Source organism: Anarhichas minor, unplaced genomic scaffold, assembly GCF_050575085.1.
Source record: "Anarhichas minor isolate MPS153535 unplaced genomic scaffold, ASM5057508v1 ptg000136l, whole genome shotgun sequence".
NCBI classification, from domain to species: Eukaryota; Metazoa; Chordata; class Actinopteri; order Perciformes; family Anarhichadidae; genus Anarhichas; species Anarhichas minor.
In genome coordinates this window covers 3003371-3065063 of record NW_027466582.1, presented here as the reverse complement: position 1 = coordinate 3065063, position 61693 = coordinate 3003371, and the positions used below count along the sequence as shown (strand labels likewise).

General features: G+C 43.4%; 2 protein-coding genes across 2 annotated transcripts; one reads left to right on the top strand and one right to left on the bottom strand.

The window, feature by feature from the left end:
- Positions 1-13031: 13031 nt before the first annotated feature.
- Positions 13032-43621, top strand: pak5 (p21 protein (Cdc42/Rac)-activated kinase 5). The gene is made up of 10 exons (XM_076084194.1): positions 13032-13235; positions 32548-33387; positions 37236-37445; positions 37618-37759; positions 37865-38019; positions 39189-39322; positions 42203-42329; positions 42835-42960; positions 43050-43184; positions 43368-43621. Exons 1-10 carry the CDS (start codon positions 13032-13034, stop codon positions 43521-43523), a joined length of 2229 nt encoding a protein of 742 aa, XP_075940309.1. The 3' UTR covers positions 43524-43621.
- A 5898-nt stretch (positions 43622-49519) lies between these two features.
- On the bottom strand, positions 49520-54519 carry lamp5 (lysosomal associated membrane protein family member 5). Its single transcript, XM_076084777.1, has 6 exons — positions 54459-54519; positions 53802-53980; positions 53128-53259; positions 52561-52657; positions 51664-51852; positions 49520-49769 (listed from the first exon to the last, which is right to left on the bottom strand). The coding sequence occupies exons 1-6, from the start codon at positions 54517-54519 to the stop codon at positions 49591-49593; spliced, it is 837 nt and encodes a 278-aa protein (XP_075940892.1). The 3' UTR covers positions 49520-49590.
- Between the last annotated feature and the right edge of the window lie 7174 nt (positions 54520-61693).

The following is a 61693-nucleotide window of genomic DNA, read 5'->3' as shown; positions in this document are numbered from 1 at the left end:
AGCTTAAAGCACTTCTGCGTTGGCTTCACCTTTCTGAACCGGACGTTACCGCCTGGTTTTCCATCACAAGCATGTTGTTAACTCGAGTATGTGCAGTTCTATGTTTCGGACACCAGAAAGGAAAGCAGAAGGAAGCAGAACGCAATAAGCGACCAGCAGGAAGCGGATCCAAATGGTCGTCTTCGTTGTTTACGGGCAGCACCTGAAGCTCTGCTGTTCTTTCATTTGTAGAAATGCGTCCTGCCGAAGCCTGACTTCCTGCTTGCTGTCAAACAGTCTGTGCTTGATTGAACCCAGGCAGTCAAAGGTTGGCCTCTCTCCTGTATATTTCTCTGCTCTCATATAGGACAGAAGGAGCTTCCTCTGTTCCAGCCCGACAAGACAGCGGTAATGTAGGTCAACAGGTATAAGCTTCCATTTGCAGCTAAAGACAAGTGGGGTGGAAGAGGAGGCAGTGGGACGTAAGCATCATACAGAGAGAATGGATAGTGGAGGGGGACGAGAAAGAGAGGCACATGATTGGTCCACAGACTGTAGTGGTGGTCTGATTAATGTTTCACAAGTATCACTGCTACTGTTAGACTTATCTGTCCTCTCCCATGTGTGGGCTAATGCTGGAGATGTGAGTCACACTGGCCTGTGTTGTTAAGATAACTCCCAGTAATGTGTTTTTTTCCCCAACACAATTAACCAGCAATACAATTAACCAACATTGCGTTTCATTTCGAGAGAATGAAACCATTTAATTTATGAGACTGGAGGTCGAACAGCAATCTTGCCAGGTTTGTTTACGTAGGTTGCAGTCGCGCTGTGACGTAGAGCAGATACAGATGTCTTTACAGATGTGTCTTTCTGCTGAAATACATTGTTTTTAGTTTTACCGCAGGGTTTTAAAGTTCTAAAGCTTGTGTGTAAAATCATTTTTTGGTAAGGTTTCACATCAAGTGGTTGATATATTTGGTAAGCAGAAGTGCAATAAGTCCGATACTGCACATTGGCCATTGTTGCACAATCAGGATGACGATGTCCTGATTCACTCGCTTGATTGCATTATCATTATCATTATCATTAACATTATCTCCTCATTATTCCCCTCTTTGCTCATGTTCTTTATCGCTCCACAAATACATGGTCACGTGACCTTTTGCTCTTTAAAATGAGGTCACAACGGGGGCCGCTCCGCTGCATGTGTGTGGCTTTCTGGGGATTAGAAGACGTGGTGTGAACTGGATCGTCCTCTGCCCAGGCTGCATCATCTGTCAGAGCTGACGTTTGTCTTGTATCCTTGGTTGAAATGTGAGGGATGGATACGCTGTCAGAGCCGTGTTATCCGGCTCATAAACAGCAGGCCTTGCCCCAGGTAATACGGAGGCATGACCTAGTGTAGCAGTCCCACATATAAAACCTGTCCTACATTTTGTGGGCTTACGTCAAAGGTACAATATAAGGGACTAGGAGCAGTGTGCACTTATAGTGGGCAATCAGGGGGGGTCCACTTAAGTCCACGCACCAATCACGTCAAATGGTCAAATCAAGTAAAATTCCTTGCATGTGTAACGTACTTGGCAATAAACCGTTTCTGTTTCTGATTCTGAAATGACAGATAATTGTCTTATGATTTTAGAGACCTCCGAAAGTTTGCTATTGAGGCTTTCAAGGGGTCTGAAGTGCCCCCCCCCCCCCCCATATTTCGCACACCGATTCAGAGCATTAACACAGAAACAACTTGCTAAGTAAAGGTATAGTGGAGTAATATCTCTCTGTGTGTTATCCGAGCTTGTTTTGTTGACGTATGCTTTTGTTGCGTGTGAGCGTGCCCTATTGTTCGCTCACTGCTAACTCCATTATCTCCGTTAGACGGTCACTGTGACCTCGCTGGTGAAAGGTCGGCCAAATAGACACAGACACATCGAGCAGTCAAGCTACCGTGAGGGATTTACAGTGCTGACAAAAAAAATCATTTATCTTTGTTTAGTTTAGTCAATGAGGCTTACAGCGAAATCACCACAACGTCATCGTCATCGTCATCGCAGGTTGTAGTTGCTTAGTTTCCCAATCACCTTAGACAAGAGGGTGAAAGCGGCACGGCTGGCGTTTTCCACGCATTCTTCCCTGTAAATACATATCAGCGCTTCCTCATCCACACACTCATGAGACATGCTGGGTCGTTGACTTCCAGCAGTTTTGAGCTGGAGAACATTCATACACAACAACACGTCCCAGGCGTAAAAGCGCGGCTCGTGCAGCGTCTGGCTGCTCAAATCCTTAACCTACATCTTTTACATCTCAGCCTTAACCATTTCCCCATAACACCAGGAGGGAAGGCTTCTTGCCGAGCTATCAATAATGAACGATTAAGCGGAGGGTTTAACGTGCTGGTGTAGATAATGGGGCGGAAAGAAGGAGGCTTTCAAAGAACAGAGTGCTTTCAGCCCGGAAAAACCTCCAGCAGGAAGAAGAGAGTTTTTAATGGTCAGAAGGCTGGGGGTTACTTTTCAAGCATCATCCCTCACATGCTTAATGACTAATGAAAAATTGATGATTATCATTTTGTATCCCCAAAAAAATTATTTATGTGTGATGATTTATTTATGTGACACGTTAGGACAACGGTGCACATTAAGGAATGTATTCACAAAGAAGTTGCAAAGAAGTGCATCTTCTCCTCCTTATGGAGACTGGAATATCTCTTCTTCTTCGTTGGTAGTGCAGGTTTCCCTGCTGTGGATGCCCCTTGTGATACAAACCCAGTAAACGGGGATTTTGTAATTGCCAGGTAAAAATTGCCTTCGTATAGATTGAAACAAGACTAAATTTGGTTGGAAATTAAAGTTCTTTATACTTCAGTCGTTGTTTCAACTTTATTGTAATGACTTAAATTCAGCGTGTCACCTGCCTAATGTTGAGATAAAGTCATTTAAATGTGCATATATGAGTCCTGCACCTCTGTGGGATGGGGGGCCAAATGTCTGCCAATGACACAGAAATAAAATAAATGAATGAATGAAAGAAATATAATGCCATCAAGCATAAAAAAGAAGAAGTTGAATTTCTTTGATAATTTATTTCACAGAAATTGGAAAACAAAGGAATCTACATATCCAACATATTTACAAGTGGTGACAAGTATTACCAATGTTGAAAAAACAAATTGAGGATCCTTGTTCTAAACTATTTGCATATTTACAACCTCTTCTTCGCAGCGTAGAATTTAATGTTTTTTTTTACAGGATCTTGTCACAATTTTAAGTTTCAATTTTGCTTTTTTCTGACAGAAGCGTTCTCCACACATGATGTGTTCAAGGGTCCGTCGAAAAGTGGTAAAATCCGATGATAATGTGAGCTTTTACAGCGGCTGGCTTTGATAAACGGTTTATTTTTGGCGATTGCTAATAGAAAACATGCTTTTCAATCCCGCCGACTGGTTTTGCGGTTCAGAGGGAACTTATTCTTAGCAGTTCCTATAAACTTTGAGATATGTATGTCATCCTCCAGGTGTGAGCGCTTCACTGGGTTTGTGACTCTCACGTACAGTAGCCCAACTGTTGAGCTCAGGAGTATAGTATACTATAGCTAGCTGTAGCTCATTACTCTCAACACCATGTGAATAACAATGTGCACCGGAGCAAATCAGCAATAGTGATACAACTTCACCTTTGCACTGTGAGTAAATATGTACAGTGCAATAAGAGGGAAGGCTCTATAGCCGTTCATTACACATTATGGACACTGCTGTCCAGCGGCTGTGGCTCAATAGCTGACCCTCACCAAAATGCACACACACACACTCAAACACACACTCACACACACACTCACACTCACTCAGACACTAACATAAACACAGTCACAGAGCGCCCTGCAGCGTTGCCAGCCATTCTCTTTATGTCTGACTGCTTCTCATTGAAACGGCAAGTCCATGAAAAGACTGCTCTCAGTTTAAAAAGATAAAAAGAAGCAACATTTGTCTCTGCAGTCTGAATGTGGATGGCGTCTGCAGACAGACGTTTGCCCCGGGGCACCGAAACTAATACCATATGGCAGGATCTTCTTTTCACGTGCTCGATAGTGTTGATAGCAGGACTGAGGAATGGTTGTAGTGCTCGTTTCTTTATCAGGGTTGAGGTACTGCTGTGCAGAATAGAAACATGACTTTATCTGCTATTGCGTGTTGGCTTAAGGCACACAGTACGGTGTATTGTTTTACATGCTGTGTGTGAACGACCACTAGAAACACACCACTATTCTTTCCACTGTGGAGGTTGTTGTGTCTGTTGTGTCTTTGTGTTATCGGTCCACATCTCAAACTCTGCAAATTCTTTCCGATTGAATGTGTTGGAAAACTGCATTTTTCAAAGTCCGGGCTCGGACCCAGGAGGTGGGATGCAGGGAAACAATGCATCACGTTAGTCTTTAATAAAACTTGATCTTTCACCAATAGATGCCTTTAGCTGTCTGATGTTTCAGCTAAATGTTGGCAATAGATAACTACTATTTGTTTTGAAGTATTGAAATCTCTTTGACATTTTGGAGCGTATGCACATGCAGGACTGAGTTATAGACACATAACCACTTATTTGTCTTTCCTCTAACCCAGAACAAACTGGAGGGAAAACATTTTCCATCTAGAAACGCCTCAGGAGGAACGGGAGGAAAAGCGTGTCTGGGCTAATCTAATAGGTGTCCAGCAGAAGACCGGGACCAGGCTCGGTGGCGGAGAAAGAATGGTCAGCCATTAAAAGAAATCCCGGTCTCTCAAATGATACGTGAAAGCGTTAGCGTCTCCTTTGTGCCTCGCATGGTTTCCTCGCAAGGCTGAAATACCAAAACACCGTGAATCCTCCAGTGAGATTTCATCTAAGATCCACATAAAGCTCATTGAACGGAGGAGACGCTATCAGATGCTCAGTTTCGGCGCGCTTTAGTTTGCCTTTAATACGCCTTTTAAAGTCGGGATGCACAGCTGCACACGTGTGCACGCGGCCTTTTGTCAGACAGCAGACACACGCTCTTCATTCCTCGGGACTGCAGAGATCTCATTTAGATAACTCCCCTGATCTCTCGGTACCTCCCAGAGTCGCCCTCTCCTGCTGAACTCATCCATTATGTCGCCACGCGAGGAGATAGCTTCAGCTGATCCTTTCAGCCGATACTGAAAGATCAGCGAGAGACCTGAAGACGGAGTCTAGACCGGATATCTCAAATTCTCCATGATTTTGATGTTGCTACACCGCCCAGACAATAACAGCCTGTTCTTTGCACTAAAATACTTTGCAGGAAATTACCATTTATCCCGCTAACAAGCAGCCGTCTCGTGACAGTTATGATGCAGCCGCCCATTAGCCATGTGGAGGGTGCTGTAGTGATGCTGTTAAAGAGTGGGCCACTTAGCCAAATCAGCCTCAACTGCCGTAATTCTAGTTGTCTGCTTCTGTATTTAGTCTGCAGCTGCCCCTGCAGCTTCCCACCTCCAGAGCACTTACATTACCCCTCTGCATGTGTGTTTGTGCCGGGATGAGACCCTTGCAGGTGGCTCGTGTATTTATATCCAGTACTTTGTGGAGGGGTGTGTCCGCTGCTCAAGTCTTTTTAACCATCAAACACATTCTCTCTCACCATGATGCTGAAGCAGCTTCGTGGGCAAGTGGGCTGATATGAAAGCTTCACAAGATACAGAAGTCAGCCACAGGCAACCCTCCAGTTATCGGATAATAAAAATTATTTTGGTTACACGCCCAACCTTCTGACTTCTGTGTGGAAGGATGTCACACGTCCTGGATCGGAGAATGTAATCCCCACAGTGAAAGATGAAAGCTCTGTCTCCTCTAGTTTTTATGGCATTCTGGGATACTCAGAAATCCTGCAATATTCATGTAACGTCTTTACTAAACTACGCCATAGGCTCTGTCATGAACAACATAGTGTGTTGTTGCTCACAAGTCATTCCTGATTGTTATAAAAATACACAAACGGTCTTCTCGGTCTGAGCAGAGGATCCTTCCTGTAAGATCCAGATGTTTCGATGTTTTCATGTCACTGAAGAAGTTGTTTTCTACCTTGAATGTCTCGTACATTTCTCAGCTTATTTTCTGCTATTTGTGGAGGAAAGACTCTCGTTTGAACCTTCATAGTGGTTCATTCTAAAACACGCAAAAGGACTTTTTTTGGAACTTCTGTGGACTTGAAGTTTATCACAAGTGTGTATTTTGAATATTTCATACAATCTGCGCTTTGGGATAAATGAACCAATGTAAGAGCTGCGTAAATTCTATGAATCTGTGGAACCGGGTTTCTGCAGAAAAAAAGCTTCACTGCATTTTAAGGAATACTTCACCCTCAAAATGACCATTTATACATCAATCACTCACCTGGAATTCTTGAAGGTATAGACCATTCACGTTTCTGCGTGGTCCACCGTAGTTCTCCTACATGCTTGGTACGCGGGAGAAGTTTCATTTGGTTGCAATCTCTAACCTCACCACTAGATGCCGCCAAAAACATAACAAAACAACTATATTTACCTTCTTTGTCAGGTTTCATTCATAAAAGCTGATAAATGTGCAGCTATATCAGCTTCTTGCTTTCATGAGTGCTTTAACAGGAACTGGTAACATTGTTAAACCATCAGAGCACTCACACTGATTGGCTACATAGAAGGTCAGAAGTCCTTTATTTTAGTCTCTCAAAATAAATGTTCAATGCTTTATTAAATTGCTTCATTGTATTAGGCCCTTGCAGAGGTGTAATTTCCCATGCACTCTAGAACACACACTCTCCCTCTGTGTGTGTGTGTGTGTGTGTGTGTGTGTGTGTGTGTGTGTGTGTGTGTGTGTGTGTGTGTGTGTGTGTGTGTGCCCTCACCACAGTGCCCGTCCCTGGCTGCCACAGCTGAATGTCCCCTCAGCGTCGGCAAATGGCCAGACTCTGTCACAGCCGCTGACTGGACCAGCTGTTTCTTTCTCTTTCTTCCATCTTATCTCCTCCGTCACACTATCTGTCTTCCTCCCTGTGAAAGAGGCAGTGACAGGGCGCCTGGTGGTGCAGCACTTGACACCAAAGTTGATATCCGCACATGCTGGCATCAGGGGGAGACAGTTTTTAGTGTGTGTGTGTGTGTGCGTGTGTGTGTGTGTGTGTGTGTGTGTGTGTGTGTTTCACAGGGCCGGGACACAAACACCGTCCTGTGGGTTGTGGGAACACAAAGGACACTTACACTCTCTGTTGTTTTTTGTGGTGCTGGGGACAGACCGACAAGTAGGAAGGAGGACAGTGAAGGTCAGAGGGAGCTCAGTTTGGGACGCGGCTGGTCAAACCCAGCTAGACAAACAATGAAAGTGAAATGGCACCGGTCCGTGCTTAAGCTGTCTGGCCGTGCCTTGGCCCAGGCTGCTGGCGTAGGCACTTTTTTGTGCCCTGTGCATCTCACATGGGGAGTTATCAGAGCGTGCAGGCAGGGAGAGTCATACTGTAGCAGCAGCAGGCTAGTAGTAGTAGAAGCAGCTCGCTGGGGGCTGCAGAGGGTCCTGGATCTGACCCGATTTGTCAGTTCAATAACTTCACTGAAGTGTCGCTCCTCCAGGGAATCACTAGCTTCTTATTCTGCAATCATGGTTTCGGGCAGCGACTCGCTGTTTCATGTTTTATTGAAGGAAAATTGAGGTGCATGATGGATTGTGCAATTTGACATCAGAGTGCACCGTCTGATTGTCCTGGACTGACTCGCCATGGCGGACCCAGAGCACTTTGATTGGTTGAAAGAAACCGTCAGTTTTTTGCCAGGTAAGAGCGGTGATTTAATGAGCTTGACGTATGAGTTGAAATAAATATTGAAGAATGTTCAGATGAGATATATTCATCACCAGGGCCGTAATTTAACACGTAGCAGCCTCCTGATCGTCCCAGGTCTTCAAACAGGATGTGAATGAGGGATGTTACAAACTCAGCGTGTTGTAAACACTGTGCGGACGATAAAAAGCGTCTTCTTCAGCTGAAGTTGTTTACTGCTCCACAGATACATCTACGGGGAATGGGGGGGTGAAATGCATGTCTGTGTAAACAGTTTTTTGAGCCAATTAAATCATCTGAAGGAACAAGGTCTGGGGAGAACAAGTGAATGCAAATGGGACAAAATTGAACAGCACACAACAAAGCACAAGGACAAAGGAGGCGAGGGATAACGGAACCCAAACACTATAGACGAGGAGCACATTTTGACTCATTTTGTGCATTTTTTCTGTCACTCAAACCAAGTCAAGCTGCGTTCAGGAACACAAGAAAAGGGATAACTCCTTGAACAAACAAAATGTACCATCAGGTTTTGATTTTGTGAAACATTTGACCTTTTGATTAAATTAGGAATTCCTCTTTCCCTGTAGCGGAGAACTTTGCCTCTCCCTCAACTTGTTTATCAGAGGGAACTTGTGTCCTATTCATGTTGCATTTTGAATTATGTATGAAATGTATTTGCATGTTTGCGCATGAGTGAATGCTCTGCATCTCAATAACCAAATTAAGCCTCCAAATTACAATCTAAAGGATGCAAAAGTGATGTGGTGTTTTGGAAAACACACGAATACGTCATGCTGCCGCAGAGCGTTAGCATGCGCTCAGGGACCAAAAATAGACACGGTATATATACACCGACAAATAGAGTCGCTGTTTTTGCTGTAGCGTGAGGCAGGTTTCCAGTGAAAGTGTGTGTGTGTGTGTGTGTGTTGAGGTGATGTACAAAAGGGGAAATGCCTGTGGAGGCTCAGATGGTGACAGATGGTTTGAAGACAAATCAGCCTGGGAGTCGGGATCTTTGCCCTGGGACTAGAAACCCCTTTAAGTATGTTTGTGCCAATGCATTAGTGTGTTTATGTGTCTATACGTTGCTGAGCATCTCTGTGTTTTGTGTGTGCAGTTTGTTAAATGTGCAGTTTGTGTACACGTACATGGGGTTATGTAACGCATGCTTTTACCTATTCAAAGGCAAGTATTAATGTGGCTGAACAATATGTGTTTTTAGTTAGCTTCACTCAGCTCTAGAGCCGTGGTTCACGACAGAATACACACTCACAGGGAGACACACATGCAGTCGCAGCTCACTCCGGTCTCACACACCTGGAATAACGGCGTTTCATGAGCTCTCCCGTATAGACCACCGGGTGCAATTTGTCATCGGAGTGACATCGTCGCTCTTTGGCAGAATAACGTCGCAGGCGTTAGTCTGCCAGTTCACAAAGTGCTTTTACGATCTGCCTGTAAATTTCAGCTCAAGAGGTGCTTATGTATGGCAGCCGGGAGGAGTTGTGCGGCAAGTCGTTCCTCTGGCCGCCGCATGGAGGGAACTCCCGGAGGCCTCTACACTTTAAAGCCCATCTCAGTCCAAAGTTCCCACTGTTGTGAGAGGGGAGCTGCTAAAAGCTCTGCAGGAGCATAAGTTTGTGCCGGAGCGTGCATCTCCATCTGCTGTATTCGGCGGTGTGCATGTGTTGTTGTGTCTCTTAGCAGTTGAGCCGGGCCTAGACGACTTAAGCCCCGCTAGCCTCAAATAATCTCATTCTCGAGACGTACCATCTAGGTCAGGGGTTTCCATCTTCACTGCGGCTGCTTACAGACCTCAGAGAGGGCGAACGATGGTGTCCCAAAAACATTTCTTATGCCCGTCATGAAATGAAAGTCTAATAAATCTCCCATCTACCCAATTAACAGGAAACCACGCCTCCTTTAGTTGCTGTTGCAGCGCGGCACCAAACGGTGAACAGTAATCTACCACTCAGAGGTTTTAGACTTCCTCTACACGTCTAATCTGGTCCTTGGATGTTGCATTATGGGATGTGTTTTTGTTTGTACTTTGCTCCAAGGTAACAAGGGTCAGCTGATGATTCAGCGCAAAAGGCTGCGATCAGGCCCAGTTTAGTCACCGCGTGTTTCAGTGCGTGCGACTGCAGACGGCAACTTTGCAGTCGATATTTACAAAATATTTGCGCTTCGCCTTCTGTCAGACTCTTCCTCCTCCCAGGGGCATGTTGTTCAGCTTCATCCTTGACGTTGTCTTTATCGACTTTGTTTTGGGAATGTCATTTCTAATCCGCAGAACGTCAGCGTGTCACAGTGTTTCATCTCGCAGGAGCCACTCGGTGTACATGCCGTGAAAACAGTAACAAGGTCAGAAACCTCCGGTCGATTTGTGGAGGTTTAGTTGGACATCGGCCAAAAGTGGAAAGGGTTGCTGCTAGATGTCTGCGTTGCATTAAAGATGTGTGCCTTAGAAAAGATTAGAGCTGAGGATTGTTAAGCTTTTGCTCTTGTTGGTTATCTAAGGTTGACGCCTGTGGAGAGTCTGTCATGTGTTTCTGTGAATCAGACCATGTGATGGACCGGGACAAAGAGCAATCATGCGTTTATTTAATGACCAAACCAGTGGTTTCACATGTTTGAGCCAAATCATTTTTATTTGCTTATATCTTTCATGAGAGCCAGTCAGTCCCAAAAACATGCAGACATATTTTTTTTCGTTTTTATAATATTTTTTCCTGGATTTTCATTCAAATTTTCAAAATGTCCATTCTTAAAAGTCAATGCTTTACAAAACACACATCTGAAATTATACAATTCAATACAATAGTTGCATAAAATATTCTCTATAAGATAGTTGTACAAGTTATCTTTTAATATTATGGTCAATAATATGTGGAAGTATAGTAAATACTTTGCACACTTGGATTTGTTCATGATCATTTAAAAAGTATTTGCTTTGACACTTAAAAAATAGCTTATTTTCTTTACTGTCTAAACGAAGGCTGACGGTGGAAAGCAGAGTTATGTAAACAAGCCTGTGGCACACGGTTTCTCTCTGTGACTTAACACGTTTTTGATCCAGCGTTGAGCTCTCTGAGGGCAGCAGTGTGCTGCATACTGTAATAATCTCTTGTGCTCTGATTGTGCCGCTGTATGCATCACAAAGGCCTTAAGCCTTCTCGGCTTCCGTCCTTTCTCCGTGACTCTTTACATTGTTGTCTCTTCTCTTTCCGTTGTTTCCTCCACGCGTTTATTTCTCTATCTCTCTGTTCTCTTCTTCCGCCTCCACCACCCCTCCCTTCTCTCCCATCATTCTCTCCATCTTTCCTGTTTGAGGCTACTCATTTGGTCTGTCTGTCTCCCCTGCAGGGCAGCAAAGGGAGATGATTGAGAGAGATTTCTGTGGTTACATTTGTTTTGCTTTTTCTGTTTGAAGTTGCATTTAGTTTCACTCTTTGGTGACTTCTGTCATTGCATCTGCAGAAGGTACTACCAAGTCAAAACACTTTATCCCTTTCACAATTAAACTTCATTCACACTTTTTAGCAAATAACAGCAGGCCGCCCCTCCATCTCTCTAATAGTTTAGCCTATTAGCAACATTTCTCTCCATCTCTGTAATAATTTAGCCAGCTGCTGTGCAGGTTAGCAGAAGGCTAAGCTAAACTATTAGCAACATTTTCTCTCCATCGCTTATATGCTCCACCGATATCGAAGCTCGCTAGAACCTCAAATCCCACAATCACAGTTTATCAGCTCAAATGTTCGCGACAGTGATCCTAGCACCCACACAGCAAGATGACATTTTCCATTTGTAGCTTTAGCTCTCTACTCTGAGGTGATTCATGTTTGCCTCCAGTCTCTCCTTCGTAAGAGCGTCTGTAAAATCCACACTTCTCGGCTAAATGAGAGTTCTTCTTTTGTTTACTTACACGTTCTCTACGGTAGGCCTACAAAGACAGCCGGTGCAAATGAAAAATGGATACATATATTTCTTTCATATGAACACAGGCACCATACACTTGTATTTCCTTATCACAGTCTGGCCCGTCCTCAAGTGGCTCTGCTGAGACCTTTTTCTATGTGTTCACTTAAATAAAGGCTTCTTGGTTATTTTGTGCTCAATGCATATGTACCACACACATATGTAAATAAACAAATCAAATGTCTGGTATGGGCCTGGCACAGCGGACAGTATCTGTGTGGGGGGGTTGGATGACTTTGCTTTTCTCTGAGGACAATGCCTCCTAAGGGAATAACACAATGGACTCCATTCACAGCCTCACCAACAACATCATGACATTTTGTTCCTGTGATTGGACATCATGCATCCGCCCAAATACCACAGTGGGATCTCCACACAGTTCCTCTTGGTGGTGGAGTAAAAGCACAGCTGCCGTGGCTGCGTGTCTACATCACTATCAAACCTCACATAAAGAAAACAATTTACTGTTGTATAATTAGTACCTGTATGTTTCTTACCAGACCATCTGGCTCAGTACTAGATTGAAAGTCTGGTGAGAAACGGTTGGTGAGATATTGAAAGATCCTCAGGCATATTTAGACAACTTAAGATGTTGCTGCACATCAAATCTCTACAAATTATACTTAATTTATACTCAAGATAAACACGTTTCAAGGGAGATTTTTCATGTTTGCTCGCTAACTCAAACAGGAGGGAACAAACTTTTTCTTCATATTTTTTCATATTTCTTAATATTTTTTCACATTTTTAAATCGTATACATATATATATATCATATATGTATATGATATATATATATATATATTATATCCATAACTTATGGAAAGATCATTAATCAAAACCCCTTGAACAGTAGCCTACGTGCTAATTAGATGTCAAAGCTTTCATACGTATCTACTTGTGCTCTCGTGTGTGCAACAAAACCTTTGATGCGTGCCTTATGTTATATGGTATTTTTAGAGAGAAAGTGCACGTGATGCAAACTATATTAATAACACATTCGCCTGCATCCACTCGACCTGATGTCATGTCACACCTTCCGTATGCAGTTAGATATTAAATACATTCAAGGCTGTAGGGATGAACCCTCCCAAAAGTCACAGACTTGCACTTCAAAATAGTACTCCGCCTTTAGTCGACATTACAGGCAATGTGTAGTCATGGTTTTCCTCTCTGTATTTATGTAATAAAGTCAATCAATCAATGCTGCAGTTAAAATATTTGTCTGTCTTTTGTGGTTCACCAGGTTTGCCAGGGTTTTCCAGCATGTTTGGGAAGAAGAAGAAACGGCTGGAGATCTCAGCTCCGTCAAACTTTGAGCACCGGGTCCACACGGGCTTCGACCCGCGGGAGCAGAAGTTCACCGGGCTGCCGCAGCAATGGCAGAGCCTCCTGGCGGACACTGCCAACCGCCCCAAGCCCATGGTGGACCCCTCCTACATCACCCCCATCCAGCTGGCGCCAATGAAGGTAGAGTGTGAATGGACAGAGGGCGTCAAGCCCGAGCACTGGGGACAAATCGGTATCATTTTCTGTGACTGTTGTTCTTCATCCTCCTGTTTCTCCCCCACTCTCCCTGCTCTATCTGTCTATAGGAACTTTACATTCCTTTTTCCTCCCACCTCTGTTCCTTTTACTTTTCTATCTTGCTATGTTTCACTTCACTGTCGCTGTACCTTCACCGCTCCTTCCTCCACTTTCTATACTTTGTTGTCTTTCTTCTGAGGAAAATTTAGACCGTTCTCCAGTGCCATCTGGCCACTTCACACTATTCAAATTGCCCTAGTATTTGAAATTGTAGTCATAGCATTTACAATATATTGCTTTAAACCTGCATTAAGCAATTTTATGATGTTGAAGTAACATTGAAAACTAGTATTAACTAGTATTAAAGCCAGACCATATAACTTGTAACAGAAGAAAATATCACAGCCTTCCTTTTACAAATTTAATGTTGAATTCAGAAGCAATAAAATAAACTGTTGCTCAATTCGGTGCTTTCAGGGGCGGAGCTGCTGCAGTTTAGCTCGGTCTGATACTCTGACCAGTAGCCTTTTGTGGCTTATGTTGGCTTCAGTGGCTTTATTACAAAACCAAAACAAGAAGTAGCAAACGTTATATATATCCACATTTTAACAGTCAACTGAAACTGTTGCCTCTAGCGAGACTTAATTGCAATTCCTCTACAGCATTATACTATTATAACCATCGAGAGGTGAAGTCCCTCCCCTTCCAGTGTCCCCCATGGACCTTATTTTGTAAATTAATGGTGTGTTTTATCCTGTGACTCTTTTTATGAGCGGGGAAGTGAAATAAGCGACACCAGTTGTTTGTGTGAGTACACAAAACACACAGGCATCGTAGCTTCAGAGAGAGAGATGTCATATACGCGTCTTTTGGGTGTTAAGTCATCCTAATAACGTATTTTCATAGTCTTATACTTCAATAGCTTCATGACAAAATGAGTCTTTCTTGATGTGCAAAATTGTATTTTAAATTAACAAACGTGTGTAATTCATGACACAATTCAAACAGGATAAAATAATGATTTGTCTCTCGCCGTGTACATATTTCTTTCCGAAATAAGGTCAGATGGCGGCTTTACCTTCTCCATCGAAGAAAGACAAAAAGCCGCACAAAATGCTACAAAAATAGAGACTTGCATAATTTTTTGAGGTGTTAAAATCAAACCATAGCCCAGAGAATATGACCTACTGTAGAGATTTATGACGTTTACGTTTGCTAACATATTAGCCATAAACTCTTGATAAACCCGTTGGCTTTCTGCCCCCTGCTGGTCAACAATTGCTCAATGCAGCTTTAAAGACAAACACCTCGTTTGTCTTCCATTAGATGATGATGTCACAATCTCAGAAACCCTCGTGCAAACCTTCTTACCTCCCCATGTGACTGTGATTGCGTGTCTCCCCTTGTCTCTGAACCTTCTGAGTGTCTCCTCTGATGTGTTGTTGTTCATTGGTTCTTCTTAACATATCACATCGATTTGATCAACTGATTATAGTCATCCACACACCAAACTGTTTGATAAAATAACAGTATTTCTCTGCACCTTTCTCTGGGTTGTAGCAGAACATGTGATTTGTTTCGAGGCTCTTCTCTTGCACACTGGAGGTATTGGAGGTTGTATTAGGCCTCATGGGTGTTCACAGAGGCACTGCTTAAGATGTGGTGTTTTATATCTTCCATTGTGCTGTCTTTGGTCCCATCATACTGCATGTGTGAACCACTGCCCTTCAGCTTTGAGAACCAGGAGCCTCTCCTGTGTGTGTTACAACACCTGCTTACACCATTTTTGTCGGCCTTGGTTAATTCTTAAAGAACACTTGCCTCATAAACACGCCACTTTTTAACTTGATGTTGAAAGTTGACATTAAAACACTGCAGCATAAATCTAAAACAGTAAGACTAAAAGCACCATTGTGGGCATTAATCATCAAGTGAACTTGTATATTAGTCCCCGAGGAACCACTTACAGTAGAAATACACGATCAGACATCCACATAAGTCCTGTAAGAGAGAACAGCAATATGCCACAGGAGATATCTCTGAAGAGGGGGAAACAAGAAAATAATTCTCTTGCTCTCTTCACAGATATCTCCCAAGAAAGTCCAGTCTTCCGAAACGCCGTTGCCCAAAGTATGACTTCCTCTTCCCTTCTGTTTTTAACCCCCCCCCCCCCCCCTTCCTTTTTTTCAATCTTTTCTTCTGTTGGTCGCTCTCACACAGCCACAACTCCGTTGTTTTCCACATCTCTCCTCCGCTGCCTGCTGCCATGCATTCAGGTGGAGGTGGTGTGTCAGCAGGAGCAGGGAGAAACGCTGAGAATGACTCCACACATGACATAACTACATCGCTCTGCCAAGTCTTTTCTTAGGCCTCATCTCCACTCTCCTTTTGTCTCATTTCGCATGAGCCTCCCCAGAAATGACAAGATTAACTGCAGCGGCATGTTCCCTTGGTTCTCCTCTCTTTTGCTATGGAGCGCCTTTGATAATGATGATGATAATCATGATGATGATGGTGATGATGATGGGTGCTGAGATGTGAAGTGCATGTTGCCATGACAGCTGATTCTGCTCTGCTGTAGGCCACTCTGTGGAATTTAGGTCAGAAAGGGTCCGCATGTGTTAGAAGAAGCCCTGCTGATCCACCTCTTGATCCGACCCAAACCAGACCAGTCTCCTATCCTCCTCTCTCCTGTCCTGTCCTGTCCTCTTCTCTCCTCTCTCCTGTCCCGTCCTGTCCTTTCCTGTCCTCTCCTCTCTCCTCCTCTCTCCTGTCCTCTCCTCTCCTCTCTCATCCTCTCCTCTCCTCCTCTCTCCCACCCTGTCCTCTCCTCCTGACTCCTTTCCTCTCCTTTCCTCTCCTCCCCTCCCCTCCTCTCTCCTTTCCTATCCTCTCCTGTCCTCTCCTCCCCTCCTCTCTCCTTTCCTCTCCTGTCCTCTCTTCCCCTCCTCTCTTCTCCTCTCTCCTTTCCTGTCCTGTCCTTCTCTCCTCTCCTCTTTTCTCCTCCTCTCTCCTGTCCTGTCCTCTCCTCCTTTCTCCTCTCCTCTCCCCCTTTATCCTGTCCTGTATTGTCCTGTCCTGTCATGGCCTCTCCTCCTCTCTCCTAGCCTGTTCTCACTCTTCTCCTCCTCTCCTCCTCTTTCCTATCTCCTCTCCTGTCCTCTCAATCATGATCACTCAAATATATCAAACATGATGTAGTTTCTCTCTGAGTTGTAAAAACAGGATTTGGTCTGGATGCTTTGCAAGCTCTAAACCTTTTCTTCCAAATAAAAATAAGTTTTTATAAACGTACGTACATCTTAAATCTTTGTACGCAAAACAATATTGTCTCAGCACAACAGTCACTCAAAACAAGTTTTTAAGGTAAAATTCATATTTTTTTCTCCCGCTGTTTTGGCTGTTTGTCAACGCCCAAGAAAGTTACAAGATACTTTGCCATCAGTCTTTGGTTTGTTATTTTCCTCAATATCAAAGTTGTTGCTACAGAAAACTTTTCACAGATTGCCAAATGTCAGGATACTTTAAAGAGGAAAAAAGAACTGATGAAACCCAATAACTGGACACAAAAGTCTTCATGTGTAAATTAAACAGGTGTTTGAGACTGTGGTTACTACTTGGATACAGGGGTGGGAATCACAAACATAAGATCTCTGAACTAGATTAAAATCACTGTATTTATACTGTATCACAGTATTTAGTTGCTTCTCATGTGTGTGTGTGTGTGTGTGAAACCCTGACTCCCAAGGTGGGCTGGGTTATTTCTAGTGTCTCATCGATGGCCTGATATCCTTCCCCCCTGGTTGCCCTGACACTTGATTGACATGAGGCTTCCTCTGCTTGGCAGACTCCTCCAGCTCTGTCGTGTGTGTGTGTTTGTTTGTGTGTGTGTGTGTGTGTCTGTGCACACGCCAGGTGAGCATGGATGAAGCGGCCTCCAGTCTGGCAGACCTCCAGTGCTTTCCTCGCCAAACAGCACAGAGGGACAGAATACAGTAAAAGGTCAACATGGCGTGTGTGCATGTTTGTCTCTCTCTGCGTGCGTGAACATGTATTCTCCGAGTGTGTGTATGCGTGTGTGTGTGTGCGGTTTAGAGAGGCTGGCGTGGTCCTGATGCTGAAATAACTACTACCCCTGCCCTCTGGCTTGTGCGCTCATCGTTTATTCACAAGGCTTGTAGCCTCGTTGTCAGACTGCTCATCTCAGCTGAGCATTAGTGTTGCTTAAAGCCTTGGCTCTCATCTCCTTTCTCTCCCCTCCTTCCTCCTCCACCAGCCCTCAGCACGCATGCTAATCCAAAAGTATAGGCTAACAGCATTTCCATGTTTAAAACACTGTGCTCGTAAAGCTTCTGCAGTCTGACTACCTCCGTGGGAAACGTCTTCATTTCGATGTTGCACTTCTTGTTTTGACGTTGACGTTCATGGTTGATGTGTGTGTGTGTGTGTGTGTGTATGTGGGCGGGCTGTCGTGTGACGCAAGGTTACATGTGTGTTAATGTGATGCATTCATTAGCGCCGGCAGGGGCAGAGCCGTGGCTATTATTAATGGCAGTCTCATGTTGCACCTTGACTTTGACACCCTCAAATTGCCGACTCCCATGGAGCCGAGGAGGTGATTTACCGCGATGGTGTGTGTATGTGTGTGTGTGTGTTTGTTAATGGGTATGTGTAAGTACAGTGTGTCTTGGCATGCATGTGTGTGTTTTTCTGCAGGTGTGTGCTTAGGCCTGCTAATGCTAATCTCCTTGTTTTCCTCTGAGCCAGTTCTTGTAAGTGAGAAACAGAGCGACCTGTGTAGAAAAAGGTGACACATGCAAAAGCAAAGACGTTTAGTGGGAGCAGGTTCTTCTCTCGGTGGTTTGTTGCCTCACTTCACAGGATACCACTTATTGTGTCATTAGCATTCAGATGTGGGGCTTTTGTAAGGTGCAGAGAAACTTACGAGATCCAAAAACTAAGAAGATTTATTCCCTAAATAACAAATACTGCAGTCAATTAGCAGTGTTTGGAGAACGGGTTAGAGCCGTAATAACCTGACAATAACTGTGACAAAATAAGGTGCTCAAGAAAGCAGCAGCACGCCGTGCCTGCAGTGAATTAATAACATCGTTGTTATAATGGGATTCTGTTAAACACTAGCAGTAAAGTTTATATCCTTTACACAAGGTCAGGGCAACGGTAGACTTGGCCAACTCACACAGAAAGACAGTAATATACTGAGTGAAGAAGTTGTAGCCAATGAAGTTATAGTCCACCTGAACACATGTATATTGGTGTCAGTGTGCTGCCAAATGAGTAAAAAAATAAAAAGAGAAATGCTCATTTACCGTATCGCGTGTTTCATTCGAAGGCAATTTAAATTCTTTGTCTTGATCCCAGGGTTATCAAACAGCCCCCGAGACATGGACGTAGACATCAGCATCAGTAAGCCAGTTAGAGAGAGAAACATAATTTATAAGGATTTAAAGACGGACCCATCATGAGAGCAACTCAAAGTTTATTCTTCTTAATCCCACAGTAGCTGTAGGAGAGAGATGAACCTCGAGGTAACACAGGAATAATTTATGCTCATCGTGTTTTAAAGGTGGATATTCATCTCTAATACCTCCCTCAAATATCATATTCCTCTCCTGGATGAAGATCAAATCTTTTTTTCTAAAACTATAATGAACATCATTTTCATCTTGAATTATATGCCGTTTGACGCTTACAGTAGGGCTGTGTAATAATATCAATTCCAGCCTGGCGGCATGTGGGTGGGAAGTTAATGTGATAGTAGTGTAATGGCCTCGAGTTGATCCGCAGGTTTCCCTCAAGCGAATCAGATAAGAGCAGTGAGGAATGGAGACATTCGAAGGCAGCTGTGACAAAATCACATGTGAGAATAACAGTATAGACAGAAAGGATACCGGCAAATTAAAGCTGCCTTTAGATAATATCTTTAAAGTAACATCCAGGTTTCTGATTCTCAGCATGGACTGTATATGTGGACGTAGTCGTCATGATGTCACCCGTTGGTTGGTTTACTGCAGTTTTGAAGCCTCGAGTTCTGCATTTTGGCCGTCGCCATCTTGGTTTCTTTTTGGCCGTCGCCAAACTAGAATTATTTTTGTCGCCAGAGGAGTCGCCCCCTGCTGTTTAAGGTACTTCAGCATTGGCTTCACTTTTCAGAACCGGAGGGGAAGGTGGCATAAAGGATGATGTTGCCTGTGCTCGGGGATAAATCAGAGTTTTGAGTCAGGAGGGTGTTGTTTGCTGCTGCAGGCGCTGCAGGAAGGGGACCATGTGGCGAGTGAGAGTACGGCGTGCATGGTGTGAACTACGCATGTACTTGTTGAGGACCATGCATATGAATCAGAAATGTGCATGATGATACTTTCTGTAATAAAAAGGTACAAATCCTCCCCTGGATGGACACATATAGACACATAAATGTGTGATTGAGCGGTGCATTCCAGGAGTTATTACACAATGAAGATGTGCTTCTTCCCTCCAGCCTGCCTTCTCTTCTCCTGTTTGTGATTTCTTGCATTTCCCCAAATGGCTGCTGACAACCTCCAGAGTACATGCCTAAACTTCTTGCATTCAGCTGCGGGTTACATGTACTGTAGGTAGTGTAGGTGGAGAGCGCTCGCTGATATTTTGGGTAGCTGAACATCTCTGCGCTGTCAAGCCCACTATAGCTGCACTGAAAATATCTCATCCTTACATCACACTGGAGGAAGAAATAATTCAACAAAATGCGCCCAGAATGGTGAGGAACACTGCCAGCAGGCCCGGCTGTTATTTATAAATGTGTCGCGTTGATTTAGGGTTTAGGGTTGATTTGTTCATGTTCTGTTTTCTGTGAAGAACAGTACATGGTTGCAGATTTACACTTTTTATGTTGCGGCTTTGGGGAAAATAACAGTTATGCTGTCAGATATCATGAAATACAGTCTTTTTTTTTAACTGTAATTATCCACAAATGTCATATTTAAGTGACTTAAATGACACTAAATCCTCATATTTTCACATTGGACATTTAGTCCAAGTCAGACAAAGCTGTCCCAGTGTTTGTGACAGCAAGACAAAGGACTCAACTTGCCCAGTATAAGGCACGTGACAATGAGCATGACACGCAGGGTGATAACTGGTACTTTAAATGTCAGTGGTAGCAGAGCACCTTCCCCCCCCCCCCCCCCACCAGCTCTTTGGCAGGTGACAGAGGTGGAAACTCGATCACTGGGTCTCTCGAAAGAGTTGCTTCCAGTCCAGGCCGGGGCTGGATGCAGCTGCTACCGGGCAGGGGGACTTATTATGGCGGGGGGGCGAGGAACAACGGAGATCGGGGCCGGAGCGAGCAGGAGGGAGACAGGGATGCTGAGGCCGGAGCGGAGGCAGCTGGTGGGAGCGGTGAAGCCGGAGGAGGCGGTGGTGTTTAAAACCCAGGCACAGACGATTCGTAATCAGTCACAGGTGGGGCGCTCGACTGTTTTCTGCTGCTGTTGAGCCAAGACTGCATGCTGGTATGCTGGCTATGCAGATTTGTGTGCGCTACAGGTCTCCTCTCTCACTGCCAACACTTAGTATACAACATATTAGACCAAACAGTGACGGTGCAGGTATGCAGCTGTTCCATTCAGCATTTATTCTACTCGTTTTGTGCCGACTTTAACAGAGACGCTGCGTTCAAAAAGGTCACATATTTGACTGCTTTTCTATTTCTGGTGCATTCTTAACACTGAAGTGTGACACACCGAGAGTTATAGCCGTTCAGAGTGCGGGTTGTTTTCTCATGTTTCTGCAGAGGGCAGGTTTGCGCTCTGAGCACTGCATGGCATGAGTTATTTTGGTAGCTTTGCTGGGTTTGCTGTATGTGTACATATGGAAACGCAGTCTAGAGAGATAGCGTTTCTGATTGAACAGGGTCACCCAGTCTTTGCTTCAGGGGCAGGAACGCAAACTCGTGTCTTGATTGACGAGATAGAAGTGGGCTATTACGGTTCTTACATGTGCAAGCAGGGAGCTGCTAATTTGAGTAGGATTCTTAATGCAGTGTGTATTAGTGTTATTGGGTGAGCTCCAAGGCACGATGAGTGTCCAGACTGAGAATGAACGAGGTCTAGACAAGTGCTTGGATGTGGAGCAAGTCCAGAATCTCTAAGATGTCCCCTCGTTACATGTTGTTGTAACCCAAACTTCTGTCAGATTTGATTTGTTTTTATTTGAAAGAACATGAGATGAGACAGTTGAGTGGCTCCTCCATCACTGTATAGATACAGACGCACACATACATACAGTGTGTCTTCATGCACAATGACTGCGGCATTTATTCGACTTCTTAAAAGACAGAAAAGAAAGTCGGACACTTTGATCGATACGCGTCTAATTTCAAGTTTGATTTGAACTTGACTCGGTACGTATTACACTCGCTCTTACATTGATTTTGGGATTAAATTGCTCAAAGCAGAAATAGACTTGAAGGAAAATAACTCCTGATTGATGCGTGTCCGCGCAGGCGCGCACCCTCGTGCACCCTCGTGCACCCTCGTGCACCCTCGTGCACGCAAAAGCAGATAGAGAGAGCATCTGTCTTTCTTGGCAGCGAGCTGAAGTGGATGGCATCGATTTAGACCTCTCTCATTCCTTCCTCCACTCTGCTCCTCCTCCCTTGCGTTCTCACTTTGTCTCCTCTCGCGGCTGCCATTCACAGTCACACTCTGCAAATCACCTCTCGCGGAGGCTTTTCGGAGCCGCAGTCGGCGGGGGAATTTTGGCCCTCAGCAACGTGCGTTTGCCAGGGCAGCTCAAAATGTCCTGGCTAACAACCATCCTTCAGTGTCTGAATGTGGGTTTTCTTGTTTCTTTTGGAAGAACATTTAGGCTGTGAATTTTAAATAGGGAAGGATTGTTGCAGTAAAAACTTTGATTTGAGATGACTGCCGTGTCATACTTTAACAGAGTTTGTAATCGATTGGAAGTGCTTGATCTTCTTGAACACATTAAGACTTTGTGTCCTGTGGAGTTAGAATAAATATGGAAATTCTTCATGAGGAGTAACCCCTTGAGATGTACCATCTCGTTTTCAAGGGGGGTCCTCAACAACAATTACACAATACAAGCACAATAAGACAACACATTTAAAAATAGAAAAGCATTACTGCATTAAATCTTCTTCTTTTTCTTAATAACAGTAGTTAGGATATTTGCATCCTATTAAAGTGAACCACTGCATTTAAAAACCAGCATCATCGCTGTTGACATAAGCCAGTGAGTCTTTTCTTTGTTTCTCATTCAGATGGTAGTTTCCACTTGGTGTGATTTAATGACTGGACCTGCAGTATCCTCGTGTGGCCAAATAGAAAACTACAACTCACAGTTTAGAGTTTTTCAAATCATATGCCCAATCTAAATTTTCTCCACACTTATGGACTCCCTGCAAAGTCTGTGAGGGTCTAGTTTCTGTCAAACTGTCATATTGCCGAGTGTTTGAGGGGTCTCTCGCAGACATTTTGAGCCCTTTATGAACACTTTCTGTGAGTCCGCATTTCTGCAGGCTTTGCCTGAAGGAATTACCCATAATTCATAGCTAAAGACGTGGTTTTCCAGGGGGAAGTGCAAATGTAAACAAAGACTATATTACACAGCTTTATTCATCAAACATTTAATTTGAAGCTGTTTTAAGGCAAGAGCCTGGAACACTTAAAATCAGGGAGTCAAAAATATAAATAAATACCCACAATTGTACAAAACATGTTATGACGTTGTCAAGTGCTGTCATTCGTAGCATTTCAAGTCCTCTCAGCCGCTCGCACTCAACCATTTAACAGGTGACGTCAGTTAAGTCACTGAGCGTTCAGGGTTTAAGGCCCAGGGATCGGGAAAGAATATTGAACGACAATTTAGATCCATCTATCAGCATTTCAGGCCAGATTAGTGAGCATCGTTTTTATTATTTCATAAGCTTCAGCTGGGCTGAATCTCTTTTTATGGACTGGTTACCAGACCAGGAAACTCCTGAAGAAAACTATTTCCATACACTCGTATACGTGCATGTCGTTACAAAAAATACTATTTAATGAACATAACAGTTCAATTATTTTTTTCATATTTTTGAATGTATCACATGGATTGAACACTGTATACTGTAAAATGCCAAACGACAGCAGTGGGATAGAAGTGAGAGGAGAAAAGACAACATGAGAGCGGTCTGATGGTAAAAGGAGTAGAAAGTGAGCGTTGACTGAGATGTGATGTAGAGGCCTATAACTGGCTGACGGGCCTCAGATTAATGAGTGCCGCCGTGTAATTAATCTAAAGTGGGCAGCTGTCTGTTTATCTGTCTCGAGACTTGACAAGAAGATAACTGAGGGACACCTAATTGATCCCCTCCTCTTCGCCTTGTTGCTCTCCGTCTCCTCTCTCCTTTAGATCAGAAAGTTTCCTTGACGGTGACAGACTCACTTGGAAACTCACGTGATTGATCACACTGGCAAAGACACACTACTGCAGTTTGTTTATTCTACTTATTATATTTCCTAGCAATTTCTGCTGGCTATGTTTTTGAATCAACATAAATCTGTCAGCGCTTAGAGGGATGGGAAAAAAAATGGAAGGGTGTCCAGGCTTTACTGCGCTAATATGCCTAAGGTCGGGGACTTGGTCCGATTGTATGTTTGTATTTCATTATGCTTCCGCCACTAATCCATTTTGCTGGAAATCATCCCTCGTTCCACGCGTCGCACCCTGTGTGACTCATGGATCCCGGAGCTTGTAGCTGAGGCTCTACCCAGCGGAGGTCAAAGGTGACTGGGTCACACTGGTCTGAGCTGCCGGCTCGGGAGCTGTGGGGGTCGGAGGCATCTCGCCGTTTCTCCCAGTGAAGGGGCTCCACAGTCTGCCTTCAGCGACATGTTGGCACACAAGCACACGATACATTTACCGATGCTGAGCACACTGATGCATTAATCATTGAACACCACCAGAGGCTTCTACTATTTCTTTGTGTGCTAACGTGTACTAAAAAGTGGAGTCCTTACCCTGGAGAAATATGCTAATGAGATGTCAAAAATGGGATATAAGCTGTTATTTATATTATATTAGAAAAGTTGTTAGAGGCCTGAAGAAGTCAAACTAAACAGTATTTAAAAAGAAAAAACACGGAGATTAAAATTAATTCTGTTGCAGAATTGTAGTTTTGTTTTCTACCCTGATAATTATCTCGCGACCCCTTATGTTCATCCTGAGACAAGGGCCGGTATACATATTAATAAGTTGACACGTGTTTGTGGTCGTATGCACACAGCTCACACCGACACTGCTCGGAAGTGAAAGCAAAAAAGGGTTTTATTGATCCAATTTCCCTCCTACAAGTTGGTGACAACAAATTATTTTCTTCCTAAAAATGCTGTTGTTGTTTTATCTCGACACACTTTAATATGCCGCAGGTTAATCAACAACTCGTTCCACAGCATAATCCACACGACACGGTCGTATAAACTGTGCGGTTTTCTCTACTTCAAAAGCCGCAAAGTGAACTTAAAGTGACGGCAGTCTGTCGAAAAGGCACTTACGTGTATTTTCAACTGATAACAGCATTCAAAGTAGAAACATTTCTGATTAAAGTTCAACATGTGAAAGTTAAATTTGGCTCTTTGACCTATAGGTTGAAGTTTAGGACCATTTCTTAGACTGTGTTGTCCCCCATAGAGAATCATTTCAGCATGTAATGACAGTGAATCCTCTTTATCGCCCTTATTCTTCTTTGTTTTAAATGCTTCTATAGTTTATTATCCCTTTTACAAAGACTTAGAAGCATTTGCTGTAAGATAATCAGCTTTAGCAGAATCATTCTGAGGTCAGCTTTCATCATCGTGTGTCTTCAGATGGTCTCCACCTATTCGATGAGCCCCTCCCTGTACAGCCTCTCCTCACGTTGAGATGATGGTTATTAGCTACTGTAACTAACAGGCAGAAGGATGGCCTGAGGAAACAGGTCAGCTCACAGCCTATTAATCATGGAAACGCTCCAAAATACGCTCCTTGAATAATCCTGCTCATGTTTGCGTAGACCTCATCCGTAGTTCAGCTAATAACATGTCAAGAAATTAGCCAAACTGCTCCGTGAAATCCTCCGCTCGGTGGTACAGGTGGGTCAACCCGTCGGCTTGCGTGCTGATCTGAGGTCACATTCGAGTGCGTTTTGGGGTCAGGATTAGTCGTCGTAATTAATAACAGAGATAGGAGATATGTGCCTCGGGGAATCTTATTACCAGAAGCTTCACTATACTTTGTCCCTTAATCAGTGAAATTAACATCCACATCGTTTTTTATTCACGGTTATTTAATTCAACAATGAGTGTTGCCGGTTCAGATGTGAAACACTGAGTCAGACCAGCAGAGAGCAGCAGAGCACAAGACTTTACATTACTACACACAAAACATGGCTGTCGAGGGAAAGAACAGCTCATTGTGACATTGGGTGACACTGAAAACATTTGTTCCTTTTGGTACAATTACATTTAAACCTGAGTCGGCTTCAAGATGATCCTTTCTTACAAGAAGTGATCACTGTTCTGAGCAAATAACCTGGTTTTAATTGACACCGTAGAGATCTTAAAACTTGTTTAAGGACTGGTAATGTTTTCTTCTTGCTGTCAGCCAGACGAGTCCAATCATCTGCGTGATGCCATCCGATCTGCTGAGAACACAGCACAGCTATATCTAAGGAATTCAGAGCATGTAGGCTGCTGTATTAACATCCCTACATCACTGTTTGTGCGTCTTAAACGTGACTGGAGTCCAAGTCCCTTGTCCAAATCGCTGCTGTCAACAAATCCCAACAAATGAGATATTGATACTATAAAGTTTATTATCTATTCTCCTGTGCAAGAGAGCTTAATTTAGTTTTCACATAATATTATTCAGTTACACTTCTGCACTGGTTTGCACGTGTCCATTCATTATCATAAACATGGGCCCTGTAGTGTATTTAGATTCATGCTCTCATACACCGTTCTGCTCACCAAATGTGTATCAATCCACAGCTGAAAATAGTCCCCAACAAATGAACCATTTACTCTTGTTTGAGTCATTTTGTTGTTGTTGTTTTTAAATACAGTGCCCAGCTGTTTCAGGAAAGTAACGAGGCTTTTTAAATATTTATTTTTATATATTTATTTTTATATTACAAGATGTACTTTTAGTAGCAACCACTAGGTTTGGATTATTTGTCAAATAAACAGTAATGGTGGATAGTGAAGTTAACATTTCAGCGAAGCGGCGGGTTTCTTTTACCACTTCTCTCCACCAGAGAGAGCTAGAAGATAAGAGAACACCTTTATCTGGCTGCTTACCTGAATCCTGTGAGTTTATCTGTTGAAATCAATGTTATGTTTGCTGTGAATTCATGCATCGTTGTTAAAGATATGAGGCCTCGTCTTACACGGTATCGCCTACATCAAAGAGGAGGCTCACACAGAGCGGTGACGATACACCTTTTATCTCCGTGTGAATGATGGATGTTTCATTTCACACAAACAATATCTTCCCTCTTTGTTTATGCATCAGATGTGGTATAGTTGCTGATTAATCAGCAATGCAGGTCATGTTTGGTCCTCTGCGAGACGCTCAAAGGAGGGTCGTGAGTAGTCTCTTTGTCTGCCGTCTCAAGGGCTCTCTGATATTATCTTTCTCAGACGCAGTGAATAAGCTGCTGTTCACAAATTGGTCACCGATGCAAAATGATACTGCACTTCAGGAGCAGCGGTGGCGGCAGTAGTAGTAGAAGTGTGTGTGTGTGTGTGTGTGTGTGTGTGTGTGTGTGTGTGTGTGTGTGTGTGTGTGTGTGTGTGTGTGTGTGTGTGTGTACCCACGTGTGCTTGTCCTCTGCAGTGAGAGTCGTGACAGAGAGATTCACCGAGTGGAGATGGTGCCTGGGATCTTTACACATAAAGGGGGAGCGAGAGGGAGAATAGTGCGATTTGGACAAGAAGAAATATTTCTGTTGTACAATATTATATTATAGTAAAAAAAAAACATAATTTCTATGTGGTCGTGTTCTGGCAGAGCTGAGAGTTGAGAGTGGGCGTGTTGAGTAGGCGATGTTCTGCAGTGTGTGTGTGTGTGTGTGCGTGTGAGGCAGAGAGAGAGAGTGCGGGGGTGTGGTAGGTGATGAGCGTTCATGCGTGACTAAAGACTCACGACTGGGAGGAGTTACACATCTGCCTCTGTTGTCGTGCATGTGTGTATTTCTCAGTCAGGCTGTGTACTGTATGTATCTCTGTGTGTGTGTGTGTGTGTGTGTGTGTGTGTGTGTGTGTGTGTGTGTGTGTGTGTGTGTGTGTGTGTGTGTGTGTGTGTGTGTGTGTGTGCTTAGATAATACAGGAGTATGTTAGCAAATAAAGAAATAAGGATAAAGAAGAGAATATTCACATGAAGCAAACATTAATGGACTGAAATAGGCAACGTTTCAACCAGGGCTGAAACGATTGGTTGATAAATCAATTAGTGGATCAGCAGAGAATCAATTGTTTTGATGATTAATTCATTATTTATCAAAAAATGAGAAAAAGCCAAACATATTATGAATTTAATATATTTGGGTTTTGGACTGTTGCTGCGACAAAAGAAGTAGTTTGAACCTCTTCAGCTATTTTCTGACATTAAATCAATTAATTGATAATAGAAAAGAATAATCAACCAATAAATGAACGGTGTAATGGTAAATATGTTGCAGCTTTAGTTCTGACCCTCTTCTTGAGACAAATAGCTAATATTGACAATGGATAAAGTCTATTGACCTAAAATAGATGACATCATGTAGACATTAAGGCCGATCTGGTATTGGATACCATTTTGTTTTACAAAGTTAAGAAAGCAGTGTTGCCTTGCACATAACGTCCACACAGTAAGGCATACAGCGTATTCATTTAACACTGGTACCGGATCTGTTCTCCTGATGAAAACCTGTTTAACCAATTACATTTAGGAGCTGTGGTTTCCAGACGGTATGTGTGTTTCTACACCAATTATTGGTATTTATTTCACTTTATGTTGTTGTAAAACAAAAATATGAACGGAAAAAAAATCTTTTCAGCAATAAATCAAGCTTTAACAGCGCACATCGATGTCCAAACGTTATCTCAGCAATGTCAAGGGCTTTCATTTTTTTAACATATTTTGCAGAAGCCTAAAGAGGCCACTATGCTCCATCATAACTGCATGTTAGATGTTTGAGTAGCTTCGTACACCCCCTCACCCCATGTCTTTCTGATGTTAGCTTGAAGGGCCTGTCTCCGACTATTTCTGTGACGTTTTCAAACTGATAATATGACATTTATTATACACTCACTTCACGCTGTGATTGGTCAGCTGTGTGCGGAGGTGAGAAAGGACTCAGGGTGCAACACTATGAATGTCATCCAGGAGGGGCTGTCTCAAAACCCCCGTTTTTATACAATACCACATCTCCCTCCTTTATGACAGAAGGCTTTTCACTATGAACTATAAATGACACAAACTAGTTCTGAATGAGGACAACCCATAATGGAAGGTTTCTGTTAAAACAGTGTGGAGAAGTTCTTTAATTCGTAGCAGATTCCTGACAAAACAGCAATTTCAGCACCAAAATCAAACGAAACAGCAGTACAGAGGAGCCATGCAGCAGAAGAGCAGAGACGCTCCTCCTCCTCCTCCTCCTCCTCCTCCTCCTCCTCTGGCCCCTCAGCTGTCCCAGGACCCTGCTGGCCAGTGAAGCGAAGCCTCCAAACCAGGGTTCTAGCTAGGAGTCACGGGAAGGGCAAGCTCATTAATTATCTCTCCCTCTCTTCCTCCCTCCATCCTCCCATCACACCCTCCCTTCATTACCAGCAAGGTTAATCCCCCCTTATCTCCCAATGAGGCTCATTTTTCATGGCTCCCTGTCTACGACACTTCCTCCCTCCCTTCCCTCGTCACCCCTTCCTCGTCCGTTTCCACCCATGGCTCCTCTTTCTTCTCAGCTGCTTTTCTTCTTCTGCTTTTCTATTGCTAGTTTTGCATCATCCCACCCAGTTTGTTTTCTTCTGGTCACTCCTCCTACACTTACTTTCTATTTCCTTTGCTCATCTCCAATTTGTCATCTTCCCATTCTCCTCTCCTCTCCTCTCCTCTCCTCTCCTCTCCTCTCCTCCCCTCCCTTCCCTTCTCCCCCTCTCCCTCCTGTGCTTACCTTGAACAGGCCGTGGTGAGTGGAGAGAGTAGATCTATTACAGCTTATCACTAAAGGACAGGCCAACGCTGCACGCCGGTGAATTATGGCTGCTGTCACAGCCGCCGCCGAGCGACCCGTGCACAGAGCTCGTGGAGCTGTAAGGACAAGAGTGGGGAGGAGGGGAGTGGAGGAAGGGGGAGGTGGTGGGTAGGAGCCGGTATCAGGCCCCTAATTCAAATTAATGGAAAGATTTTCAGGCTTGATGCCGACCGGTTGACAGTGACTTGGCACACAATTAACCTTGTCTCCCTCTCCCCTCTGCACTCCCGTCACCTCCTCGGTTTCATTCGCCGCCTTGTTTTCTCCGACTCTCTCTTTCCCCCTGTACCTGTCACGCTCCTTGACACAGTCTTATTGATTATGAACCAAATGGAGACGATGATGTTTTATTAGATAACTGACACTCCCTACTGTTGTGTGCCAATTGAATTAGCTCTGAATCACCGAAATCCACGTAGCGTAACACGATGTGCCTCATTTTAGGTTTCCACACAAAGCACGCCACTTGTGAATTCATGGCACATTTCAGAGGAAGTGTGAAGGCAATGAGAATACAAGCGGCAATGATGAGTTGTAGCGGTTTTATTTGCGGTGGTTAACAACATTAATGTTACATGAACATTATTTTTTAAGGAGAATGCAGCTGAACAACATGAAGAGCAGAGTGTGTGTCTTTTTTTTATGTCCAAGCTTGCTCTGTGCTCTGCAACATCTGTCCAAGCCATGATAGATTTCCCCTCGCCGACTACTTTAAAAGACCATCCGTCCTGCAGCCTCCGCCTCTCAGCTAGACTTCACCCGCCTGCTTTTATTGGCCATTCCACCTTGGGTTCCAGGTCACGGCACCAAACAGCCTATGGCGCTCAAACAGAGGAGAGCACACTGGAGTGTTTAAGAGGGAGAGGGGAGGTGAACCAAGTAACAAAATAGAAAAGGATGAAAGGATGCGTGAAAGAAACTGCCTAAATATTAATAAGGCTTGAGCACAGGTATTATTTTAGTCTGAAAGAACTGCATTCAGAAAGAGAAGAAAAGTACTTCTTTAAATAACTGTGGTAGCCCGGTTGAGCCACCATCTCAAAGATAAATGAGATGAGAGGAAGGGAGCGTGTTTTGCGGTTTGCAGGTAGCTAAGTGAAGGCGTCTACATGTATCCATTACGTCAGCACAACAATGCAGAGAGTTGATGGTTATCGCGGCTTCTCTGAGACTCGACCTCAGCACATGTGACTTGGAACGAACTACAGCGGAGACAAGCATGACATGTGACGGACAGCGAGGCATGAGTCGCTGTCAAAGGGTGTCAAAGAACTTGCTGATGTGACGTTTGTTGGGTGTAAGGGTGAGGTTCAGCAAACACCTTTAGAGGTGGAAGAGACTAACAAGTATACATTTGAATAATACAATGGGTTTAGTATTGTCAGCCTTCTCAAAATTACCATCAGGGGTTCATCTCTAAAATAAATAACAGAAAAGAATCATATGAGTTGTGGTTAGTTTAAGTCATCACATGCCTCATGTGCTATCCCACTGTATCCAAAGGGCCTCACATTGTGATGACTGTGCAGGACATTTCCAGCAGTGAGGATTAAACAGCTGTCGCTGTGGAACAGTCATGCTGCGTTACAGTTAGCTAATTTAGCTACTTGAATTCTGTTCGGCTTTATTGCACCCCGTGGTCGCTACAGCTTTAACAAACCCATTCATTTTATGACATTCTAGGGAACTAGATCTTGAGCGGTCTCTACAGGCTTGTGAAAGCCACATGAGTTAGCATTGACAGGTGGGTGGGTAAGTTTTGTGGATAGGGAGCTGAAAACTGACTGAGACTATAAAAACATCAAGGTGCAAATACACTAAAAGTATGATGGGCACTTTCATCGAGGTACACCAAGGATGTTAATCCAGAGCGGAAAGCCGTGGTTTGAAAGCACACAAGGATTTTTAAAACAACTGAGATTGTGGAAAGTCCAAAATATGTGTTGACTTGATGGATTTGGTACTTGATGTTCTGTTAGAGGCTGTAATGCTAGGACAACATCACAGATACACACAGTCAGATATACAAAAAATGAAACTTTGCAGCTCTCGGATTGATTATGTTTAAAATTCATACAATAATCCCTGCAGCTCAGCGTCGCAGTCACACAACATGTTTCCATTGTTCTAGTGCAGCGTCTCCTCTAATGTCCGAGTAGAGAGACAGGTAGATATAGAAGCGGTGTGTGGCCCCTGATTTTCACAGTCCACACCACAAAAACACAGCATATGTGCACGCACAACATGCACGCGCACAGAGTGTAGTTCAGCGAGTCACGCTGTAGCACCAGTTCCCCCATGACTCACGACACATCCGTGTAAAGGGCTTAACACAAGGTAGGAGGGGATAAGCAGCATGTTTAAGCTGCCTCTGCTTTGAAGCAGATGTGAGTGTGTGTGCGTGTGTGTGTGCCTGTGTTCAGTCTGTGTGTGCAAGCGCATGCTGGTGTGTTCATGCACCTCACGAGCACCAAACCAAACGTCACGACTATTAATGTATCCTGATCAGCCCACTGAAAATGAAGCTAATCTGTTGCGAGGGAAATGGGGCAGGAATTAGCTACTTAAGTCCACCACTGGTTTAATTTTAGCATCTGAGGTATCCCGCTCATTTATCCCCCTGCATCTTTGTAGCTGCATCCCAACTCACAACAACTAGTTGTGTAGACTGATGCCTGCCGTTCTTTCAGATGACAAATTCCGGCGTTCATTTTACTGCAAGTGATGATTGATTTCATACTTGTCACGAAGCCCTGATACACATGAATTGAAATTCCAGCCTGCAATGTGGCGTGTTTTTAGTTAATTGAAGTTGATTAAACAGGAATTTCAATTCATCTCATTCAGTTTTCAGCCAGGAATGATTTAAACTGAAACTGAATGTACTGCAACCCAAAGTATCAGGGCTACCTCCATCAAACCCTCATGCAGCAGACTCTCTTGTATGTTAAGAGTAAATGTGTTTGTTCTTCTCGTAGACCATTGTTCGAGGGAACCGGCCACCCAAAGATGCTTCCATCAACGGCCTCCTGGAGGATTTTGACAACATCTCAGTAACGCGCTCTAACTCCCTTCGTAAAGAGAGCCCACCAGGCCCCCACCAGGCTGGAAGCAGCTCCAAACCCTCCGGCAGCGGTCACCCCAACGCCCCGGAGGAGAATGGATTCAACCATTACTATTCCCGCTACTCCTGTGACCTAGACACCTCCAGCAGGGACTTTTCTCTCGATCCCAGCAAGCCAAGCTTCTCTATAGATGGGGACTGGGCAGTTGGGAGGCACTATCGATTCACCAAGCAGAATGGTCACTCGTACCCCATTCGCAGCCCTTTCTACCCGGACGCCATGCCCCAAAAATCAGACTATAGCAAGCTTCCCCCGGACTACCACACCTACTTGGAGAGCAAAGGGCGCTCCGCCGATGAGGTGGCCTCCACGGTGGGGAGCGGTGTGGGCTCCAGCGGCTACTATCGGGCGTCCGTAGGTGGCTCGTCCAGCCAGGACTACCGGGACACTTCGGTGGGCACGCCATCTCGTGCCTCGCTACACAGCGAGCAGATCAACTACCCAGACAGTGAGTGGAGCTACGGCGGCCTGCGGGACGAATACGAAAAGCGGCCCAAGAGTTCCTATGTGACGCAGACCAGCCCCACGCCGGCTATAAGGCAGCGGTCTCGCTCAGGCTCTGGGCTGCAGGAGCCAAATGTCCCTTATGCGGCCAGCGGGGCTTTCAAGAACCCACCACAGGCCCACCCATACAGCTCGTACACCTACCCTCGCCTCTCGGAGAGTCTTGGTAACTCACAGACCTTGACCAAGGTAACTGCACCAAACACAAAACCACACACTCTAGTAATTCCTTATTAAAACATGAAAACAGTTGTGACGGGGATTTTGACAGTGTTTACTCTAAACTGCAGAGCATGTTGTATAAATGGCTACAGCGGCTGAACAGGAAACGTGTTTCAACACAGCACACCCCTGACAAGCCTGTAGAAACATTTCAGAGAAAATTACACAGATGTGTCCCCACATTTAATCCCACCTCCCATGCACCTGCAGTCTCTTTCAAATATTCTGTCCTTTCTCTCTATGTTTCTAGTTCTCTCTCATTCTCGCTCTATACATCTTTGCCTGGCCTTCTTGCCAGATAGATGGTGTCAGCTATTAATCTGCTCTTCCCTGAAGGAGGCTGGCGCAGCCACATACAGAATGAACCCTCTATATCGGCCACTGTCTCTGCACACAGATCAATTAATGCTCTTGCTGACCATCGAACAGAAAGCTCTGAATTACAGAAGAGTAACAGACGAGACAAAGAGAGGCACAAAGGAATGTTAAGAACAAAGAAAGAAGTGAGAGCCAATGACATGGCAGGAAGAACGTGAGAAAAGAAAATATGAATACCAAAACCAGAGAAAGCACATCCAATAATCTGTCATATTTTGATAGTAATTCTGTGGTTTTATTGTGATCAAATTGTCTAAAAGCTAAATGCACAAAAACAACAAAGAAAAAGTGGAAAGAATAAATAGAACATTAAGCAAAAATATGGTCACAAAAGAACACTTTTAGCATTCATTTACAAGAGAATATGGATTTAGCTAGTTTAAATATCTCGGGCATGATGTTCCTGAGGTGTCATGAGCAAACAGTAATAATAGTATTTCTGTAATAACAAAGAGGATTAAATTACAGTATGGTCTTGCTTTTTAGGTCCGATCAAATTTGTTAGAATCGTTTTATTATCAGAGCTGTGTGTCATCTGCATAGAAGTTATATTATCATGTTTGCCAAGAGGCTACTTACAGTGTGATGTGTAGAGAATAAAAGCAGACACAGATATGAATCTTAACCAGTTCCGTACGTCATCGTATCGTTGTTGCTCCTAACCAAAGATGAACAAATCAGAAGATTTCGCAGATTACCACCTCAAGATGATAAAAGTATACATTTTGAAGTAAGATTATACTCAGCAGATTGCCAGCAACATATTGTTGAAGGGGGAAAAAAAAGTACAGTTAATATAAACGTACAGATTGGATTGTCTGTAAAATTACCAGCGACATGACGTGCTATTTATGTCATTTTTCATAGCATAAAGCTTCCCATCGGGTATGAAACAACTGCACTGTAAGTATGTTGGCTTTGGGAGAGCGTGATGCAAGCTGTGATGTGCTCCAGTGGAGCGGAGGGAGAGACTGAGATACCCAAGAGATCGTTCTCCGACATCAGCAAACAAACCTTCCATGCATTAGTGGCTGTGTAATGTAACCATATGTTTCCAATTTACTCGTGGCGGTTCTTTCGTAGCAGTGTTATGAAACAGAACTGCATTTGCTAGGGTGGAAGATAGTCGGGGGTAAAGGTGCTGCAATGCAACAGCAGGGGGAAGTCACAGAAACAGCGGCCATTCTATGAGGCGCTCTTCATATCATTCCTTTATATATTCTTTAAATCATTCTCCAAAGCTTTCAGTGCCACATTAGGCCCATTAGAGGGGTGTGTGTGTACCGCTATCACAGCTTCTCCACCGTCCCTGCTTCGCGTGCAGTGACACCAGGAGCTGAGAGGAAAACTGGGCTTGCTGATGTAGATCCCAGGGTGCCTTGATGAAAAACCATTTAACCTGCATGCTTCAGTAAACAGCACACATAGTGCCACGGAGAATGCAAGAGTAGCAGGATTGGAAGTGATGCAGGAGAAGGTCATTTTTCTTACATATGGTTTATTATTTCCACTTTTGGAGTCGTTGTGCTTGAGGAGGCACATTTGCTTCCCTGAAAACAGAACGTGTGTCGGGAATGCAAAGATTTAACGGGATGCAGTCACGCGCAGAGCAGAGCTTGTATTTTGATCCGAAAAGATATGAATTCCATTTGACTATATTAAGTGTATTGTTAGTATTTGGTTTGATGTTCTATGTAGGTATTTTCGTCAAATCTTAAATCAAATTAAATATAGGCCATAGTGAAGAGTGGGCTGAGGAATCAATGCATCCTAATTTGCCTTGTGATATTTGGGGATTTCGCAGCAGTGGTATGAAAAAAAGAAGAAACAAGGAGTCATCTGGCAGCTTAAGAATCACTATTCTTCTCGGCTCATGGACCTTGTAACAAACCCACCCGTCTCTCTCCGCTCTCATTCTCTACCTTTTCTTCTCTTTCCCTCATTCAGCCCACTCACACCACTGAAGTAAATCCTTCTTTTTCCCTGCTGTTGTTGGGAGCCAGTGGGGATGTAACAGTAGACAGCACAGTGACTTGGCCACACACAGACACACACACACACACACACACACACACTTCCTCACTCTTTCCTCCCTCTCTCTCTCTCTCTCTCTCTCTCTCTCTCTCTCTCTCTCTCTCTCTCTGTGTTTTGTGGCGAGTGCGAGCTCAGTGCCGCAGCTCTCGGTGACAAATTGATGTTGCGGCACTTTCCCTTTCTGCAGCCTTAGCATAAAACTGGCCGAACGATGTTCCACCGCGGAATTCAATTTCACAGTTGAGTTAGGTTGTTGATTACCCTGCCAAACTCAGATTAATGCGCGTTTAACCAACATGGATCAGGAGACCCCTGGCTGACAGCCAGCCAGCGGTGCCATCCAACGGTAGAGGAGGGGGGGGGGGGGGGGGGGCAAGACTGGGCCATCCTAGCAGCACCCCCACCTGCCTGAGAGTGATTGATTAAAAGAGTTCACACCATGTAATTATACACCATCCCAACATATCAGGGCTCCTCCTCCTGCCCTGTCTATGCACGTGTGTGTGTGTGGTGTGTGTGCGTGTGTGTGTGTCTTTATTGTGAGTGATAGGCAGAGAGAGAAACAAATAAAAGGAAAGAGAAATAGGGGGAATGTTTTTATTATTAGTGGAAAAGATAGTAATAATTAATCTCGGCATGGTGGAGGCAGCTTGATCCACTGCTGTCCGTACAGTCCACCCTGCACTATTGATATTTAGCTATTACGCCGTCATCTTCTTTGTATTTGGAAGATAAATTGAATCAAAATAACATTATCTCGTTATACGCCTGCTGCAGTCCATTCAGTGCTCTGCTGGCGTTAACGTGACTGATTGTCACAGACTGTAAATATACCAGCATGCATGCATCGAGGTTTTTACATTACTTTGCTCTGGCCAGCCGTAATACTCTACATTAGACATGCCAATAAGGATACCGCCAGCATTTTACAACTAGTACTGAATTATTACTTCTGGTGTGGTCATTTGTAGTCAAAGGTGTATGTGTGTGAATGTATTTGTGTGTGTATGTCAGGCTGAAAGGAGACTCAGGTGTTTCTAGGGCCTTATGGAAGAGGTAGGTGTGTCCCACATCCGGATGCTCCCTGGGCTCCTGGTTGATGAATGGAGAAGTTGAGGAGCATCGTAGGGTGGTAATGATAAAGTGTGCTCCCTGTCCTGTGGGCTAAATGTCCTCTGTTAGGCCTGTCAAGGGCTAATGTACCTGCAGATGTCCCTGGAAGTACAGCTGGCATTTCACTGCGGACATGCATTTACATTGATGCATCCAACACAGTAACATCTTCCAGTAGTTTATGCTTACAGTACACACACAGTTTCAGAGCCTGTTTAGCTGGACAGTGTTTTTTCTTCACGCTTTGATCCACCAATCACATAACCTTGACCGTGTTCTGTCTTCTCCAGGGTGACTACGAGCGTCCTGCGCGGGACGGCACTCCCCAGGTTACGGGGGGTGACACCTACCCCCGAGGGCCTCTCAAGCAGCCTCAGAGCCACATCAAGCCGCCGGGCTACCCTCCAGCACACCTGCCCTACCCTCCTGTCTTTCACCATTACAAACCTTCACCCTACCATCACCCCCCCTCCCAGCCCAGCCCACCGTACACCCCTCAGGTACAGTGTGTTCCCCGTATTTTGCACACAAATTTGGGTTTTTGGGCCATCGTCAGCTCAAAAGTCCCTTTCAAAATAGAGGAAATTTACCCAAATACCTTTTATGTTGGAAAATATCAATATCTCTCTGATTCTCTGTCACTCTGTGCATCTGTGTCTGTTTTAAACACAGGGGGCCTACTCACAGCCTTCATCACCCTACATCCCCCCGGGGGCCTACCCGCCTCCTTCCTGGGGGTCCAGCTCGGACACTCAACCCTCCAGAGTCTCTCATGAGCAATTCAGAGCTGCACTCCAACTGGTGGTCAACCCAGGTGGGAAATGGACAATAAATAAGTGACACCGCTTCGGCTAACATAAACCGCTTTTATTATTCTGTCGTGACATCGAAGTTGAGCTACTTTTGTGTTCGCCTACAGGCGACCCTCGGGAATACCTGGACAGCTTTATCAAAATCGGCGAGGGCTCCACGGGCATCGTGTGCATCGCCAGCGAGAAACACAGCGGCAAGCAGGTTGCTGTGAAGAAGATGGACCTCAGGAAACAGCAGAGGAGAGAGCTACTCTTTAATGAGGTGCGAAAGACTGACAATCCTGGATGTTATTGGTTCATACAACGCATTCACCGTAGGTCTGGTTTTGTATGTTACGCGTGTGAGAATTAGTGGAGTTTTTATTCATTTGGAGGCTTGGTGTTGGATGTTACACTGCTGCCGTAGGTCAGCTTGACCCACACACAGCTTGACGCCCACTCCCCACATGTGAGATCAGAGCTAACGTTCGTCAGATTGCTGAGAGCTCAAACAAGGAGCAGCAGCAGAGATGAAAGTGCTTTAAATAGCATCATTACACATTGGCTTGTTTTCTGCCACATTGATATAAATATATCTCACCACCACACTGCAAAACAGCAGCTTGCCTACTAATGAAAAAAAAAACACAAGTTCACTTTGCTTCTATTTCCTCGACACATATCCGTGGCAATCAAACCACGAGCACATTTCTACATGTGTAATTGCATTCGTCTGCAAAAAAGGAAGTCTCACTGAAAACCCCGATGAAAGGAAATGATTCATAGCCGTCTCTGTTCACGGTATGCAACATATTGAGGAATGAGCTCCATGTCATTTGCACTTGAAAATATTAAATAAATTGAAATAAATTATATTTGCAGACAAACTTCATGATTGCTTGTTCAGCGGAGAAAATGTGAATTGAGTGAAGGGTAGACCTTGGATTTCATTTATCAAGCAATATTGCACTGATCCTATTTTGGGTCTGAGTGTGTGTGTGCGTGTGTGTGTGTGTGTGTGTGTGTGTGTGCGTAGGAGAGAGAGAGAAAGAAAGCATGCATGCATGTGTTGGGAGCTAATTTGCTTTGTGTAATCTTATTCATTTCTGAATGTAATCCTTTTATAGTTAAGCCGCCAGAACATGTTCACATTAGAACAAGTTAAATGAATAGATAATTAAAGATTACACGACTAAATTGAATACATTATTGAAATAGTATATGATGTATTTGTAACATATGTATTGCATTCATAACATGAATCCATATATTTGATTTAGTGTATCAAAACAAACTGTTTTGAATTTAGCAATTATAATTATTATTATAATTATTTTCGTTATTATTATTGCTGTTTTATTGATAGTAATAATATTCATAATAACAGTGTTACATGAAGATATACAGAATAAGGTCATTTCCTGTGTGTCTCTGTGTGTCTGCGTGTTGTAGGTGGTGATCATGAGGGACTACCATCATGAGAACGTGGTCGACATGTACAACAGCTACCTGGTGGGAGACGAGCTGTGGGTTGTCATGGAGTTCCTGGAGGGCGGGGCTCTCACTGACATTGTGACTCACACCAGGTGACTTGAATATCGAACATCAGCTGTGTGAAAATACCACCAAGACCCTCCATACTTTGAATGCAATTATTAAGATCCTTAAATCTTAAAGCTGCGTTGTTATAAAATCACAAGGTCATTTAATTCGCTCCACACATCACAATGATTGGAGGATTTCACAAGACAACACAGGAGAAACCAGCAGACTGCCATCCGGTCGTGCGTTTGATAGTTTTTCAGATTATTGTTCTCCAACTTTTTCCTAATTGCCTCTCTGATGTTGAGTCGTGTTTCTGAGCCGCCGCCTCATTGTTTTAAGCTTACTTTGTGCTTGGTGTTTAATTACAGTCATTTGCGTGGAGTGTCAGCATTAGCGCTGCGCGGTGTCGGGTGCTAATAACACGCTTTGGTGAGGCTGAGCACCGCTGCTGCCGCGACGTGTTCTGAACGGTCTCCCACACAGATGTTTGTCTGTTTGTGTGTTGTGTGTGTGTGTGTGTGTGTGTGCGTGTGTGTGTGTGTGTGTTTCAGAGAGTTTCAGTTCACACATGAGCGCTTTTAGAAGTACTAATGAAAATCTCAGTAAAGAGGACATTATTGGGCACACGTGTTCTCTTTTACTCGCCCCCTTTTTCTCTTTTTCAGTTTGTTTAATTTTAAGTGGAAGTAAATGTGTACCTTTCTATGTTTCCAATAAGACACTCAAGACACAAATTTCAACATCAGAACAAAGACAAACAAAGAAAGAGGAAACACCATGTTTGTTAAATTGATCTTAGTAGCTAAAACATCCTAATTAGATTTAGTTTCCTCAGCAACCACACAAACTGCCCACTTGATTTAATTATCAGGCATTTTACGACGCCATGGTAATAATATACGGAATATGGGAGTGTGTCTTTTACTTTATAATTTCAGCCATATTTGTCCAGGTGACGGCTTGGTGCTATTTCTGTTAAGCCTTTTGTTGTGGAAATAAATGCTGCTCTGCCTCGCGTCGTGCAAGCCTCATCAGCATGAACACACACACACACACACACACACACACACACACACATACATCTAACACACACACATCAAACACACACATGCAAGTTAACAGTGGTAGAATGGGCGTCCGTCTTCCTGAACTATTGCAATCACGTTCAGATTTTAATTATACTCACAGGGATTTCAACCAGTATCAGTGCAAAAGCAAATGCGTGTGTGTGTGTGTGTGTGTGTGTGTGTGTGTGTGTGTGTGTGCGTGGGTGTAATTCTCCCCCCAATGACAACCTTTTCAGGCTCATTAAAAATGTTTTTCACTTTGTGTTTGAAACAATTTTCTATATCAGCGATCCTGTTTTCCATTCCAAGTGTGTGTTAACTTCTGTGTTTGTGTGTGTGTGTGTGTGTGTACGTGAGGGATGGAGGGGGTGGGGTAAGACGGTGCAGTAAGAGGTGGATTGTTTTTGCATACACGTCTCCATCCCGTTCACTTTGAGTTAGCCAGTTGTTTTCCATCAGCAGAAGGCTCATTTACTTCTTGTGATTGTAAATGCATACATGTGTGACTATAAAATCTGCTGCGATCTGCAGTGTATGTGTGTTTCTATATATATATGTGTGTGTGTGTGTGTGTGTGTGTGGCCTGGGGGTTGTTTCTCATAATGCAAGTTTATAAGTGACTCCTCCAACAATGGGATGTTTTAAACTGAGCAATGAAATATAAAAGAGAGGTGTGTGTGTGTGTGTTGAGAGAGTTAACGATGTATACATATGTATATATGTATACTATGCGTGTACTCTATATGCATATGAACATGTACACGTACTACATATTTATATGTTTCCTGCTCGCAAATGAGCATTTCTCTATTTCTGTACATGTATGTGACGGCAGCTCAGAGCGCGCACACTCATGAACACACGGCATGGCCCGGCCAGCTGGGTCTGGATGTTAATGTTCAGTGGAGCTGGGAGTTTCTGTGTGAGCTCAGTCAGACGCACTGCATCGCCCTGTCTCTCCATATGGGACCCCCCCCCCCCCCCCCCCCCCCCCCCGCCTGCACATCACAGCTCCAGTCGCTGCCGGCTACAGGGGGGGCATTTCTGCTCCATCTTAGTTGAGTTGAACTGTAATCTCTTTAAAAATTACAGCAAAATCTGGAACAGTGATATTTCAACCACCAAAAAAAAGTGTAAAGCTAAATTATATGTTCTTTAGGAATTGGCTGAATGGTCCTTTTGTTGTGTGACGTGTTTATAAATACAAATTGATTCAATACAATTGATTTAAGACATTCAACTTCTTTTTTTTTTACTGAAAAAAACTAAAATCTGATCTCCCTCCCTCACAAAGCACTTATCTTACTTTTACCCTTCCCACAATGCATCACAAAGAAAGAAAGCACAGGAAAATGACATAACAACACATGGATTAAAACAATAAAACTACTAAAAGAACCTTGGTACTGTAAGTAGCTATCAAATAAATATCAAAATCAGTTTGTTTTGACTTGGATGACATTGGCTGATAAAGTTATGATGAATGTTAAGTTTCTATTTACTTCATCACAAGAGAGTGAAACAATAAAATCCAGGTTAACAAAAAAATACATGTATATACAGTATAATATGACTGAATACTTCCATATCTATCTCGCCTCACCTCAGCCAAAATAAAAACTGCAATAACCTTCCTCTTTTATGACTCCCCCTCTGTTTTTGTACAGTCCTTAAACGCCTCTCACATTTACAGGTTGTCGGGTTTACAACGCCTGAAAAACATTGAGAGTCATAAAGCATCCGCTCTGATTCATCCAGTTATTTTGTGTATTTCTGGCCAGATTCAATGTTTCATATTGCAAGTAGTCTAAACTGTCATTGCTGTCGAGTATTTATGTGCGTTTCTCCTCGCAGGATGAACGAGGAGCAGATCGCTACGGTGTGTTTGTCGGTGCTGAGGGCTCTGTCCTACCTGCACACGCAGGGCGTCATCCACCGCGACATCAAGAGCGACTCCATTCTCCTGACCAGTGACGGCAGGGTAAGTGCAAGTGTGAAGAGCGCAAGTGTGTTTAGATATATTATTCATTCACACTCCTCCCATTGGGATGTTATTAAACCCGGATATCCCTGTTACATCAGGTATTAATAACCAATGTTACTCCCTTGTTCCTGTCACTGATGATTTCGGTCTAACGCACACACACACACACACACACTCTCACTGACCTTCTCCATGGGTGCCACTTGTCAACAGCCAGTGCCAGAAACTCATCATCATCAATTACCACTCGTGCCCCAGTAATTAAATCCCGCCTAATGCCTCCTAACGAGCTGATAAGACGTGATTAATTGAAGGCTAATTAACAGCTAATACGGGAGATTAGTGTCTTCTATGAAAGCGCTTCCTCACAATGGGTCAGTGCACTTCTTGACATCAGACACAGAGGGTCTGCACTAATACAATCTGTACTGTATGTCCACACACCTGCACGATAGAGAGTGGAACCTGAAGGCGGCGCGTTGTTTGCTCGTGTGTTTTGCAGATCAAGCTATCAGACTTCGGCTTCTGTGCCCAAGTTTCCAAAGAGGTGCCCAAGAGGAAGTCGCTCGTGGGCACGCCCTACTGGATGGCACCGGAGGTCATCTCTAGACTACCTTATGGGACCGAGGTGAGGACCACACACACACACACACATAGATTAACAGTGAGAGACTTCACAGCGGACTGTATGATTGCATACTGTTTTCGTGTATCCAGGTGGATATCTGGTCTTTAGGCATCATGGTGATCGAGATGGTGGACGGAGAGCCGCCCTACTTCAACGAACCCCCTCTGCAGGCCATGAGGAGGATACGAGACAACCTGCCCCCTCGGCTAAAAGAGTCGCACAAGGTGCAAAAAACTTTCATTGAACAATATTACTTTTCTATTTTAGTTTACTTCTTTTACATTACATCAAATGTGGTCTCAAAATCTACAGATTTGTCTATAAATCTGAGTCTGGAAAAGTATGTAATTTGTGAAAGTGTGTGGGAACCCCGGGACTAGAATTAAAGCGTTTCATCACGTCCCCAGGTGTCCTCGGTGCTGCGGTCCTTCCTGGACCTGATGCTGGTGAGGGAGCCCTCGCAGAGAGCCACTGCCCAGGAACTCCTCCAGCACCCCTTCCTCAAGCTGTCTGGACCCCCGTCCTGCATCGTGCCCCTCATGAGACACTATCGCCACCGCTGACCTGCTGGCCCCCGAAACCTGCCCTCCTCCACACAAAAAAAAAGAAAAACCCCACACATACACACACACACTACCTGGGTGGCACTGCCCTCACCCAGCCGAACCACCCCACCGCCCGGTGGAGCGCCACTGACACTCACACCTGTAACCGTGAAGTAGATTAGCTAGAGGAATATCTAAGAAATTACACTTTTAAAAAAAGACACACGACAGAGAAAAGAAGAAAATAAAAAAAATCCATTTTGAAACTATGAACTGGAGTAGAGGAGTGCCAGAGGAACTCACTAGACGTCCAGTAGAAACGTGTGGGCTGGCTCGCCTCGTCTTCTCTCTTCCTAGACTGTGAGTCCTCTGCTCCACGTAGAGTTGTAGTAGCCATCGGCGAGAGCTCCAGAGGGGTGTGGCGAGCTGCTGACATGGTGGAGGGAACCTCGGGGTGCGGCGCTCTGCTCCAGGCCAGAGCAGCGGAGGGCAGAGCAATCGGCTGCGTGCGGAGAGGTGGTCTTTGACTGGTGCTGACTGTTGGACGGCTGCTGGTCAAACAGAGACGAGCTCTCTTGTATCTCTCTTCTCACACACTAACAGTGAAAATGTATTTTAGAGAAACTTGTAAGTTTTTCTGTACAGTTTTGATAATTTGCAGTATTTTATCGTGTCGTAACCATTGTGATATGAGCAGTATTAAATAGAGTTTCTGCAGAGATCTTTCCTACTGTTTATAATCCAGTTTTTGCTTAAAGATATAAGAAATATCCCAAATAAACCCACCTAAACCTAACTGTTACTAAAAATACTAAATATATTTATTATCTTACATTTGTAGACAGAACTTCCATTAAATGTTGGGAAAAAAGGGTAATGTCAGAATTTTGTATGACGTTTTAAAGTATTTATTTATTTATTGGAATAGAAGGATTCTTTTTTTGGTAGTGCGGCCTTTTTTGTTTTTGTTTGTTTTGATTTTACATTTCTAAAACAGACAGTGCTATCAGTTGTTATATAATCCAAGCAATACCCCGATCCTATTTATGAAACCCTGTATTTATGATACTGTAATTACACCATGCATTTAAATGTAGCAACGAAGGAGTGGATTTGACTGGGGAGGAAAAAGAAAAGAAAAAAAGATTTACTCTACGCAGATCTGTTTTCTTTTATATTCGGAGTCTCATCCTGTTTCTATAAATGCCAAGAGGCGCCCATCCAAGACGCCCGCATCCCGCACAGATTTTAGGATGCCGATAAAAGGTCTCGTTTTCTACTCACATCCTCACTGTCATCATCTCACTCCTTATCCTCACCTCAGTCAGACACACTACTCGCTATCACTGGAACTGTGCTGCCATTCTCATCTCTGGTCGGACCGGGAGAACAGTGTAATCCTCCTCCCCGCATCGTTTTTTACCCATCATTCACTGTGATATGTAAATACGACTGTGCATACGTGTGTGAGTGTGTGTGTGTGTGTGTGTGTGTGTGTGTGTGTGTGTGCGTGTGTGTTTGTGTGTATGTCAAAGAGCAAAAGAGGTAGAGCGTGTTTATCTCTGTACAACATCTGAAAGTGTGTGTGCGTGTGCTGCTGGCTAATCCTTGACAATGTGTCAAGACTTGAATGAGTAACACTTATCTGTGGTGTTGGCTTGTACAGTGATATTGCATGTTTGTTATCAGTGAAGCTGGTTTCAATTAAAAAACGCCCATAAAAACATTGAGATGTGTTGCATGGATTTTTCCTTCATCACCCTCTAGTCTCCTCTCCTCTTTTCTCTCTCTCTCTCTCTCTCTCTCTCTCTCTCATATCAAGCAGAGATTCTTTTTTTTAACAGCACACTGTCAGATTATTCGAGGGAGTCCCTTTCAGCCATCAACAGTTTTATTTTCTCTTTGTTGTTTGGGTCTTCCATATTCTCATTCAACAGTTCTCATTTCCAACTATTTCACCCTAACTTTACCTCCGAACAGAGAAGCAGAAAGACACGTCCATGGATCGGCGTCGCCATAATATATGAGGTTATTTCTCTTTCTTCCCTCTAAGCCATTTCCCTCTGAAACACTATAATGGGATATTGATTTAGCTTGGACAGAGGATGGAGCTTCTTTCTCAGAGAGAGAGAGAGAGATACCTCTGCTGACGGCCCAGTAAATAAAAGCACAAGTACTGGGGGCCAGTGGGACTGCAGGGCATCACTGAGCATATCAAAACTGAAGACTAGAGTCACTGAGTATTAAGGTGACTAGTGTAATACATCCACACATTCTCAACAGGCTAACTGCTCCAAACACAGGAAGTCAGCATCACATTAAAGGCATAGGTGACTCAAGACGGTGAATTTGTTCTTAAAGAGGTGCGATGTTGGTCTTACACGAGCTTCAAATGCCATCAATTAATATATACATATATTTTTATAGATTATAAATCATTTGTATTACCCTTTGACATCTCACTAAAGGGAAAGCACAGGTGTAATTAATATCATTAATTAATAGCTTCATTCAGGGCAATGTAATTGAAGACGATGAGGTCATGCTCTGTGATTTTTTGAGTCATTATTTTTAAATGTGTCTGTTTTTAGGCAAAGCAATTAAGTTGAATTACAATTAAATAATAAGACATTTAGTGTTTCTTTCTCAAAATTGTATTTTAAGCAGTGTGGAGAAGTCTCTGGTGGGTTTTGACCATATGACTGCATGGCTCAGCGGCGTTGTTTACCGGGTCACTTAAACGTAACACGGGCTGTCATCATTAACGATATTTGTTACACCTGTGTGTGTTTCCTGCTACGTCAAGTGTCTGAATATCTGCCGGGCAAAAGGTGGCGGACGCTGGATTTTTACACACATTCGTCAACGAGTTTTATGATAGACAGAGAAAATGTCAAAATATGGAATATTATGATTTTTATTTACCTTTTTTAAAGCTCAATTAGCCAGTTATTCTAGGGGGAAATGGCGACTTCCGTGTGTTGCGCAAGGACTGTTGCTGGTGAACCATGTCACCGTTCAAAAGCTCTTGAAACGTGTTTCAAAATGAGGAGAAAAACGGATATAAGCCAAACAGTGAACACCCGGAGACCGAACACACTGAACACACAGCGGCTCCGTTGTTGGAAATGAATGAAGCTCAGCAACAGGTGAGTTGTTTTTAATTAGGTAAGAGTTCAGGCTTTTATTTGACCCGAATCACTTTCTGACCTCATCTCTTTTGATTTTAATTATTTTTTCATTTACATTTGAGAGTGTTAAACATAATTTGAATAAACAGAATGAACAACCGTTCAGGAGACATGAGGCCCTCAAAGTTTCTCCATATTGGACGACCACTCCACCTAAAGACACATCTTCAAAAATAAACATATCAGTAATGTTTTCTGTCTATTGGAAAGCTAAAGAACAAGGTTATCCACGATTTCAGTGCTTTGGGTCCAAAATATGTAAATGTGCTAATTATGTGGTTTTAATTTACACGTTCTACGCATAAACTCCAATGTTTTGGGACACTTCTCTACATCTTTCCAACTGCAGACTTCCGAGTAGATGGTGGGTAGGTCAGTCTTAACATGCAAATCCTTAATGTTGCAAATTATTTTCTGCTTCATCTCAAATTTTACTTTAGTTTTTCTATTTCACTAGCAAGGTGCGTTCTAGAGTGGTCATTGCAGACACACTGCTGTATTATGCGATTCAATGAGTGCAAACCAAAATTGCCTAACTCCCCGTTTATGGGCTGTAAGGCGTCGTAAAAAAACACTTCATTTAAACTCAAAAACAAGCAACGACGGATGCAGGCAATTGGCTCGAGGTCATCGTATAAGATGCGTGATACAATCTTGCCAAAAACAAAATTAACCTCACCAAGCTGCTGTCTGTGTAGCAGCGGCTGAGTGGCAGTGACGTACTCGGCAGTGTGGTTACTGGTAGTCCCATTAGCTGTTACACACCGTCCAAAACACTAAAAGTGAGTAAAATGTCTTCCTTCCACTGTCTCTGGACTCAGGTTAGCGGCTGGGGGTCAGCGATGCAGCTGCGTTATCACTAGGATTGAGTGTAGTGAGTGAAGAGTCAGCAGTAGATTGCAGTATAAAACTGGCGATAAAAGGTGTTTTGAGAAAGTGGGAGTCACTGCAACTAGAAGAGGTCCTTGAACATGCAGCCATAACTGGCCACCCAAAATATAATGCAGTTTGCTGCATACAGAATGCAAGATTAGCCGTGGACAGATACAGAGGAGTACACTCACTCACAGAGCCCCGCATGCACACAAGCAACCTGGTCCTAAAATCCTAAAGGATTAAAAGATTTTTTCACTTTTTATTTTAAAGCTTTGCTCATCTCATTCGGACTCAGGCGGTATGTTCGGCCCGTTACAGATGTGAGCAAATCAATCAAATCAGCAGGATTTCTTTGCATATAAAGGACAAAGAAAAATCACAAAACTTGCATATTTAGTTATTTTCGACCAAAGGTATTGAAATTGTGAATAACCTCGTTTGTTAGCTTTCTGTCAAAAAGAACATACTGATATGTTTATTTTTGAAGATATGTGTCGTCCATTATGAGTCAACTTTGAGGGCCCCTGCCTCCTGAATGGTTGGTCATTCTGGTTAATCTAACTATGTTCTACCTCTCTCTCTTAGGGTATCATATAAAATCTTGTTCAAATTGAAAAGGATGTGGTCGGAAAACTTTTCCAACGATGACGTGTCTCTTCTGAGCGGAAGAACGAGATGAACGGCTTTGACTTTGATGACTTGTGACTGAGGATGATGCATGACGCCCACGCTGCTGAAACAAATGGGTGTAGCTGACACAAATGCTCTATTTATTTCCAATTCGAGTTTTTCATATTGCATTTCCTTCAAAGTCCCAGAGTCAGTCGACAAAATCAATACCTCATCCCTGTCTCCTCCTCTGACCGGAGTATCAGTCACCTTTTTTAATCATTGTGCTATTTCATTCGTAGTCTTGTTACATTTTTTTTATGTAAAGGTAAGGTTTAAAAGATTAAAGACGGTGTGCTGTAGTAATGTGATAGATAATAAGAATAACTTGACAGGTGTGTAGAGATGATTCCAGCAATTTATTTCACTGAACAGAAGAATACTGCACAAGATTGCATCAGCAGAGGTTTATGCATAGACTTTGATTCTGAAAATATTATACACATATTCTTTTTTTCAATTTGATAACCTCTCTTTTCATAAACACTCTCATATGGCATTCTGATAAAATTCTTCCCTTTTTAGTACAGAATTTTTGTCAGATGTTTATGTATTTCTTTCTTCCTTTTTTTTGATATGTTCCATACATCGGTGTGGAGAAAAGATTTGTTGAAGTCAAAGCAAGAACATCGCAACTCTGAATGCCACTGCACTGCACACACTACAAGACTGGTCCACTGTGAAACACTATGGCTGCATTCAAAACATTCAATAAACGGGATTCTTGAACAAAAATAAAATCAAGATCAGCAAATACAGAACCAACAATAGGTATTCAAATTATTTAGCAGCACTTTCAGAGAGAGAAAGAGAGGAGACAACAAACAGTTGACAAATGACAGCAGAAGCTCTGGCAAATTCTGACATTTCTTTCAAAGACAAGTCTGATAAAAGTCCCAGTAATGTTATGGAAAAATAAATGGGTAAATAAACACTGTAACCTCAAGTTGGAGATTTTCAGAAGCCCACCAGTCTGAACAAAAATCTATTATATTTTCATAAAAGCATAAATTTCTTTTCATTTTCATTAAAATTCTAATTACTGTAATACAGACTATGAATTTATGGCATTAAGATTCAATTCAGCAGCTGGGAAAATTAGGTTTTGGTGGGTTTACCCTGCAACTACATCCATGCTAGGCCCCAAGCCGTCCCCTTAACTCGTGTTTTAGCTGTTCAGAAGTTCCAGTAGGCCTTCAGTACAGGCGGCACACATTTCTCCGTCAGGGATTCAGTCCATCGCGTGGTTCTTTCCTCTGTGGTGTTAGGCCTGGGACATCGAGGAGACAAGTCTTTTTTTTATTTTATTTTTTCAGGTTAGCTTTGGAGAGAGCTGAGGGAGCTGCTGGCTACATGTTCTTGTACATGGAGCGATCTCTGGGCAGCTGGGGCAGCTGGGGCGCCGTCAGCTTCAGGTGGAAGTGGTAGACGGTGAGTGTGATGACGATTATGAGGGCCAAAATGAAACCCAGAATGAGGGGGAGGGTCTCCTCCAGGCGCTCCCGCTGGTCAGTGATGCACTTGTAGGCTGCAAAAAAGGGAAATAATGAACACAGTCAGTATGCAGAGGTGACTGAACATGACTGGCGAGGGTCCCAGAAGATATTCTGTAGATTAATTAATTTCCTTTATTCCTTTCGGGCCGGATGATGATTCAGTATTCTTTTCTAATGCCTTTCAATGGAATCGGATTGAGGCGATATGATCAGATCATGTTGTTTTACAAAATGATGTCTAAATTAGGGCTGCAGCACATCATTTTATTGCAGTTAAATGTTTAACTGTTTACATACTTGATTAATTGTTCAGCATATCATTTTTCCAAAAAGGTAATGTCTTCAGATGTATGTGTTGTGGGGTCCACAACCCAATTATGTTAAGTTTACTCTTGTGGAAAAATTCAATAAACAAGCAAATATTCACATTTTAGAAGCTGGAACTAACTAAAATGCTTAAGTTTGAGGTTTTTTTCCTGATGCAATTGAACCTCAGTGTGATCATTTGAATGTCTTTTATTTAAATATGTGTGTGATATCGCTCGGTGCTACAGTCTTGGTTATCATCTGGTGTAGATTTTAGTATGAACCACACTCATGTGGCCCCTTTCAGGCTTCAGGATTGGTCGATGGAGGTTTATGTTCCGTATGTGCACCTTGCGTAGTTGTGTGCATGCATCTGTGAGTAGTATGAGTGGAAAAAAAGAGGGAGCATCTGTGTGTGTTTGCACAGAAGCAACTGTTGAGGTTGTTATTTGCTGAATGACACATTTCACACAGATGCTTCTTCTGTCTTTCAGTTGTACAATGAGTCAGTCACTGTTTCTTCCCCTCTATTATGTGTTCAGTTAAAGGTTAGCGTGCACATATCTTTTCATGCATGGGTGTCGTTGGGTAGTTACGACAGGCCCTAGTGCACGCTACTTTTAATTATGAATAGGGATGCACCAATCCAACACTGATATTGGATATCAGTCCAATACAGACTCAAATAGATATTGTGACGGTGCGGCCAACCTATTCAAATCTATTCTATCTTTATATCTGTGTCTGATGCGAGGTTACTACGTCATGCGTAAGCAGCACGCAGTGAGATCGCATCGCTAAGGGAGCTAAAAACAAACATGTCAACTGTTTAGTATTTATTTTTTTAAGTGTATTTGCACTAGCGTAGGTATCGGTATCAGGACTGAACAAGTTGGGTTGGTGCCTCGCTAGTGTCGAAGCGCACACACAAACGCATACACACCTTTAGGTGTATATGTGTTAACGATATGTTGGATTTAACAGTTGAATTAGTTACTTATGTTATTGGGAATAGCTCTTTCTACGAGCCCCCCCACGCCACAGGCCCCACTGCAACCGCACTGTCTATATTTACGCCTCTGGTGCAGGGAGGACACCTACCTACAACCACAACTGGCTGTACAGTCTGGTTTAAAGTTGGTGTTTCTCCCTGTGGAAGGCAGTTATGCACACTAGGAGGGAGGCAGTGAAGCATAGCACAGCCTAGTTTACAGCAGCTCAGAGCAAATGATTCTTCCAAGGTGATTGGCTTCAGAGGACAGCCGGGTACATTGAGTATGTCTATAAAAGCTGCATTGAGGGCAAGGATATGACTGCACTCATAAAGTCCTAACCCCCACCCCTTCTCTTTCTCTCTTTGTCTCTTTTGTCCCCCTTGCATCCCCAACTCCTCTTGTTACCCTGTGTCCCTCTCTGCAGTCCTACAGCTTCTCCTCATACTCCAGCAATAACCCCCCAGAGAGAGGTGTGAGTGTGAGACAGAGAGAGAGACATAGATGTATAGTTGTTAAACCCCAGGATTTCTCATCATTATCATTATCACAGTGGCAGTATGTGGCAAAGGTTGACTTGGCTTTCTCGTGGCAGTGTGAGATTTGTAGCTTGGTTGGTTGTTCTTACGTTCGCTGAACATGAAGTCAGAGGCGATGTCGAAGGGCTGGATCTGGGTGTCGTACATGGAGACGGTGATGCCCTTCTGGTGGTCGGTCGAGATGAGGGTGAGTGTCTGCTGCGCTAGGCACACATAGGAGCGCCCGGCGGGGGTCACCAGGGCCGACAGGCGGTGGGTGTTGGCTGTGTGCTTCCCAGCTGGAGAGAAAGGAGGAGTTTGACTAGGTTGGTATGGTTAGGGTAAGTCTGCAGGTAATGAATGTAAGTCAATGTAATGTCCCCAAAAGTCATAAAAACACGACTGTGTGGGTGTGTGTGTGTGTGTGTGTGTAATTGACCCTCCTGGCCTATGTAAAAACGAGATTTATGCAAATTCCATAATTTGAGAGGATTGTCAATATATAATTATGGGGGATCCATTGTGACCAAAAGCAATAGAAAGGGCAAAATAACCGGAAATACCCCTCCAAAATAAAAATACAAATAAAACAAACTTTAATATAGGCTACTTCAAGTTGAAGATACAATTATTTAAACGGGTAAATTGTAATTTATAAAAGTTGTGTGGCAAGTTTGTTAGAATAGTTTCGAGACGAAACGTTTTGTTTTTCCCATTGTCATAATAATAAAGGATAATATTGATAATAAAACAACTTTGTATATTTTTATTGGGGTCTTTTTCCTCTCAAAGGCATGCTGTAACGTACCGGGCACATCTAAAATCTGCAATAATTCCAGTGAATTTTTCGATAAACGTGGGCGAAAATGGCGAATCCATGCGTGAATCAACCCTCTAATTCCATCTGAATGCAAATGTGACATGAATGAGAGCAAGTTGCGATCACAGCAGGCGGGATGGAAATGTGCTGAGTGGCTACTGTACACATGGCTCTGCGGAAGACTCACGGTTGTACGCGTTGATGAAATGCGATGTCTCCGAGGTATCATAGACGAACTGAACCTTGCTAATCTTCCACACCTCAATGCCCTTGTCGCGGAACTCCTGCAACACACACATACACACACGCGTCAAACTGGGCTCTTCCACTGCATGGAGAGGGCTGGTTGGCCTATACTGAGGAAAAACGCCATCTTGACGAGTCTTTGTAGGCTCCTGTCCACTGTTGAAACATGAATATATTCTGACGATGACTTAATTAACAACTTTAACTACAACATTCCCTTAATTAAAGACATAAAAGCGACATGATTGCATATACGATCAGTATTGGCATTTTATTCAGGGGAAATAATTCAAAATTTGACAGAAATGCGTAACTCAAGATACTGTATTTCCTCATGTCAAATGAAACGAACAATATATTCAAAGTGAATTTGTGAGAACTTATATTTAGGTAATTGATTTGGATGCGTTTGCGTCTTGGTTCTCCCAGCAGATGATTCAGACATTACAAATTGCCTGGGATGATATAGTATGTGCATTATTGTCGCTTCCGACGCTGTCTCGCCCACCTTAGAGAAGTAGATGCGAAGCGTGTAGGCGTTGTTCTTCCAGGTTATGTGGATCTCTGACTCCGTGCTCCCACATTTCCCCTCGATTTCTGCACCACGGGGCAGAGTGAACGCCGCCTGCTCGGTGATCAGCTGCAAAAAGATACAGCAAGCTCGCGAAAAAAGTTGACACAAAATGGACAGATTACGGTTGGTTGTCGGTTGAGTTTTTTTTTTAGCATTCCATTTTTACGCACGAATTTACAGTGTAGCCAAATATCCAGATACGGGTGGGATTATTTAATAAATTGTTATTAGAAGCAGAAACAAATGAGATTCAATTTAATCAATGCTTATAAAGTTGGATATCGAAAAATGTATATATATTGATCCAACGACATTAGCATTTTACGCACAACCACACACTACAAAAGCAGTTTCCAAAAACAAGTCGTATGTACTCATCATATACTGTCCTTGTTAATAAGAGCAAAAATAGTCGATTAAAATAAATGACAAATTGTTTTTCACACAAAACAAATGTTTCTAGTGCTGCAACCAGCTTTACGCACAGCGAAAATACCATTGTCTTCAACACAAAGCAACATTCGCTGCATCTGCATGCTTGAAATGTCCATTGCGTTTCATTTCTTTTTAACCATCCTCGTGTATTAAAATGCACGGGGATTCCTTACGTCTATCCCATTGAGCGCGAGCACGTCAAATGGCACGAGGAATCTCACGGCGAACTCCACCATCAAGCATGTCGTGCCGTTCTCCCGGACCGCGAAGATGGCTTTGTCTGGGTTGGTGGAGAGACCGGACAGGTTCTCCCCTTCCTGCTCCGCCAGCACCACGGACAGCGCCAGCACACCTGACAACAGAGAAGTTGGAGGTGGGGGCACTTATGTCAGCGGGGTAACAGATGAGGCGCACACCAAAACATGCAGAGTCAGCAGAAACAGCGACATCATGGTTGTACTCTTAGTTTGGCTCACACCTTTAGATCACTGGCATGTCACCTTTTGTTTCCTCACGGCAAAGTCGAAATCAGGTGAAAACACCGTGAGTCTGCAATCTGCAGTATCAGGGGAGCAACAGCACGCCACTGGCTGCAGTCTCAACCACGTCAGAAAGTGATGAACTGCAACATGTTCCAACGACATTTATATATATATTTGAAGAGGAAAATAACCGGTGAAATATGCCAGAACTCAGAGACTCTGTCATGCCTTAACACGCACAGAAGGTGCACACGCACGCATGCACGCACCCACACACACACACACTCACTGCAGTAAGGAGTCACGACAGCTGCACATTCACACGCACACGCTCCCTCTCTCTCTTACCGAACACGCCGAGCAGCAGAAGCCGGGCGCTCTCCGTGGTGCTGAAACCGAGTCGTCCCATTGCTTTCAGCTTCCCCAGCGCTGTAAAAAAAAAAAGGGGGCTAAATGACTGGGCAGCCTGTGCTGAACCCGCGACAAGAAAAGAGAGACAGAAAAGCAGAAGCGGGAGAGGAAGAAAGGAAAAGAGAGAGGAGGGATTCCTCTGCTCAGCGCCCAGTAGTCACGCTCAGATCATCGTGAATGCAGCAAAACATGACTCCAGTTTGGACGTGAGATCCGGGTTGCTGTGCAGAAGCAGCCGGCTCCGAGGACTTCTTGCCGTCCTAACAGACCGCCCTCTCCCCTCTCCAAGGTTGACGGGGTTTAACCCAGTGACAGCTGCAGGACTGAGCTCCTTCAACACATCATTAGCACCAGGAATAATGATCCTTCTTGAAAGAAAAAGTCCGTCACCTGAATTGAATTTGTCTCTTGTAAGGACTCGGCCACCGTCTTAAGTTATTCCCGCAATGCTGTAGTCTCCATCTCTGTGGTAGCAGCTGTAGGTTGGGCTGAAATGATGTATGTCTGGAGGGAAACGCCGACAACACCCCCTCCCTCCCTCTCTCAAACTCTACTTCTGCAGGGTTGCAGCTGAGAGTTAGTGAGAATGAGGGCTGATAAAAATCCCTTAGACTTAAAATCTTATTTTTTAAATGTGTTCAATTGAGTGAGATTCTATATAATTTATTCTACAAATAAACTTGTCTCGTTAGAAAACGTTATGGCACAAGTGAAACTGGCACTGGAACCACTAGGGCAGAATTTGTGTATTGCTTTACGAATCGTAATTTTGGTACTAATTACACACTCGCACACACTAATGGCACGTGCTCGGCTATAAACCAAACTCCGCCATCAGAGAACAAAAACGACATGCAGAATGACAAACTGACCCTTTTTGATAATGATGTAAATACTGTTCACCATACTGTCCCCTGATGGAGGCTCTTTCTCCGTCTCTCTCTCATCCAAAACAGGACACATGTTCATTTCAGATTTTGAGATTTTATTAATCGATTATAACCTTTCAAATCAGTAGTTGAAGAAGGCAGACCATCTAACAGAAATGATGTGCTGAAAGAAACAGAAACATATGCAAGATAGTAGCACAACACAAATATGCTGTATTCAATAATTCAGAATTTCTGATCACCCCTCCACCTTCGTGACCCCCACCCTCTCCAAAAGGAGTGGCAAATGCTGCTGAACACGGGAGCAAAAGAGCACATATACTAAAACTAGAAGTTACACATTGCGTTTCACTCTGTAGCAGAATCCAACTGGAAGGTGCTGGCATCTACGCACTTTACGCATAGTAGTCCGAGTTTCTGTCGATTTTTTAGTCATTCAGATAGTTAAAAAAATAACGTTTTGTTTCGTTTTACTCGCGTTTTAGTTTGTGAAATGTGAGAAACGTTTGCAGGACGGATATACTGTCACCACTCTATTGTTGAGAGCTTTGGATATAGATGGTGTTGAGATTAGTGGCCGATACGGATAAACACTTTTTTACGCATGGGGCACTTTGGTTTTCATTTCAGAATGCCAAACTCGCACTTGACGGAGCTGATGCTTTCGATGCTGAGTTTACTGTCCACCTGGGGATGTTTTATTCCCCGAGAAAAAGTTTCTGATTGCGGAATCCGCCCTGAAGTCAACATCAGATTCTCCTTCAATTCTTTTGCACCGGTTTTAAACTCCGGGGAGGTAAATCTGCGTAAGAGTTTGTTGCTCAACACCGAGAAAGTCGTGGTTGAATTAGCGACAGTTGGTGCGGTAAACAGAGGAGGTTCCGCGTTGCAGGGAGACGCTTCTCGCCTCCTTATGGTTCTGGATTTACGCACGGGCACCAGTGTGCGGTCCCGAGTCGTGGGAATGAGGATACTGGTTGGCAGACTGCATCTTTTCTCGTGAAATCTACACGCACAGTAGTCTGACATTTTTGAGTTTTCTGTCCCTGGTTTATTCTCTCTTTTGTTGGAAATAATGGGAGCCAGTAAGATGTCCAGGGCAGAGGGCGCGCTGGGTTTGAGGGTACTATGTGAGAAGAAAATCGATTTTTGAGCCTCGCAGCTCTGTTTAAGAGGGGGGAGATGGTCATCTCCTGTTTTAGGATGCTTATAGTTTTGAGACTGGTCGGAAATCTGCGGAGGGGCTTTAGGGGTTAGGATTTCGGAGAATACCAGCGCTTGTGGAGGCGAGGAAGAGCCGCCATTCTCTCTTTCAAACTCATCTATGGAGTCCATCGATGCCAACATACTCTGCTTTACCCGTGGTCTTGGTTGCCAGGTACAATTTTGAACCAATAGACAATCTGTATGATTACACGTTTGGAGGTCCTCAAGTGTATTCACTAAATGTCCAACTCTGCTCACAAACTTGTCATTTCCATCACCACATCCTAAACTAAGTCGCGTCTGCGCATTTCCCTGAGCGCCTCCCTCATCCTCCCGGCCCTTCCTGGAGTTGTGAGTGAGCGCAAAGATGCACTCTGTGTGGCCGAGAAACTTCGCCACTTCAACAGCAGAGTTGCCAACTTTATTCTGCCGGTCTATCCGAAGACCCAGCCTCTTGAAAGCTCTCACCAAAAACTCAACCACAGGGGAGTGACCTGCTACGGCGGCGTACATTAGCGCGGTGTTCTCCCAGGCGTCCACAATCTCCGGGTCTGCATTGTTTCGGACCAGGATCTTCACAGCGTCCAGGTAGCCCTTCTCACAGGCGTAACTGAGTGCGGTGCGCCCGTTGCCGTCCCGACAGTTGACACTGGCCCCTTTCTGCAGCAAAAGCTCTGCAAACTTACACCGAGTCTTACTATCAGGCAGCAGGATAGAAGAGATGAGGGGGGTCTGTGCGCTCTCCGTTTTGGAGTCCACTATTTCCCCATCCAGCGCGTCCAGAACGAACCTGGCCAGGTGGACTTTATCCTTTGACATCGCCTCCAGGAGGATCTTAGTGCCGGTTTGCCCATCGGACTTCCCATGAGCCTTGAGCATGATTTTGAAATGGATCAAAAACCTATCGGAGTAATGTCGTCTCTCTATAACACAGAGCAGGTTTGGAAACCCTTTCCCAGAAACGAGTGCTGACAACACAAACTCATTACCTCTGTTATATAGTGAAGAGGGAAGCCATCGAGTTGCCGGGCAACACTGCGCTTTGTTCCCCTTTCTAATGGAAATACGTTGCTTATAATGACAACAAGGTGCTTCCGCGCTGGAGCCGCCTGTGTAAAAAAGAGTGGATGTGGGATATTAATTCATCCTGCACTTGTTGAATGTGATTAGTCAGCAGTGGTCATTGTTTGGGAAATAAGTGCGCGGGCGGTGTGTGTGGGCGCTGCGCTTGTGTACATCTGGCCTCCGCACAGCGCGTCCCCACTCGAGACGTTTTCAATGCAAAGTGATCCGATGTCAGAAGGGACCAGACCGACGGGATGAACAATATAGTTAGCATTAGAATAACGTTTTCATAGAAAAGTCATTGGTGGTGCTGCTAAGGTACACTAAGCCCTTTAAGCCCTTTAGATATTCCGGCTTGCCCCAAACACCAAACTTTATTTTTTATATAAAATGTAAAACATGTTTATCTCATGTTTATCTTAAATGAAACAAATGGATAAACCAAACAGGAGGTTTATGTTCTGACAAATATACAAAACTACAGTTCTTTGGAGAAACACGAATGAGCCACAAGATTAGTCTCATTCACACCTGGATTTATTGGTACACAAATCATGAAACTGTATTAAAATAACTGATAACAACCACATTTTCATTGCTTTAAGTTCATCAATACAATATTAATACAAACAAGCTCCAGTTCAAATAGAAAACAAAGAGGAAACAATATCAACTGAGGAAATCAAATCGGTGACTTGCTCTGCAAAAATAATTGGCTTTTTTTGAGAAACCCGAGATCTAAAGGTTACAAGTAATCACAGTATCCCACTCATAATCCTAGTGAACAAAGGGAACATCTATCCAGCGACAGCAGGGTTAATGTCTCTGGGTTGTACAGGGCCATCAGCGGTGGAGTGTTTCTGCACGTGTGTGTGTGTGCACGTGCGTGCTTGTGTCTCGGTCTCAGTTGCTCACACCACCGTGGTAGGTCTGCAATCCATCTCCTCTTCCAACTTCCCCATCCGCTGCATGCCCATGGCCTTCGAGGAGACAGAAAATACAGATACGGACACTAAATGCACACATGAAGCACCTGCAGAAGAACATGTGCAATTTTGATCTTTTAGCTAAAGTTCTGAATGTTGCTCATCAGTTTATCAGTAAGCGGTTATTTCCTCTATATATTAGGGTATTTCCTTGCTTACCACAAGCTTAGCAGGCAGTAGGAGACCTGTGTTCAAGACGGCTGTTTGTGTCCCAAACTTACGTTATTGACGGTTGTGACGTGTTTTCCGTACTATGTTACATTATTTACATTTGAATTAGTTTACATACATGATGTTTTTCCTAAACCGAAGTGTTAACCACGTGTTGACTGCGACCGGGCTACCCGGTGCGTTTAGAAAGTGACACCAAGGGGTCTGACAAAGCGTCAGTATTTGGAATGAGAGCATGCTGGTGACGTAATTGTTGCAATGTCTGCAGTGTGACTCTGTCACATACTATGAAAGCAAATGATTATGAGCTGGAGTGAAAGCACAGTGGGGCAGGTTGTGTGCTGGCTGTTTTTCTGCTTAGTAATAGCTGGTGAGTCATGGTGATAAATGACTCAAGCTGCTCATTGGCACCGCTGACACCCTGAGAGCTGCAGACTACTAATGTGGGAATGAGATTCCACAACACAAAGACAAGTGAATCACTTTATTTCCTTTTTTTCATATCTTGCATTCTCTTCAAAGGCAGATGGTGTACTATTTCTCTGCTTTAGTCAGTGAAGTTCGTGGTGATTCACCTCAAGAATGGTCATTATAGTGGTTATTTCAATATAACAGGAAAATACCAATTTTTACAGGCTCAGCAGAAAACTGAGGCGATGAAAAAAGGGAGTAACATAAGTGAGAGGTAGAAGGGAAAGAAATGTAAGGATGATGCACTGACAGACGGGAGGTACTGTATCAGAGTAGAGTTGAGTGAGATGGAGATGCCTACATTGTGATTTCAAAAGCAAATCATATAAAAAAAACTAAACATACCGTTTTCATGCCATTTCTTGACATACTATATTATGACCTTTGTATAACATACTCAGTGCTATATTATGACTTTTTAATTCGACATACTAAACTATGACTTTCTTTAATAAAAACATACTGTGAATTTGTCACATACTGTGAATTTTTCAACATAGTATATATTACTTTTTAAAACGTGTATATATATATATATATATATATATATTTTTTTTTTTTCTGATGACATATTTTCGACATAGTAAAACTTTTTTCATGACTTTTTTTACTTGCTGTATCATGACTTTTTGACATACTACTCTCTTTTTGATATGCTATACTATGACTTTTTTCATGACTTTTATTGAAATACTATACGACAAATTATTTTCCATGACATAAGTCACATTTACACCATGACTTTTTTTTATGACGTATTACATTATGACTTTTCTTACATACTACACTACTACTAAACCCATGACTTTCTGAATTACAAACTTACTATATAGTATAGCATAAACAAATTCTGGTTAGCCCCAAATACCACACTTAATCTTCCATATACAATGACATTATTGATGGCTGTCTCAAATTTAATAAATGGAACCGGAAAAAATAAATGACTTACAATTGTACTTTGAAGAAACATAACTGAGCCACAGGGTTATGTCCCATTTTACACCTGGATTTATTGGTACACATACTATAAAACAGTATTAAAGGAGCTGGATAACAACAGTATTTTCATTGCTTTAAGTTCAACAATACAATATAAATACAAAAACACGCACAGAATGGTTTGTTGACAAGCTACAGTTCAAATAGAAAACAAAGAGGAGATGCAGTATAAACTGAGGAAATCAAATCGGTGACTTGCACTGCAAAAATAATCTGCTATTTTGACAAACTAGAGAGCCAAAGGTTACATGTAATCACATAACGGAAACATTCAACTAGTGCAAAAAAGCCTCTAACAAACATAATAATCTTAAACTACACTATATCTAATATATATATTCATTTATATATATATATATATATATATATATATCTTCATATAAATAACCCCTTAATTTGGCATTTTGTCATTCATAAAATAATTTTACCATCCTAACAGACACCGAGTGGCACATTTGAAAGCGATGGAATAAAATTTAAAAGCACTTTTTAATCGTTTGTCTCTGCACTAGATATGTGGTGAGAGCTTTATACTGTGTTGTGTGGTGCCGTGAGGGCCGACTACAAAAAACAGACAAATAGATAACAAAGAGGAAAACCTAGTGGTTGATAAATGTCTTTCCCCAACATCCAACAGACCCACTCCACCCCCTGAGCCCTTGTATGACAAAAAGTAAATCAGACTACATACATTCCAGTATATACAAGAACATCCCGTCGACCCTTTAAGTGTGTTACAGCAGGAGAATACAGAAAAACAACGTTTAACAAGGCCAAAATACCTCAAGGTGCTTTTATCCCAATGTTTGTGTTTTTATATCATCATGATGACTTTTGGTCACTTTATTTGTTAGTGGTGTGCCATGCAATGTGAATGCCTGGCATGATCATATGTGCACAAATGCTAGTACCCAAAGGATTACTTCATAATAGTGCTTCACCCCACATTTCTTTCTCTGCAGTGGCTTTTTGTCAGCGTCACCAGGGCTGTGCACAATCGTGCTTCCTTCAGCCATCTGTAAGTCAGTGGGAACCCGTTTGGGACACAGACGGATACGGGCCTCGTGTGGAGCGTGTGTGGCAAGCCATGTCACAGGCTTTGTTATTCATTCTGGGGAAACACTGAGGATTACAAGCTGAGGTTGCTGTCGTGCAGTCAAGAAGCTATTAAGGGAGCACTTCACTTGAACAACGCCTTTAATGAGCGGGACGCCGACTAGACGAGGTGGCTTTGACTTCTGTCTGCAAAAGTTGTAGTCTGGTGGTGACGTGCTGGTCAATTAACACAATGTATTACAGTGCTGCCAAGAGTGGATTCATTTAGTTAACCCATAATGCAACAGTTTCATTTAATGCAGTCTCATTTAGTCCACCTTAACCT

What these genes read in the sequence shown, in the direction of transcription:
- lamp5 (XM_076084777.1), bottom strand. Translation starts at nt 54,519, where the DNA reads ATGGGACGACTCGGTTTCAGCACCACGGAGAGCGCCCGGCTTCTGCTG. An exon ending in TCGCGCTCAATGGGATAGAC is followed by an intron (nt 53,260 to 53,801) that starts GTAAGGAATCCC and finishes ATCTTTTTGCAG; the next exon opens with CTGATCACCGAGCAGGCGGC. An exon ending in TTTCATCAACGCGTACAACC is followed by an intron (nt 51,853 to 52,560) that starts GTGAGTCTTCCG and finishes CTTTCTCTCCAG; the next exon opens with CTGGGAAGCACACAGCCAAC.
- pak5 (XM_076084194.1), top strand. Translation starts at nt 13,032, where the DNA reads ATGTTTGGGAAGAAGAAGAAACGGCTGGAGATCTCAGCTCCGTCAAAC. An exon ending in GACTACCTTATGGGACCGAG is followed by an intron (nt 42,961 to 43,049) that starts GTGAGGACCACA and finishes TCGTGTATCCAG; the next exon opens with GTGGATATCTGGTCTTTAGG. An exon ending in GGCTAAAAGAGTCGCACAAG is followed by an intron (nt 43,185 to 43,367) that starts GTGCAAAAAACT and finishes TCACGTCCCCAG; the next exon opens with GTGTCCTCGGTGCTGCGGTC.